General features: G+C 33.1%; 5 protein-coding genes across 10 annotated transcripts in view; 2 read left to right on the forward strand and 3 right to left on the reverse strand.

Annotated features, from left to right (window-relative positions):
• LOC119188517 (actin cytoskeleton-regulatory complex protein pan1-like) overlaps positions 1–3,287 on the reverse strand; it is a 100,242-nt gene extending 96,955 nt beyond the window's left edge. The window contains exons 1-2 of the mRNA XM_037440801.1: positions 3,223–3,287; positions 1,645–1,916 (exon numbers count right to left, since the gene is read on the reverse strand). Of these exons, the coding sequence (XP_037296698.1) occupies positions 1,645–1,740 (96 nt within the window). The 5' untranslated portion in view covers positions 1,741–1,916; positions 3,223–3,287. The remainder of the gene's footprint in view (positions 1–1,644; positions 1,917–3,222) is intronic.
• Positions 3,288–23,832: 20,545 nt separating this feature from the next.
• On the reverse strand, positions 23,833–30,756 carry LOC115449235 (ras-related protein Rab-27A). Of its 4 annotated transcripts, none has more exons than XM_030176985.2 (8): positions 30,684–30,756; positions 30,281–30,492; positions 30,014–30,081; positions 29,378–29,492; positions 28,814–29,010; positions 27,620–27,720; positions 25,035–25,145; positions 23,833–24,021 (listed from the first exon to the last, which is right to left on the reverse strand). In XM_030176985.2, the coding sequence occupies exons 2-8, from the start codon at positions 30,422–30,424 to the stop codon at positions 24,005–24,007; spliced, it is 753 nt and encodes a 250-aa protein (XP_030032845.1). In that variant the 5' UTR covers positions 30,425–30,492; positions 30,684–30,756; the 3' UTR covers positions 23,833–24,004. The 4 variants fall into 4 exon arrangements, with proteins under 4 accessions (XP_030032845.1, XP_030032844.1, XP_030032847.1 ...); XM_030176984.1 differs by lacking the exon at positions 30,684–30,756 and adding an exon at positions 30,597–30,682; XM_030176987.2 differs by lacking the exon at positions 30,684–30,756 and adding an exon at positions 30,639–30,655.
• A 727-nt stretch (positions 30,757–31,483) lies between these two features.
• On the forward strand, positions 31,484–37,508 carry LOC115449234 (migration and invasion enhancer 1). Of its 3 annotated transcripts, XM_030176983.2 has the most exons (4): positions 31,484–31,522; positions 36,005–36,157; positions 36,436–36,533; positions 37,256–37,508. In XM_030176983.2, the coding sequence occupies exons 2-4, from the start codon at positions 36,102–36,104 to the stop codon at positions 37,417–37,419; spliced, it is 318 nt and encodes a 105-aa protein (XP_030032843.1). In that variant the 5' UTR covers positions 31,484–31,522; positions 36,005–36,101; the 3' UTR covers positions 37,420–37,508. The 3 variants fall into 3 exon arrangements, 2 of the variants coding, with proteins under 2 accessions (XP_030032843.1, XP_037296610.1); XM_037440713.1 differs by lacking the exons at positions 31,484–31,522; positions 36,005–36,157 and adding an exon at positions 35,065–35,151; XR_005112666.1 differs by lacking the exon at positions 31,484–31,522 and having other exon boundaries at positions 36,436–36,548; positions 37,256–37,370.
• On the reverse strand, positions 37,400–57,252 carry LOC115449232 (molybdenum cofactor sulfurase). The gene is given in 9 exon segments (XM_030176979.2): positions 37,400–39,346; positions 39,608–39,955; positions 39,958–40,043; positions 40,125–40,764; positions 40,933–41,227; positions 41,318–42,128; positions 43,408–43,503; positions 44,602–44,686; positions 57,197–57,252. Coding segments are annotated over 8 exon segments (2,568 nt in total). The 5' UTR covers positions 44,675–44,686; positions 57,197–57,252; the 3' UTR covers positions 37,400–39,127.
• LOC115449233 (lipase 3) lies at positions 49,156–51,857 on the forward strand. Its single transcript, XM_030176982.2, is given in 3 exon segments — positions 49,156–49,991; positions 49,993–50,234; positions 50,236–51,857. Coding segments are annotated over 3 exon segments (1,197 nt in total). The 5' UTR covers positions 49,156–49,418; the 3' UTR covers positions 50,618–51,857.
• Positions 57,253–72,089: the final 14,837 nt, after the last annotated feature.

A 72,089-nucleotide genomic window follows, 5' to 3' on the forward strand; every position in this document is an offset into this window, starting at 1 on the left:
TAGAGCGAATTACTCCATCATTAATTTCCTTATAACTTTCGAATTTCATGCAACTTTTACGATTTGCCTTTTAAGACCGTTTGCATGTTTTATGTAGTAAAAAATACTTCATTGAGACGTAATAAGTTCCTAACTAAGGAAAGTTGTATACGGTAGTGCTATCTTACAATTTATGAAGTCAATATGAGGCGAATTGCATACTGTGTACCATTGTTTATAGAAATAGGTCATAATGTGTAAGCTTGCATTGTGTGTTTTCCTAATTTGTATCCCTAACCTTATACTTTTGTTTAAGGGATTATGCCTCCTATATTTCTCTGGAATTGATAGTAAACGGAGTTTCATTATAGTTAGCATATATTATAAACTAGCTTCCGCCCGCAGCTTCGCCCGCGTGGATTTCGGACTTCAAAAATGGAGCCGGTCGCGAACGTTCGAGAATGTTCGTTTTACGAAGCTACTCGCTAGGTGATTCGCTAGCCTCTAGGTGCCAAGCAAGCCGTCTGCCTGTGCGTTCGCGACCTTATATATTATACAAAAATAATCCTTATAGCATGATTCAGTATTCATAATTTTGGTGTTTCTATACCGATTTCTATGATTCTTTTTTATGGAATATTTAATTAATAATGTTAACTTTTTTAATTAGGGATGACTGAGAGTGTTATAAACGTAAGAGTAGACAAATATAATGAGAAAGCTTCGAACTGCTAAGCTATCGGGAGTTACACGTGTTATTGTGAGTCAACCATAAAAGATAGACATATGCTGTCGTGGGATATTTTTACATAATTTTAAGGAGAACATTTCCGTCATACATGATTTCTGTGTAGCTTTAACCATTAAGGTTGCACACGCGACGGAAGCTTAAAAATGGAGTAACTTCTCCCGTTTTCCCAACATTTCCCTTCACTGCTCTGCTCCTATTAATTGTAGCGTGATGAAAAGTATACTATAACCAGCACAGGAGTATTACAAATAATTGTACCAAGTTTCGTTAATATCCGTCGAGTAGTTTTTGTTTCTATAACGGTTATACAGACAGACAGACAGACAAAAATTTTACTAATTGCATTTTTGGCATCAGTATCGATCCCTAATCACCCCATGATAGTTATTTTGGAAATATATTTCATGTACAGAATTGACCTCTCTACAGATTTATTATAAGTATGACCTCTCTACAGATTTATTATAAGTATAGATAGAAGAAGATAGAAGATAGATTATTGCTACCCTTATTATACTACAATAAATAAAACTGTTAAAAAGGCATTAATACTATGAAACCATTTATTACTAATTGCACTCGCCATTAGGCAAGCACGTACTGAAATGGCCAGATGTCCGGTTGGTTATCAGACCATATCAACGTGTGCTGTTTTTTCAAATTGATATATTAATAATAATATTCAACCAAATATCTATTGAAATTTTGTGCTTTGGGCCTAGCGGCTGACAAGCACTACTGCTATTTCTAATAGAGTTCGTAAACGCAACTTTAATCCCGAAAGCTTTAAACGACGCATAAGAGCTCCACATTAAACAAACTTCATCAAAACTACACTCGTACTATTCAACAATGCATAATTTATATTATTGTATGAAGTAAAGTGATTGTTAGCGTGTACAAGTGTACAATACCCTTGATATCCTGAGTGGCTGGTTCTGATCGGCGCCGCCGTGCATGCGAAAGCCCCACGGCGCGCCGCCTGTCAGCTGTACCTCCCGCGCCGTCATCCTTCCTCATTCCATAGACCGCATTTACAATTCACGATTTCACTTACATAAAATGTTCGGGTAACTTAATATCTGTCATAATGCAGAAAATATTAAAGCGTAATTTGGAAGCCCATTATTATTATCACAATTCAGTTCGATTCAGTCTGTAGTGTCGTTCGGGAGTGTGCTTCAATCTGTAACAAAAAAATTAAAACGTTATAGTAATTAAAAACTCGCGATACATATTTTAGTATAAAAAGTACTTATTTAATGTCCGCAATGCCTAAACTAAACACGTGAAGCGACGTCACTTCCTATCCCAAAGACAATAAAATATCCCAATCAGTTTCGTGTTACTCAATCACTCTAACAGTTTGGGTGGTTAATATATTACTATACATATTTAGCTTTGAGCAGTCCCCGTGACCGTTTAAATACCTCATAAACTTTTAAATGCCCGCCTAAATATCCCGAGAGCATAACAGATGTTTTTAAGGGGAGGTCGTAATATAAATGAAATAGTTAACCTATTTCTGTTGCTGATTGTTAATGCTCCTAATCAATCACACCTACCTTTTAACATAAGTTAAGATGAAAAAAGTAGCACAAAACGTAGTTCTAACCTTATAAACATACATTTGTGTACAATTAGGTGCTTTAGTGTAGCGTACTTGTAACTAGGTAAAGAGCGGCGTCGTAAACTAGGAATAATTTTATTATTAGCGAGGTCAGTAGGTACACTAACAGAATTATTTTCAGGGTATGATGCAGGCATCCATCCTAAACGAAGGTCACGTTGTACGTGGTCGGTGGAGTATGAATCATTTTTATTTTACAACGTTTTACTAGAATGCAGACATAAAACTCATAGGGAAAGTTTTTAAAATATTTGTTAAACATCAAATTAATTATTACCGAGCTTAATATAAAAAAGAAAAAATTGAAATATTATATACAGGGTCATTTTGACATTACGTGAATAATTGAAACCACATACTGTCTCAAAAATCATATATGAATGACGAATATTTTCTCCAAAAATCGAAGTTTTATTATTTGTTTTTTTTTTATAATTTTGTAGTTTAATACGAATATGGTGTGTGCGAGAGTGTATTTCTGACTGGATATATGACGTCGCCGCGGCGACGAATTATCTTAGAGGTAGTGGCGTTAGGGCGCTTAAAAATAAAATTACATTTTATTAATATACATTTTATTCGACACTTACGTTTTTTATTTACATTTCCGATTCAAAAACCTTATCGTAAAATGTTTTTTTCTCGAAGACTAGGAGGTGGTTTAATTTAGTAACGCAATGTCTAATGACCCTGTATGATATTGTTTTATATATATATATATATATATATATATATAAAACAAATATATATATATATATATATATATATATATATATATATATATATATATATATATATATATATATATATATATATATAAAACAATACATATATATATATTAATCGGCGATATTTTTCTTACTTTTCTGCTGAAAATCGGCTCTTTCTGAAACGTGGCGGTTTGTATCTGGCCGAGAGCAGCTTGCCTAGTAACAAATCTGTAAACATGTCCATGCTATTACCCTGCCGATCTGGGACGTGCATTGCGATTACGGGAAATTGACGCTAAATATATTGCCCGCATGTTATTCGTGAATACTAGTGCATGACTTCGTTATAGTGCATTTGTTTATTTACATTCCATCTATGGGTTATTTAAAGCTTGGTATAGCTGGCCTATATAACAGCAGTCGAACACATTCCATTAAATTAGGTCAATATATTAATGTTTATTTGTCGTGTCAAATAATTAGTTCTATCAAGATAGAAAATAGTTCGAGCTCCAAAAATTACATACATGTTTTAGATTATATTCATCGTAAATATAAAGTTGACCACAAAAAGGACAGGTTACCACTATATTCTATCTAGATCAATTTACGTTATTAAAGACCTACTAGAACAATGTATTTTGATAGAGCCTGAGTGATATTTTCATTCGTCTGTATACACACGGGCATCTCGTCTTTGTCTGTAAAATTTTACGTCAAGAGAACAGACGTCAAAGTTATTTCGAAAGGAAATCGGAAAGCTAAACAATATTAAACATTCTTCGTGTATATAACTATAGCATTAGTATATCAGCGTTCCGTTTGAACGGTACGAGTGTGCGATACAGCGGCAGCGGGCGAGAAATGACATCTGAATCAAACCCTCGCGCCGCACCTCTCCATTTCACATATCATTGCAACCCTCCATTTAGAGCAAACAGTTGTATATTAATATTCATGACACGTTTTATACCAATCGTATCAGCAATAAGAGAACAAACCGATTCATTATAAACGCAATAAAACTGCCCGTAATGAATCCTGTCCGTGCCGAGTGAGTGATGGAAACATTTTGAAGTGTAGGCAAAGTTATGTAGGTACCATTAACATGTTATAAGAGATATAGAATACTATTATCACAGAAGACCGAAACGTTTTCTAAAGCCTCCCTTGGCTCAAGACACTAAAAAAATAATAAATTAGTCAGTATTCATTTCATAATTTATTGTTAAGCTTATATAGTCCACTTAGATGTACATGTAAGTGTGCGTATTAGCTGCGCATATGCACCGAATCACTCAACTTCTTTACAAACCTTTTTAAAGGTACCTTCTTGAGAAGATAACTTCGGTGTAATTTATATGCCTTATTTGAACTCTGCGTATGCGTAAAAAATAAACTTCTAGGCGATCTACGAACTTCTATGAATACGTGGGCGACTACGACATTTCGACACCGCTTGTTAAATTTATATTACGTCACTTTCATTCATTTTCTGTCTATTCACTGTTTGTTGTCACTTCATTCACACGCAGATTTGATCATCTTTTAACACATGATACATTACTTAAGACTAACAAAATTATAATTATTTTTGGTGTATTTTTTCAAAAGATTACCGCTTGTTGTTATTATCAAGTGCTTTACACGTTCCCTAAGTTTACACTTTAAACCTAAAAAGATTGTCAGCGAAGGCAATAATATAACATGGGATCATACGTCCATGGTGAAATTGCTTATATAATTGGCGGAATCGATGGTGTTAGGCGCTGAAAAGCTTTTTTCTAGCATTCCTTATGGCTCAATGGCGCCACGTTGTAAGACCTATGTAGAGAGCAATGAATACTGGTTTGCTGCCAGGTATTCCAACGTCATGTCATTATTAATATTGCTGTAAAACTACTACTTGGTAATTTTTCGATTTAAGTTTGTATATAGTTTAGTTATTTTAATTTTAAACAAGACACACACATACATATGAACATGAGTTCGACAATGAAGGTACAATCGATACATTTCGGAGGCTGTAGATCACCTTAATAATTACATGTTTAACACATACGCGAGCGCTTTCATTGTATTATTAATTCTATGCACACCATCTCGTATATTCAATATTTCTTATCTCAGAATCAGGCCGCCCAAAACAAATACTCTAGTTTAGAGGCAGCGCACGCGTCGAGTAACGCTACAAGAAAATCCGCGTGCGCCGGCGGACTGCTGACGTCACACGCCACGCAATACCTCTATTCTATAAACGAATTCATATACTGGCATTATGTTGAATTAACCCGTGTTCCAATACGGTTAAGGCTGTAGACGTCGCCTGAATTGACCGTCTCTACAAATGGATTATTCGCGATAATCGAAGCGCCATTAGATCAGAGACAATTGAATGATAGGATGCTATCTAACATAAATAGATCAGCCAAGTGTCAGTTCAAATACGAGGCAGCTTTTAATAACCCGTGCCGATGACTCACTACAGTTTTGGCTAATCGAAAGTTAAAAATAGGTTTGGTTAATGTTACGCTCTGTAAGCTTGTGTAATTTAATAAACATCTAAAAGAAGTCTTCAAAATGGGAAAAGCTTATATGACTATAATATTACATGGAATATTTATTAGGCACTATTCACACTTTAATAGCATATTAGATTAACAAATGAAAAGTGCATCTATCTGGAATGGACACGTGTTTACATCATAAAACCGCAATGCTTGTGTGGACAGTCCGAAATACGCTTAGATTATACATTTAAGGGAGAAGATTTTAACTCTCAGCGCTTGGGTGAATGTTAAAATGACCGCTTTGAATCGCAACATATGAATATTTGTGTTAACAATATTTAGTAAATTAATGTATTTATCAGTGGATGAATTTAGATACCTCACTCTAACACCTACTACGTTATGCATTTGAAGAATAAATCTTATTTATTATACATTATTTATATTAATATATATGTTGGGTAACTTTTGTCTGATAATTGGCAAATCAAAAAATAATATATATATTTGTGCTAACGACCCCTTAACTCTTGTAATGTGTTCTATTTGTGATTCTTTTAAATGGTCTTCTCAAATTTATGTTCCTCAATGATTATTTAATCTAGCTGTAAGTTTCCAAAAATAATAAAATAAAATAGTTGTAAAGACTTTTCAACCAATATTGAACATAATACCCAATAAAAATGCTCAAAAAGTCCATACAAATATCGTGCCGAAATTCAGAGTAGTGATAATTAAACATCTCACTGCATTTCTGCCTGTCAATGCATCCAATGCTTTGTGTTTATATAGAGAAAATCAGCATTATTCAAGATAAATGTCACCAACAATAACGTCATAGGCCTTTAATTAACATGTTTTAATATGTTCATTTTTCAAGCCATTTCCAATAATGGATGTACTTTTACATAAGATAACCGAAACATTTTTTTTAAAAAATCTATGTATAAAAAAAAACATGAAAAGCCAATAACCATAGTAAATGGAAAACGTTCCCAGTTATTCGATTTGCCAAGAAAATTGACTTAGAAAATATCAGATCATTTAGATTTTAGGTACACTGACATTCTGCACAAAGCAATGTAATAAACGACCAAAATTGCAACCAACACAAACGGTGTAAAACCCATTAGAGAGATATGGTTCTGCGAGTCGTATTTTAGGATCAACCTGCATAATATATGTTCCTAACAACCTATTGTCCTGCTAACGAACACACAAAGTGACTGTCGAAATAATTTTCGACTAACCAACCACAAACTTGGTACCAGGATATAATAAATATCCAAAAGTAGTACCTATGTAAAATAAAACCCTGTAACAAAAGTTTAATAGGGCGAATGTCGCGGTTCCCGTAATTAATTAAATTGACCCTCACCCTCGGGCATCGAAAAGCACCCAAACACACCATTAACGGGACCTAATATGAATCGTGAATCCTGGTAATAAAGGTAATTTTCGGTAATAGTTGTCAAGATCTACAGAGAAACGGCCGAGAATTCGTCGTTTTATTGCTTCGGAGACATACCTACAACAATTTGGGCAAAGATCCATGCGAGAAAGTTTATCCCTATTTACGATTAACCATGTTGGTAGGTTTTAATGTCCGCTATAAAACGTTAAATATTATAGTGTCGAGAAACATTAACTGCATGTAGTAGCTTACCTTTTGCACCGTACCATGCAGGTTTATTTACATGTCTTTTCCATAGTAGCAATAAGTACCCATCTGTAATTTTTTTTGCCAGTTTAGGCATTTAAATGACTCATCATCTCTCCCATGGTACTTTTCTCATATTTCATCATATTTATACCAATACTATAACCATGATTAACTGTACAAATGATACGAAAGAACCCAATAACAGATGCGGAATACTGATTTTAACGATTGTGTAAGAAAAATACCGGACGTTGTAAATTAGACATATTGCTTCACAATCGAAGTGCGTTCACATTCGTTTGTAAAAATAACATAGTGCAGTAAATGAAAACTCTCACACCCCGCGTAACCAGACATAAATTATTTGGGTCAATGTGATTGTACGAGTAAACCATCGTACACAAATACCATTAGCCACAAATACTGGCGGAGAAGCGTCTGTATTCTTGCATTACGACGTGAAATATATTGTACCCACTCTTAATAAATCGGCAAATATTGTCAGTTCGGAAATGTTTCCATTGATCAGTGCGGAACAGAACAATCATGCCAAAACCATTTAGAACGCTTGGTTATATCAATTATAAAGATAATATGCCCGTAATTTTGATCATTAATATGAAGAGATTACTATCTTTTTTAAACTAGAATAGACGCAACAATAAAGCGCAAAGTCTATAATCCTCAAACAGATCCCATTTTGATGATTTAAGTGGTTTTATTTTTGTACAACGAAACCAATTGCTTATATTCGCTTTTGATGTCTATTCAAAGAGGATTTAAATACTATTTCTGATTGCCAGATACGGTCAGAGCACAGTACTATATACTCGACTATGCTAACAGTGATTTATAATTTTAAAGTTTAGCTTACGCCAATTCCAAAGACAATTTTTCTGTACAGCTATACTCACAAAACTTTGGATAATGACGTTTCTGTGACAATAATAGGTACATCGTTTATGCTGTAGTAATAAAACAAATTAATGATTATTTACTATGAAGTGCTATGATAGCTATACAAATGAACAACTACGTTTGTCACTGTGAACTATCCGCTAGGCCCGACAACGTCATATTACCCAGGTCCTGCCCTCTAATTTGATAAACGTCACCGTCAAACTTGTTAACACGATGCCATCTACAGACCACACTCAAGCTAATAAAGGCTTGTTAACCATAAGCTTTTTATTAGCTCTTTTACCCATATGCCTAGCTCGTTAATTCACTGTAGAATTTCCCTTTTTTTCTAGTTTTCAGTTACATAATAATGCCTACTAAATTGTTAGGTATGTACCTATTAACATTGCTAATATTTCTGATTCAACATGAAAATTGCTGAGCTGGCGCAAATGATTAGGTAATTGCGTAAACTTCTGGCTACAGTTCAATACTAGGTACATAATCTGCAAGGTGCTAAGACGCTATTATTTTACTCTTGCCAGCAGTCTAATTATGTACTAGTGAGTAAGCAAATCGCTATTTTTGTAAACAAGTCACAAACTGCAATTGTTCTCAATTCAATTTATATCGTTTATTGTAGACGCAATGATTCAATTAATACTTGTGAATACTTTATTCGATTATATAATTTTTGAATGAAAATGCAAGCAGTAGTTTTTAAGCGATCTTGTGTTCTAGTTTGAAGTTAGTGCAATTATGGCATTGCGAGATTCCACATTAAGCCGCCTTAGGCCGCCGAGAGCTTTTTAATACTTTGTGACTCAAAGGTTCAAATTGTTACTGTTTATGGGCAGATGCGTGGCTTACCTACATTGAGTGAGATCTCCAATATCGATATAGCGAGAAATGAGTATCGAATTAAAAAGCGTACTGATATCACGTCTAAATTAAGTAAAAAAATAAAATTGTAAATATCGTTTTGAAGCACTCGCGCAACATTTTTAGGCAAATTAAATAGACCGATTCAGAGCATCACGATATAAACTTTCCCAGCAATATTGCAAATAGCTCGACCCGCGAACGGAAAATCGAACCACAACTCAAACATTTTTATTCATTGCCTTATATACTGTATTGGAATACAGGAATATTGTAAATAAACGAGGCATGTGTCTCAAAAGGCTATGCAAATTGCAACATGTAAATTGAAAACTGTTACATGCAGTTGGTGTATTGCTGATATATTATATGAATTGTATATACCTATATCACTATGCGTCAAATAGTGGTTATCCAGTGTCACGAGTACATTATAATCAGTTGTATGAGCAAGCGCTACGTTTTTCCACAGTTTTTGTTCCATATTTCAAGTCACATATCTCAGCGGGCGGCTGCAAAGCCCACAAAATGTTGCGCTAACGGATGCTCGTTCATTTGCTGCCTCTGAATTTATTGCTGCCGTGGCACTAAATGCATATTCTCCTCAAATTGCTAACATACTTTATAGCAGGGCTTTCCGCTGGGAAATATAAAATGCGACACATTTCATTTACTTAGGTTGATACCTAAATGTTGTAATGCAAATAAGTACGTTCCTATGGCTAATATAGGTACTTTGTGTAAGGCAAACTTATAAAGTTACAACAATATAATCGTAATTGTTACCGAGAAAATCGAATAGAAAAATTGTATCAAGATTATTACATTTTATAACACCAGTATCTAATCGATTTGTTTTCCAAGTACCTACTTATTATGTAAAATACTTTTATTTTGACTCTTATAAAAGGTCGAAGGATTTATAAGACTGGTTGAAATGTTTACATAAACTATATTCAACTTTGCAAATGTTAAGATATTAATTTTACAAAAAGAAGAGCCCTATGGGTTTTAGCGGCATTAACTTCGCTTTCAGTTGTTCAGTGAAAGGGCGCATTGTTATGCACAGATAATATTGGACAACGACGTAGTGTACTCCGCCTTTTGTACGTACAGTTGAGTGTTTTGACTCATATCGTACAAAGATGTCAGTGTTTTGCTCATAACCCTATATAGTACTTTATGGAAGCTCTTAGAAAAATATGTCTTGCGGCAAAAAATATACTTATTATTGTAGGTTGTAAACCTCTACTCTCGTATGGCGTAAGTACTACGTATTAGTGTCACCTCCGTGTCTATTCCTGACAAGTATCTTGTGTTTTGATTATACTGATTAGTGGACATTATGGGACTTAAATTGTAGAGTCTCATGAATACTTATATATTAAAATATAACCACAATAATAATCAGTCAGACAGTGAAATGTAACTCTTTAGTACCTAATCCCAACGTCACAATGAATCAGAAAAGGGACAATAATATAAATATCTTAAGGAGATACTCTTCACCAAAGTGGAGATATCGGCGAGACGGATGGTCTCTGTGCTCTGAAATATATTGGTACAGTGCAATAACAATGAATTAGCTTATGTATAAAGTGACTCCCATATAGACATTGTGTCCCTAAACATTGTAGTGATTTATAGCACCACCTGTACGACGCCAGCACCATCTAAATATTTAAAAGACCAATTATTTCCGATGAAAACGAATTATCGGGACAAAAATAGCCTATGTGTTAATCAGGGATATAGTCCACCGATATGCCAAATTTTATCCAAATCGGCTCATCTCCGTTACTTCTTACAAACATACAAATATTTTCACAAAAGTTTCGCATTCATAATATAATTAAGATAAGAAATAAGATAAGAAGTGATATACGTATAAAAATGAAAATATTTGTTGGAGATTGTAACCTTCGTCGTGACTTATTATTTTTTATATGTTCTATTTTTAGAACTAATTGTATTTTGTTTGCCATAGTTACTTCTCTTTAGTCCGAAATAAACACTCATGTCAATAACATCTTTTACTAACTTTATTTAATTACTAAGAACATATACCATATTTACAACACGTTATCAGCACGAACGCTTAGTTCTTAGTTTTTCACGTTATTTAGTAAAATAAAAGTTGAATATATTTTTTGTGTGACTAGGAAATAGTAATAGTCTGAAAATGTCACATGAATCTGGAGATGTTTCGAGTATGAAAAATTCCCCTGCGTCGATCACATCTTTTCCATTTCCTTGTTTGAGGATAAAAGATGGATATCCGACTTGGAAGTTCAAGATGCGAAATTACCTTATCCATGAGGATTTATGGGAAACAATTAGTGGATACCGAGATGGAGACACAACCCCTGCCTCTACAAAGGTACGCAAAGACGCAAAGGCATTAGCAAAGATATGCTTATCAGTAGAAGGTGCAGCGATAACCCATATAAGATGTGCGAAAACTGCATCTGAGGCATGGACTTGTTTGCAAAAAGCCTTTGAAGATAAGGGAATAGGACGAAGATTATTTTTGGAGCGTAGACTGTACAGGTTGAGTCTATCAGAGTTCAAAAATATTGAACTATATATTAACGCAGTTATGTCAACCGCACAGGATCTTGCGGATATTGATGTAGTCATAGAGGACAAGTCTATTGCTGCAATACTTTTGGGAGGTCTAACTCCAAGGTATGAACCTCTCATTATGGCTTTAGAAAATTGCAATGTAGACGTGACTACAGAGTTGGTGAAAACAAAACTGCTTAATGAAATGTCCAAAGATGTGGCTACATCATTAGACTCTGTCTTTCATGCGAAGAAGAAGCCTAAGTCAATGAAGAAGAATATAGTTTGTTATGAGTGCAAGACACCTGGACATAAGAGACCAGACTGTCCACTGAGAAATAAGAAGGAGAAAGACAATGCGGTAAATACCAATGATACGATATTTACAAGTCTTAATACTTCTGGAAACCCAAGAAAGGACATAATTTATGTAGATTCAGGTTGTACTAGACACATGACTTCTAGACGGGACTGGTTTCCAGAATATCTCGATACAGAATCAAGGTACTGTTACTGTCGCAAATGGAGAACAGATTAAGTGCTGCGGAATTGGAAATATTTCAATAAACACGCCCGAGAACGTGGTCAACAATATTAGTGATGTTGCTTATATACCAGATTTGAAAGCTAGTTTGTTATCTGTATATAAAACTGTTGAAAAGGGTTTTATTTGTGTTTTTGATAAAAATGGATGTCATCATCATCATCATCATCATTTCAGCCCTTGAGTCGTCCACTGCTGGACATAGGCCTCCCCCATTGAGCGCCACAGGGACCGGTTCTGGGCCGCCCTCATCCATCGGACTCCGGCGACCCTGACCAGATCGTCGGTCCATCTCGTGGGGGCCTGCCTACGCTGCGTCTCCCGGTTCGTGGTCGCCACTCCAGAACTTTTCTGCCCCAACGGCCATCAGTTCTACGAGCTATGTGCCCTGCCCACTGCCACTTGAGTTTCGCAACTCTAAGGGCTATTTCGGTTACTTTGGTTTTCCTGCGGATCACCTCGTTTGTGATTCGATCCCGCAAGGAAACTCCGAGCATAGCCCTCTCCATTGCCCTCTGAGTGACTTTCAACCTTCTGACAAGGCCCATAGTGAGCGACCACGTCTCACTTCCATATGTCATCACTGGCAACACACACTGGTCAAAGACTTTCGTCTTGAGACACTGCGGTATTCGGGACGAGAAGATGTGTCGGAGCCTCCCGAACGCTGCCCAGCCGAGTTGGATTCGACGAGTGACTTCTTTCTCGAAGTTGGACCTACCTAATTGGACTGTTTGTCCCAGGTAGACGTACTCGTCGACAACTTCAAGTGTAGCGTCTCCTATCTTGACAGGGGTGGGTCTGACATGGTGGTTAGACATGACTTTTGTCTTATCCATGTTCATTCTGAGACCCACTTGTTGGGAAACGCTATTGAGGTCATCGAGCATTGCGCTAAGGTCTTCTAGGGTCTCAGCCATGACTACGATATCGTCGGCAAATCGAAGGTGAGTCAAATACTCACCGTTGATGTTGATGCCGAGTCCTCTCCAGTCCAGAAGCTTGAAGACGTCTTCCAGTGCAGCGGTGAACAGTTTCGGAGATATTATATCTCCCTGTCTCACGCCACGCTGTAGCTGGATAGGTTTCGAGTACTGATCCTGGAGGCGGACTGACATGGTGGCGTTTTCGTATAGGCACTTCAACACTTCAATATACCGATAGTCAATTTGGCACCTCTGGAGAGACTGAAGCACTGCCCAGGTCTCGATCGAATCGAAGGCTTTCTCATAGTCCACAAACGCTAGACAGAGGGGCCGGTTATACTCCTCGGACTTCTGTATAACCTGCCGCAGCGTGTGTATATGGTCTATGGTACTATAGCCTTTTCGGAATCCGGCTTGTTCGTGAGGCTGGAAGTCATCGAGACTGTTAGCAAGACGATTCGTGATGACTCTCGAGAACAGCTTATAGACGTGACTCAGGAGCGAGATGGGTCTGTAATTCTTTAAAAGGGTTTTATCGCCCTTTTAAAGAAGAGCACCACCACGCTCCTGTGCCATGCCTGGGGCGTGGTACCCTCGTGAATGACGGAATTGAATAGTTTTTGGAGAGCCTCTAATATTGGCTGTCCGCCCGCTTTTAGAAGCTCTGCTGTTATTCCGTCATCACCCGGAGCCTTGTTGTTTTCAGCTGCCCGAGAGCCATACTAATCTCGCACAGGTCGATGTCCGGGATGTCTTCGGTATAGTGTCGGATTAGTGGGGCTCTTGGATCTGTGGCCGCACTGCAAACAGGTCGTCGTGTTGACGTGTATAACTGTCCGTAGAACTTCTCTACCTCACCCATGAGCTCCGGTCGGGAAGATAAAATCCTGCCGTCCTCGGTCTTCAGTTTGGTCAGCAGGCTTTGCCCAATGGACAGATCCCTGGCGAACACCTTAGAGCCCCTGTTCCGCTCAATAGCCTCTTCAACACATTTAGTGTTGAATTGGCGTATATCACGTTTCAGGGACTTACAGATCTGTCGATTGAGCCTCCGGCAGACTGTCACGTCACCAGAAGACTGCAGGACCATCTTGCGTCTTTCTACCATGAGCTGTATGGTGGGATCTGAGATCTTTTGAGTTCTTTTTGGACGCTGGGTCTTAAAGAACTTAGACCCAGTCGTCTGGACAGTTTTCACGAGCCTGTTGCTATACTCATCCACATCTACGCACTCACCTAAGCACTCGAAGCGGTTCCGGAGTTCGAGCTGAAAGCTCTCGGGGTTTTGATATGGGCAGATGCTGGTCGGAGCATGGACTTCATCAGTCGAGACCTCTCAAGCGATACGTTAAGATTCAATGTGCCTCTTACCATTCGGTGATCACTCCCGGTTTTCACCGCATTGATCACAGAGACATCATTGAATATACGCCGTTTGGTCGACATGATGAAGTCAATCTCATTTCTGGTAGCACCCTTGGGACTCAGCCAGGTCCACTTGCGCTGACTACGCTGTTTGAAGAAGGAGTTCATCATAAAGAGTCCCTCCTTCTCCATGTAGTCGGCCAGCAGCTGACCCCGCGCGTTCCGTTGCCCATACCCAAATTTCCCCATTTTCAGCTCGTTGCCGCTACGTGTGCCCAGTTTCGCGTTGAAGTCCCCCATAACAACGGTGAAGTAGGTCTGGGAGCTATGTATAGCCCGAGATATATCCTCGTACATAGCCTCCACCTCATCATCGGAGTGTGCCGAGGTCGGGGCGTAGACCTGAATAACCTTCAGCGAATACCGTTTGGTGATTCTGAGTATCAGGTACGCCACCCTTGCCGACACACTCTCGATCTTCACGACGTTGTTTACGAGGGACTTGTGGATGATAAACCCGACACCACCTTGGGACTGCTGGTCGCCCTCCCGGAAATAGAACAGGTTACCTGACTTGAGGATTATCGAGTCCTCCCCCTGCCTTCGGACTTCAGATAATCCTATAACGTCCCACCGTAACCTGCTCACTTCTTCCTCCAGTTCGACTAACTTCTCGTCGGTCCGCAGTGTGCGCGTGTTATATGTTGCCAGGGCCAGTTTTCGTCGGTTGTGGTAGCCTGGTCTCTGCCGGGGATTCTTAGCACCCCTTGCCCCGCCGTTACCATGACCGCTACCGTAGCCAGGAATAGCGGGGCCGCCGGGGACTAGGGGCCGGTTTTTATGTGGCCTTACCATAGGGGGTTTTGCCGTAATCGCCACGCTTGGCAGGCGGGTTGGCGATCGCAGTGGCGGAAGTCTCATCACAAGACGCTGCTGCCCGTCTTGTGTCTTGTCACTTCCTTCCGCCGTGTTGGAATGGTTTTACCGCCATTAGTCGGTGGACTACTTGCACTAGTGGTAGTGAGCACCACTAGTGGGCGGTGGGGGTCGTCACGCCCCTACGCCTTTAAAAATGGATGTAACTTTTATAAATCTGATACTTTTAATTTTACAGGTGAATCTGTTGCTCATGCCTCGCCCTGTGGTGGACTGTACGTTTTAGATGGTACTGTAAATGTTTCCGAGAATGTGGCGGATAATTTTTGACACAAGATGTGCACTCTGGTTGTCAGGATAGTTATCAAATATGGCATAAGAGGTTAGGACATTTGTGTCGTATAGGCATGAACCAACTGAAAAATCACAAGGTAGGTATAAAGTATACAGGAGTAGATAAAACTAGTTGTATCGCTTGCGTGGAAGGTAAACAAGCAAGAAAACCTTTCAAAAGGTTAGCGTTTAATAGGGCTACTTCCCTTTGGAACTGATCCATATGGATTTGATGGGACCGGTGTCTACAACTTCTTTTCAAGGAAATAGATATATGTTGACAATAGTAGACGATTATACGCGAAAAGTGTTTGCTTATTTTATTTCTTCTAAAACAGAAGTCAAAGATATATTTTGTGTGTTTCAACGTTTTGTTGAAAATCAGTTAGATAAAACAATTAAAGCAATTAGGACTGATGGAGGTAAGGAGTTCGTGAATAAAGAGTTTGTTGATTATCTTGCTTCAAAAGGTATTGAGCATCAAACAACGACGCCTTATAGTCCTCAGCAAGTTGGAGTAGCGGAACGCACCCATTGTTCGGTTACAGAAAAGGCAAGAACGTTGCTAGCTGAAAGTTCACTACCGAAAGCATTCTGGGAAGATGCATTCCAAGTTGCCATTTACCTTAAGAATAGGTCTCCTCATCGAGCCTTAGGTGGACAAATTCCTTATGACAAATGGTATGGACGAAAAGGTGATCTTAGCCATCTAAAAGTGTTTGGTTGTAGAGCTCTAGTCCATATACCTTCGTGTCACAGAAAATATTAGATGTCAAGGCACAGGAAGCAATTTTCGTCGGTTATTCTGAAAATCCAGGCACTTATATTTTTAGGGACCCTGCTAACCCACGAAATGTTATTATATCCAGAGATGCAACCTTTNTTGAAAATTGCTTTACAGCGCTAAAGCAGAAGCAATCTGTCGCACAGTCAGAATCTATATTGTTATTTGATGAGCAAAAGAGATTGAGTCTGAGTTTGATCATGACTGTCAATTCTATGACTGTGATGAGAGTATCAGCCCGGCGGCTGAAGCAACTTTACCAGTAAATCTAGAAAGTGCAAAGAGTCAGTAACTCTGGAAGAGCGAGAGTCTCTCAGTGACTTAAGGATGCCTAGTGTGGAAGAAGTGACAGCGAATTTGGAACAGGAATCGCACCCTGAGCGCAGATACCCTTCCAGAGATAGAAAAGCAACAAATTTTTATAAAGCTTACAATACGTCAATGGTAGATTCTAATGAACCTACGACATATTACGAAGCTACTCATGCCGATGATGCTCATAAGTGGCAACATGCTATGGTTGATGAGTATAGTTCCTTAAGGAAACTCCATACATGGAATTTAGTAGATAGACCTAACAAAAGGTTATACCATGTAAATGGATTTACAAAATTAAAAGGGATGCTTATGGTAATATTATCAAGTATAAAGCGAGACTCGTCGTCAAAGGTTTTCATCAAGTTGAAAGTGTAGACTACAACGAGACGTTCGCACCAGTGATTCGTCATTCTTCCCTCCGCACGTTGTTTGCGATAGCTGCAGATATGAAGTTGAGAATGAAGCACTTAGATGTCGATACAGCTTTCCTTAACGGAGATTTAGAAGAAGAAGTTTTCATGGAGCAACCTCTTGGTTTTATTGAAAAGGGTAAAGAAAACAAAGTTTGTTTATTGAAGAAATCTCTTTACGGTCTTAAACAGGCACCGCAAGCTTGGAATAAAAAGTTAAATGAAACGCTTTCTAAAATAGGTTTCATAGGAACTCCTTCCGAACCTTGTGTGTATACTAAACTTTTGGTAAAGAACTTGTAATATTAGGAATCTTTGTTGATGACATAATAGTCTTCTTTAATTCTGATTTGACATTTGACACTGTCAAGAATGATTTGTCGAAATATTTTTCATTAAAAGATCTCGGAATATTGAAATGTTATTTGGGACTACAAGTTGAAAGTGATTCCGAGAGTATAAGGTTGAACCAGCGAAATTATATTCTTTCTATATTAGAAAAATTTAATATGAAGGATTGTAAGGCCGTGGATACTCCATTAATTAAAAAGAATATGGAAAAAAGAATTGATGGTCAAGTCGGTGAGTCTTATCCTTATCAAAACTTAATAGGATGCCTCATGTATCTAGCGGTAAACACACGACCAGACATCGCTTACGCCACGAGCTATTTAAGTCAATTTAATACGTGTTTTACTAAAGAACACTGGAATGCTGCTAAAAGGATTCTGCAATACCTAAAAGGTACCCTAAACTATTCATTGGTTTACAGGAAGAATAGAGAACCTTTAAAGGGTTTTTGTGACGCAGACTGGGCAAACTGTCCAATCGACAGAAGGTCATACACCGGTTATGTTTACAAGTTAAGTGGAGGTCCAGTATCATGGGAATCTAAGAAGCAACCTACTGTTGCGTTAAGTTCGGCCGAGTCAGAATATATGGCATTAGCGTCTGCCACGAAGGAAGCGTGTTACTTACGTCGGTTTATATACGAGATAACAGGTATACTTTGTTCAGTTAACTTAGCTTCTGACAGCCAAAGTGCCATTAATCTTGTTCGAAATCCTGTACACCACAGCAGGACGAAGCATATAGATACTAGGTTTCACTTTATTAGGGAAAAGGTATCTAATAATATTGTTAAGTTAGAATATATAAAAAGTAACGATATGCCTGCTGATGTACTAACGAAGGCCCTCGGACCTCTAGCACACAAACGATGTGTAGTTAACTTAGGTTTAGAAACTTAATTATTTTATTTGTTTTGTTTCTGTCACAACTGCGATTAAGGGCGGCTGTTGGAGATTGTAACCTTCGTCGTGACTTATTATTTTTTATATGTTCTATTTTTAGAACTAATTGTATTTTGTTTGCCATAGTTACTTCTCTTTAGTCCGAAATAAACACTCATGTCAATAACATCTTTTTACTAACTTTATTTAATTACTAAGAACATATACCATATTTACAACAATATTCTAAGCCCAGCTCTAATTTTTTTGTCGTCGATTCTAATGAACGAGACGACCCATTCGCCCAATTGAGGTAACCGCAACCACGACTAATGCCACCCAAAATACAAAGCATCGTCCTTATCGTCGAGTCGTCCTTAAACTCTACGTACTTGTAAAATCTTTCAAACAGAACCCCCTCCCCCCGTACTTCTTTACTGTGCTGCTTGACGCCATTATTTACTAGAGTTATCTAAAATGTGATTTTGTAGGTACATTTTATTACGCGTCTGCATTTTTCAGAACAGTATTATATATACAAAACCTTTTGTATTTCATAGTTAAAAGCACGCAGTATATATGTGCTAAAGTTACTTTTTTAAGTGTTTGTTTAACGTCGAAGCTGAAGAGTTTGTTAGTTTGAACGCGCTAATCTCAGGACCTAATAAACCGATTTTGGGTACAGGATAATATTTTTTTCACTAATAAGACGCTAAATTATTCCTCAATGCTATAGGTTGCTTTTACCACGGGAAAATATTTATCCCAGAAAATATTTTTCGCACCGGCAGAGCCGTAGGCAAAAGCTAGTGTCGAATATAGCGAGGGATGAAAGATCAAAGATAACTGAAGAGGTATCGTTCAACAGATTTATGGCGGATCCTGAACAATTGGATTGTCTTTTTTAAAAACAGTATAGTTTGCGATACATGCGTCAACTGTAACCAATTATGTATGTGGACTTAAATCTTAACCGATTACTCACTGTTTACATCAAGTAAACTGATTTTATGTATTTAACAACCACTTCCAAGATGTCGTGATAATAATAAAATATATGTACTTATTACGGCAATATTACGTCATGTATTGCGTAATTGAAACTCATAAAATTATTACGATCTATAAAATCATCCAGATGATGCGCCCGAAATAAGAATAAGTACATGCCAGAATCGCTTGCAGTTGAAAAATGTGCAATTGTCTTGAAATAGCATAAGAATAATGATTTATGTTTACGCGAATGTTAGACACCGAATTAAACTAGTTTTCTCGGATTTTATCGCGATTTCTTCGTTTAAATATATTATTCTTCAGATGTTTCGAAGTCTTTACAACCTTCATTGTCATGTTTTGGACAGGTTGATACTCAAGAAAAGTCTAAATAATATAATGTAAGCACATAAAACCGCGACAAAATCCGAAAACTAGTTTTATTTCAATAGCATAAGGATTTTACTGCCATGACAGCAGCCCATGTATTACCGTCTAATCTATGAATATATTACGTTTACGAAATCGCCACTTATCTTTGGGACAATTTAGCAAATGACTGCTTACTATGTGTGGAGTGACTTCACGAAGATATCAGCGTAAGTAGGCGTATGATGCGCAGGAAAGTGGCAGTGAAAAGGGTTGAGGTCACCGATAGATAAGGCCGGACAGTTGGCAACGTCATTACCAGATCGTAAACCAGCGCGGAAGGTCGCACTTTATCGAAATACCCCAGAATATTAAATTAAAAGGAACTCGCTTACTTCGGTTATCGTTTTATCATTTTTTTTTTAATGCCTAATGTTTAAAACGTTTCGCACAACATTTATTTAATAATATTTATACATAACAATGTAATTTTAATCAGAATCTGTATTAAGAAATATAACTGGATAAATCATATAAACGATATTTCTAAACAAAAAGTGTAAAACAGGCGTTATGTTGCGCATGTGTAAAATAAAAGCTGCAAATTTTGTTTACATAATATTATAGCAAGTACACAAATATAGACGAAGGCCTAGTTAACCTTATTCTACATTTTTAATGCAAACTGTTTATTTTCATCGACACGAGAGACGAGAACCATTCTGAAATATACGTTTTCATACGGAAATATAGTATGTAGTTATTTACGCGTTATTTAGTGTTTTATATAATACCGTGTTATTTTATGATAATATAGCTTTTGCTCGCGGCTCCGCCCGCGTTATAAAGTTTTTCAGGCTAAAGTTTTCCGTTATAAAAATAGTAGTTTCCCGGGAGCCTATGTTCTTCCCAGGGTCTCAAACTGTCTCCATACCAAATTTCATCTTAATACGTAGGGTAGTTTTTGAGTTTAACACATTAAGGCAGACAGATGCAGCGGGGACTTTGTTATATTATTTAGAACTTTTTAAGTGAAACAATCCCGTCATACATCATTGTTGCATAACTTTAACCGTTTACGCAGCGCAGGCAACGGAAGCTCTCAAAACTCATAATTTTCCTCGTTTTTGCAACATGTTTCATTACTGCTCCGCGCCTATTGGTTATAGCATGATGATATATAGCCTATAGCACTCCAGGAACAAAGGGCTATCCAACACAAAAAGATTTTTTCAGTTCAAACCGGTAGTTCCTGAGATTAGCCATTATTGCTCCGCTCCTATTGGTCATAGCGTGATGATATATAACTTTGAGCACTCCACAAACAAAGAACTATTCAACACAAAAATATTTTTCAGTTCGAATCGGTAGTTCCTGAGATTAGCCATTACTGCTCCGCTCCTATTGAATATAGCGTGATGATATATAGCCTATAGCTCTCCACGAACAAAGGGCTATCCAACGCAAAAGAATTTTTCAGTTTGGACCGGTAGTTCCTGAGATTAGCCATTACTGCCCCGCTCCTATTGGGTATAGCGTGATGATATATAGCCTATAGCACTCCACGACTAAAGGGCTATCCAACGAAACAAGAATTTTTCAGTTTGGACAGGTAGTTCCTGAGATTAGCCATTACTGCCCCGCTCCTATTGGGTATAGCGTGATGATATATAGCCTATAGCACTCCACGAACAAAGGGCTATCCAACGCAAAAGAATTTTTCAGTTTGGACCGGTAGTTCCTGAGATTAGCCATTACTGCCCCGCTCCTATTGGGTATAGCGTGATGATATATAGCCTATAGCACTCCACGAACAAAGGGCTATCCAACGCAAAAAGAATTTTTCAGTTTGGACAGGTAGTTCCTGAGATTAGCCATTACTGCCCCGCTCCTATTGGGTATAGCGTGATGATATATAGCCTATAGCACTCCACGAACAAAGGGCTATCCAACGCAAAAAGAATTTTTCAGTTTGGACCGGTAGTTCCTGAGATTAGCGCGTTCAAACAAACAAACAAACAAACAAACAAACAAACTCTTCAGCTTTATATAATAGTATAGAAGTATAGATTACCGAACTCACAAGCTAAGATTGTACCAATTGTTTTACGTGTGTTGACTATTAAGATGTCGGCAATGATACAAGAGCGCATAGTACTGAGGTCAGGTTAGTTAGTCATAGTACATAATATATTACTATCTAACAGTGCACTGTGTATGTTGGAATGTCATCTTTGCTTCAATTAGTAGTTTCATCATCGCTTGACCTTCACTTCTGAACAATGTGCATATACATACTAAGATTAATAATTATTATTAAAGTTTCTTTATATATCCGTAAATACGGATTTTCTCTGAAACCATTGAATAATTCTGAAAATTCCAACTAATAAGAAACTATATTTTCATCAAGGGCATAACACACGGTCGAAATGTATAGCATAGAGCCAATTAAATTTATTATTATATTCTAATCAAAAATATACCTAATGTTTAAACGTTAAAGTATTTAATTTATTGTAACACGTCATCCACTTGTTGGTTTCGGCTCGTCTTTAAAGGGCATCAAATACGAAATACCAGATGCTGGGGTACCTAGTATCGTGTCCCTAGATTGTTTTATGAAGTTATGGAAAAGCGGCGGAAATGTACGCTACGGCTGTATTTAGGGTTTAGACCCTAAAAGAAGAATAATATACGTATATTGTACTTAATTAAGACTTTCAATATTCATTTAGACTTATATTTGGACTTTGAATCTGATAGCACGTAACACGGTCTGCATCCAAAAGATTCATTGCAGCCTGTTACAGTAACGGTAAAACAATCTTGAAATTCTTAAAAGATTTCATGGTATATGCTACACAAATAAGTTTTATTTTATTTAAATTTTGCATATACCTTTTGAGATAATAACTTTGGGGATAGGCATTGGCATAAGGGAGGTTTTGTTAATCCCCTGGCGATCTCGAGACATATCAAACCCAAAGGAAAACCTAAGCTTACACACCAGATTTATATAAAATATTAGAAAATAATTAAACAAAACTATCTATTTTAATATACAGAAGGGCGCTGCTTCTTACAAAATTTTATTCTAAATCTTCCATCAATTATTTTATATATTCATTCGTTCAAGATATGTTGGGCATGCAAACAGACACATAGATTTCATACTTAAGATTACTTGTTTAGAGTGGATACACAGTTTAGTCAACGAATATTTTTGCTGTCTATTCTCATCGCCATGCAACAGCGTGCAAATTGTAAGCACTACCGTGATATATTTGGCAGGTAAACATTTTAGCTAATATAAACAGTACTAAATATTATAAGATTTAATATCGGTGTTTATTAAACCTTACATAATATTATAAATAGTAGCAGTAGATAGGCAACTTCTTATCCTGAGAAAATATAAAGCGGGTCTTTTATCCCGGAAAACTTTTCGACGCGGACGAAAACGCAAGCAAAAGCTAGTTCTAATTATAAGATGAGATTCGTTTCTAGTCATTAAATACCTATGGCGACAAATTATTCAATTTTCTAAATATTATCATCTCTGTTACTAGTTGAAAAATAATGCCCTAAGCAAAATGTTGGAACCAACTTGACGTTAAAATATGACCACTATAAAATGCTCGTTGATACCATTGGCACATCTGCAACAGTAGGCGAAAATTAACAAGTTATTACGATTAATTAAAACTAATTGAATCCAATAGAACGTGTGTACTATTTGAAATTGCTGCCACTGTTCATTACATAAATGGTGTAAAATTAAATTATGTTCCTACAGATGTCAACCAATGACAAATTTACTATACCATTAATTAAAAAAAAAGTTACAGTGTAATAATATTTATAAAGTTTATGACACAAATTAAATGATAATTTAATAATTATAATTAGCTAGTGCATTATAATTGATTAAAATGTTATGCTATTGTTTTGTAATATCTAATATTTATTTTTGAAAGTAAACATGTCAGTTGATCTGACGTTTGAATAAAAACGATGAAACGATACTACATATTAAATTGAAAATGTAAATAAAAATAACTTACCAAACAAAGTCGAATTATAGTAATATTTTCGTATTTGTATTTGGACGTTATGAATCGTTTAGTTCGCAATACAAATGTCAACACTGCACTATTGGTTGAAAGACGATTTCACTATTTCCATTCGAGGGTGACGGGCCAGTCTACACTTCAGACGTCCGCAAGCGCCCCACTCGTGCTTACAAGTTTGGCAGCTTCATTCACGAATCGCGTCTTACTGAAAAACACACGGTGCTTCATAATACGGAGCTCGTAGAAGCCGGTCTGCTCCAATCTGTTGTCTTTCAATACATAAACAAACTGGCAGCCAGGATGAATATAGTCACAGATGAAACGCCCGCACCGATGCTGCTCTATCGCTCAATATTTCATTATTTTGATGACTCCCGTTTACATTTATATTAAAATAGCACGAATTAGTGATACAAAAATAAAATATATCATTGGAAACGATAAAAAACAATACGGAAACATTATATACATTGAGTAAGCCTAAGATTAGCGCTAGCGTGACGTTCGGGAGCTTCCGCGTCTGCGTGATGGGGTCGAGCGATGCGTCGACATGTGAAAGGCCATTTTAGACGCTATTTCACGGTGTTACGGTCCTTATCGAGGAGCTTTGTCACCCTCTACTGCAGCTTCATGAACTGACACAGTAATTTAAGCCATATTGTACACGTTTTATGGTTAATGTTTAACTAACGAATAACATTGCAGGCGTACGCATCACGTGCGTTAAAAAGGGCCAGATGATTGCAGTTTGGTGAACTCCCGCACTATACCTCAACGCTATAAGGTTTCAAATGAATTACAAAAGGAATTATAGGTATCTATAGAGTATAAAGCACATTATAAATCAATAACGGACACAATATGGGCTACGTTAAGAGGACGCACATTTTTGCCATGCGAGTTTGTATTTATAGCGGGAAACAATACCATTCATTACAATATGCTATGAGATGTAAAAATTAAACATGTATTGAGTTTGATAAATAAGATATTTAAAATAAATTGCAATAGAATACTTATTAAATTAATTTAAATAATACCAAAGTGTAGGTACTACATTATAATTTGTAGAGATAAGCTGTGATATAAGAAAATAAATCACTTGATGGTAAGTCATTGTTATTTGGTCCCTCGCCCGCAAACATCCAATATCATAGAGATCTAGACGCGTTGATGGCTCAACGGTAAGGAAAAAGGATTGGACGGAAATTTACTTACGCCTCCAGGCATCTGCCCTGTACGAAAAGGAACGTGGACTGGGCCATATTACAATGCTGTTTGGGCTGGACAAAGGATACTTGGGCCCCCTGCACTTACAATCAGCACAACCTGTTGACAACAATAAGCCTTTTATTTTACCACACATTTAGAAAAGCCTTATTAGTTATTAGTTTTATAGACAAATCTGGCTACAATGTGACTACTAAAACATACCACAATATAGTAATACTACATAATAATTAGACATAATATTCGAAAGCAAACAAGTCGTTCAAAAACATAACATAATTAAGTGGATTTAAGCCCTTTTCAATTCTAACTAATGAAAACAATATATTCATATTTAGTCATATTATACTAGGTGTTGCTCTAATATATATTAGTAATATTCTCGCAGCTTTATCGCTTTTAAAATCTTTCCCGCTACCATATTTTCCGAAAGACGGCGATCCATAGCGCCATCTATACGACGTTAGCGACATCCGTAAAGCAAGATTAAAAATGTAAATTATTTCCCACGGGGGCTAGTTACCGCCATAAAAAGTATTCCGCGTGTTAATCCTGGGCATGTTCTATGTGTATGCCAAATTTCGTCAATATTTTATCAGCTCTCGCTAAGTTTACTTCTAACAAACATTATCACAAAATTTCGCATTGTAATATTAGCAGTAATTTATAAGATAAATAGATATATAGTATGATATTAAGTGGTTTCAATGTTCATGATTTGTCTTTGGTATTATTTATATTGCGTTGTGTAGGATAGACAGCAGAGGTATCTTATGACGTCATTTCTACCTATTATAGCAATAATCTGATAGTGGGTAAGCACTTGAGTTCTTAAAGATACAAAAATAAAATAGAATAAAACCCTCTTTTAAAATTCAATTTTAATACACACGATACATTCAATAGGTAATAATAATTGTTCACAAATTGACACAATGTATAACATCAAATGGCAGTTGGTCAGGAATAGTGATTGGTTCAGATAAAGTACAAATATTAATAAAACTTTCATTACTGAATACTATATGAAGAAAAAATTCTTTCTTGATATAATCTTTATAAATAATCAACTATTTAGTGTAGTGGGATATGTAGACATTGTGAATAAGAATTAGCAAGTTTATATATTGAAAAAGTATGTTATGTATTAAAAACAATCTAGAATTTTGAGATCGTATATCCATATGAAGTGAGGACTTATTAACGGCGTGCGAGTATTGGATAAGATGCCAACTATAAAAAAAAATACACTTGTTTTGAAGAACAATAAGTCATTGCACTGAAGCAACACTGTCGGAGGAAGCTCATTCCGCAGTAAACATGTTCATAAGAAAAAAAGATCTCTGGAAACATACAGTGCAGATAATAGACATCTGTAGGTAGAAGGGATGAACTTTCCTCCGAGAAGGAAAGTGCAGTAGTAAAACAGAGATGACAGTGTCAACTCAAATAATTTTATGTGCATGTCTATTTATCTCGAAATAGAAGTATTATGATAGACCTGATCATTTTTGTAGTTATATATATATATATATATATATATATATATATATATATATATATATATATATAAAATAACAAAACTGATCAGGTTATATTATCTAATTATAATTCTTACCAACTACTGATAAATACAACTACGATATGAATAAAAACAATTTGTTCCACTCCGATTGGGATGTCCAATATCAGAATCTATGGAAATGACGAAATTGTTATCATAGTGTTCCCAACGCGAAAAATGTAATTAAGTACTTACGTTATAAAACCTATAAATATATTATTCAAAAACGTTTTTATCTATATTTTGTGCAGTAATCACACACTTGTGCAATTCCCAAACAAAGATAAAATATAATATAGCTAACATTTAATATATATCTCAATTATTAAAATTTGTTTATGCAAGCAATAATGTTATTATCTCATAAGCGAGTATGAATATTAGAGACCAATACGTAAATTTAAAAAATCTCATTAAATTGTGATAGACACATATTCTTTTATAGACTTTGTTACAAATTAAACAATGTCTTTCACGAATAACATAGGGCTAGTTAATAAAATCAACTTTGAAAGCAGCAAATGTTATATGACAATCATATGTCCTAACTATAATTTAACCAGGGTAATTTGAACACTGCTGCCACCAAAATTAGAAAATAATGACTAGAGTAATATACCCTGTACTTATTACAATACTGGAAAACAAACAAGTAAACAGTAACTAACACACCCACCAGGGTATGTTAAATTTATCTTAAATAAATTTATAAGCAGACAATAAAATAGCACATTTGTAAATATAATAAAATATAAACGCAATGTTTGTTTCCAAAACTAAAATCAGTCTCTTTAAGAGGCAGGCTTATTTCATCCAAATAATTATAAAATGACTAGAGTAACAAATTGTATATCTTATTTACATAACATTGAAGTGTATGCTACCATACAAATGCTAAGTGTAGGATAATATTGTTATTTTACACAGGTATATGAAAATATTGTAAATAGATCAAGAAATGTATAAGTATATAATATATAATCACAGTTATTAATACAAATAATCTAACACGAGCAAAATTTTCGATCTTGTTTGGCTTGGAGCTTCTGTAGCGACTGTCGGCGGCGACCTGACGCACACAACATTGCATATTCAACTGAATGCTCCATTCTGTAAAATTAAAATATAATAATTAATTTTCCAAATAACTAACCCTGCTTCCATTTATAAAATTTGATACAGGGATTGTACCCATACTAGGTAATATACTTCCAATATTTACCACACCTAATATGATGTATCTAAAATCATGTTAATCTCACATAAAAAGTTTTCCTCTGTATAAGTAATTATGTATTTTTTCATAATGAAAGTATCCTATATTATTTACACTATAATCCTGGGAATAGTTTCTCTGTACATAAAATTTAACAGAATTTGTTCAATATTTTCTGAATTCATTTCTAATAAATATCCAAACCCCTTGGTAAATATTATTTATTGACTATCACAAAAGCTTCCAGTGAAAGCTTGGTTGGTGGTTTAACACTCAATATTAATAAAATTTCTGCAAAAACAATAACATACAATATATTGGTTCTTATGGGCTAAGTTTTTTTTTTACAAGACGGCAATAATGTTTCCACTTATAGCAAATTATTAAACACTACAGTAGTTTAGCAGCTATTGGTTACAGATTACAATTAATATAAAAACTTTAAGTGATAAAAAAAATAATGATTTCTTATGTTTACGCGAATGTTAGACATTGAAATAAAACTAAAATCTATTTAACGGATTTTATCGCGGTTTTTTATATTATTATTTTCTCCCGACGTTTCGAAGACTTTGCAGCCTTCATGGTCATGGGGGGGACTGAGGTGTTGTTCATCCGCAAAGTCAAAGTTACAATACCTACATTTTTCAACTATACAACTTTTTAAAAATTTTAGCTGTTGACAGTCCGATCGGGAAATCGAAACGTCGGGAGAAAATAATAATATAAAAAACCGCGATAAAATGCGTTAAATAGTTTTTAGTTTTATTTCAATGATAAAAAAAATTTTGAATATGAGTTTGTGTTATTGTTATGCAAAAGAACGAAAGATACAGACTTCATAATAATATAAAGAGATAATTATTAAGTTATTTGTGTGTTTAGAACTTTCTTCACTTTTAGTTTATATTTTTTTTTATTTACATATCTATTATGCAATATTCTTTATTATATTATATATAATGCTACATACAAATTATAACTCACCTGTACATAACTCTATCAAGCAATATATCAATAGCTCGATCTATGTTCTGTCCTGTTTTGGCACTTGTTTCCAAATATGGCAAATTGTAGTTCTTTGCAAACTCTCTGGCACGATTCTGGTTCACAAGTCTCTTTTCTTGTAGATCACACTTGTGCCCACACAACACTATGTCTGGCTCATCACTAAGACTGTGTGTCTATAAAAAATATATTTTTTAATAAATCCTAAAGTACCTATTATATTATAACAATGAACAATTATATGTATATTATGTATTTGTAAATACAAACATAGACTACCATTTTTTTACATCTGAATCGTCCCCTAAACTTTTTCATGTAGATAAAGTGTTATATAGTTGGTGCAGCACCCCTTAAAAAAGATTCAGTAGTAAGCCTATTGTAGCCAATGTATAGTTACATATTCCTTATGTTTATGTGAATGTTAGATATTACAGTTGACACACATTGGCTAAGATTATAAACTATGCATAATATATGAACTGTACATAGAGTACATTAAGTTCTGTTTAAAATACAACATTTTATTTGTGAGTACATTACCTTTAATTGTTCAATCCAATTGCGAACTTCAAGAAAAGAGGCCTCATTTGTTAAGTCAAACAGTAGTAAGAAACCCATAGCATCTCTATAAAATGCAGTTGTTAAACTGCGAAACCTGCAATATATAATGATTTAACAGTAAATATATTTTGATATCAAACAATTAGCATAATCTCACTTTCTACTATTATAAATCAAAAATATTTGTGTTTGGATATGTGCTAGAAAAAATTTATATGATTTCTTAAGTTGTAATGAAAAATTTTAAAAGTTGTTTACTCTTAAACTGTAGGTAGATATTGTAACTTTGGCTACAGTGTTTGAAACATTGAGAGACAATTAAAATATAAAAACTGCTATAAAATTCCAAATAGTTTAATGTTAAACATGTATAAATTAATTCATAAATTCAGACACAACCTGTGTATGCCAGGACTTCCTTTTTCAGAAAGGACTTTCATATGGCAATCCCAACCAATAGTTTTGACATAATTCTTATAAAACTAGGGAACAAATATTGCAAATAAACTTTGTTTATACATATTCTTGTTGCTAGGTTACAAATCAAGTACTTGAGTACTTTTATTACAAAAATATTTTAATAGTTCAACTGCATTTTAAGTAATGAAAAATTACCTTTCTTGTCCAGCTGTGTCCCACAGTTGTAAATGTATTCGATGTTGCCTTCCATTTTGCTGATAAATCTGAAAGAATATCAATTTCGATTTTTGTGACTAAAATATATTTTACGAAGTTTCATTCATTATGAGACATATTCAATACTAATATTTTTACATAATATAATATTATTTACTTATATTATGTACACTAATATTTTTACTGACTTAAGATAACATACATTTCTTCAGTAGAAGAAATAATTGAGTTTGAGAACCTACTCACCACAGTCTTTTCTCTGAAGTCTATACCAACTGTTGATATGAACTGTGTATGGAATACTCCATCAGTATATTTATATAGAAAACTAGTTTTTCCAACTCCAGAATCGCCGACACACAGAAGTTTTATAAGATAATCGTAGTCCATATTGATTTATTCAATGTGATAAGAATTTGATGATCCAAAGCATTAGTACCTCAGACTACGTATTACACCTGAAATAAATGCGATTTATGACTTCAAACACAAACGAAAGTCTATTCTGTACTCAACACACAGTATATCCCTTGCAGTTATTCCTTATTCGATCACAACATACATAAAGTTTATAAGATTTTGATTGAAAATACAATTTATTTACACAATAATTAAAAATCTTTTCGTAAAATGAAAATGAAATTCGAACCTGTCAGTATCAATAAAATGTCATTTATGTCATAGAGTAAATAATTTACGGTGGCAGAGGCGGCACTTTGTGCATTGATTTTAAGCTCATGCACACCTACATGAGCTCAGTTTAGGTTAAATTTTATACCAACGCACGCATAAAAAATTTCGCAAGGGACAACGCAAATTATTATTACAAAATACACAATAATGTTACGCGAATTGCTTGTATATAAATTTTATACAGTGATCAGGACATTTTGTGTAATGATGCAAACATTATAATATCAATAATTCTTAGAAAAAAACCCTGACCCAAAGGTCAGGGTTTTTTTCTAAGAATTATTGTGTAACTTAATTGCATTACATAATTCAGTTTTGGTTGACAAATCTTTAAATCACATCTAGTACCAACATAATAGACCTAAATATTTAAAAAGTATGATAGCTATCATGTTAGCTGACAATTGGCCGCCATTATTCATAATTGATACCTTTGTAAGATTTATTGTCACCAATTTTCATCGATGTAAAATCATGGATATCATATTATCGACCGAATAAGGAACGTCCCTGGTTTATAGTAAGTTGGCAGCATTGTGTCTTTTTTATGAGTAACGTTGGTATAAAATTTTACCTAAACTGAGTTTATGTATATGTGTGCGTGAAATTAAAATCAATGTACTGAGTACCGCCTCTTCTTTTGTAGTATATTACTTACTCTGTAAATTAACAGAATATATATTTTAAATTGGCATTTGGTAACATTGTTTTTATGCTTTCATAATTAATTTTGTGTTAGGTAACTTTTAACTTTTATGGGATCCAATCACAACAAATTGGAATTGGAACTTTTATGTCTTACGTAGTATTTGTATTTGTTCGGGTTTTATTTTAATGTTAAACACTTCAAATAAGCAATTATAAATTTATTTTGCAGAAAATCGTACAACCATTTTATTTTATTTTTATGACAATCTATTTCCTTTTTTTAAAATTCGGGAATTAAAAACAAACCTATTTATTTTTAACACCCTCTCCTAATTTCCGAAACTTTACATCTTTTAAATCACAAAACACAAACAAAACATACCCTACTTCTTATTGATACAAATCAAACTTGTTAATGCTATTGTATTAACAACACATTTAACGACAATTACAAAACTTTAAAAAATAGTTTTAATACAGGTAGACAATTTTAATTTTTTTTAACTAATGACATTTTATGTTTTATAAATTTTATTTTATTTAAGGGTTTGGTAAGTATGTCAGCAGTTTGAGAATCGCTAGGACAATACTTAATACAAATATCATTATTCATATATAACTCATGAATGTAATGAAAACGTACATCAATATGTTTTGAACGCTTATTAAATACACCAGTTTTAATAAGTTGTATGGCACTTTGATTGTCTATATTAAATACAAGTTGAATATTAATTTTTAAATCATATAACAAAGATTTTAGAAACATTGCCTCTTTACAAGTTTCAGCAGCAGATATAAATTCTGCTTCTGTTGAAGACAGTGCAACAATTGGCTGTCTCCTAGAGCACCAGGCTACTGGTCCTTCAGCTAACATTAACACATAGCCTGTAGTACTTCTGCGTGTCTCTAAATCACCCGCATAATCAGAGTCACAATATATCTTCAATTCAGTTACGTCAGAATTAGCACTGTAGAACAAACCCTCTTTTATAGTATTTGAAAGATACCGGAATATTTTCTTTACAGCAGTCACATCTGACTTAGTGGGTTTTCCATGTATCGGCTAACTAAAGCAACAGAGTAAGCTATATCAGGACGTGTTCTTGTTGATAAATATAAAAGACTTCCCACTGCTTCTCGATACGGAAACTTCACATTATCCTCTTCTTCTTTTCTTAAATATATATCCATTTGACTGGGTATAACTGAAGATTTGCAATTTTCCATGTTATATTTTCTTAATATTTGTTCCGTATATGAAAACTGTGTTAAGTACAATCCTTCATGTTTCTTTTTTATTTCTAAACCTAGAAACATTTTTGGTTCTTCATATATTTTTATTTCAACATTTGTATTTAATTCTTTTAGTGTCTTCAGTATATTTTCTCTATCTTTCCCTATTACTAATCCATCATCAACATATATGGCCAATATTATTGATACATCTTTATTTTTAAACACGCATGGTTCGTTTCTTGTTGAAACAAAACCAATCTCATTCATTATTTCTATGAATTTCTTATTCCATCTCTGTGGAGCCTGTTTTAATCCATACAGTGATTTTTAAACAACAAACTTCGTCTTCATGTCCTTCACAACCTTCTGGAATCTTCATATAAACTTCACTTTCAAGATCTCCATTTAAGAAAGCAGTCTTGACATCAAATGTCATAATACAGAAGTTTTTAGCCACTGCATATGCAAATAAAGTTTTCAATGCTGACTGACAAGCCACTGGGCTAAATATTTCATCAAAATCAATATTGCGTTGCTCAAAACCTCTAGCAACCAATCTTGCTTTATATGTTCCATCTTCTTTTACTCGAAACACCCATTTATTGGTAAGTATTTTATGTCCTTTAGCTTCATTTTTATTAACTAATTTCCATACATTATTTTTCTTTAGTGATTTTATTTCCTCCTCAACAGATTTTTTCCATTTATCTTTTTCAGGTGATGACATAGCTTCTTTGAAGGTAAGTAAAACATAATCTTTATATTTTTCAGGTAACTTTCTTATCCTTTTTGTTCTTTTAGATACATTATCATTTGTTATTGTATTTGTTTCCGATCCTTCTATTTTTATATCTATAACATCAGATTCACATTCTTCAACTTCTTCTTTTACAGATCTATCGCTGGAACTACCAGTTTCATCTGGAGAGAGAAATTCTTCTTCATCATGTTCTTCTTCTTGACAATCTTCTTTATATATATTTATGTTAACATCTTGTTCTTGATCAGTTTTATATGTATTTATTTCAGCCATATTATTTTTAAATACCACATCACGAGCATAAATAACTTTTCTTTTTATTTTATCAAACAACCTATATCCTGTTTTGTAATATCCAATCATGATATACTCTTCTGTTCTTGAATCTAATTTTTTAGTAGATCTCAAAACTTTGGTGAAGGCTTTTGAACCAAATACCTGAATGTTGGATAAATTAGGTCGCTTATCAGTCCATGCTTCATATGGAGTTACTAATGATTCTTCTGTGGGTAATCTATTTATTAAATATGTTGCTGTGCGAACTGCTTCACCCCACATTTCTTTTTGCATTCCAGACTCAAATAAGAGTGATCTAGCTTTTTCCATTATGGTTCGATTTAACCTTTCAGCTTTCCCATTTAATTGTGGACTATATGGTACTGTATAATCCAATTTAATACCTTTTTTATAGCACCATGATTTTAATTCTTTTCCTGTGTATTCACCACCATTATCACATCGTAAAATAGAAACTTTATTAATAGTTTCCCTTTCCACTTCATTAATGTAATGCTTCAAATGCTCGCTTACTTCATTTTTATGTTTTAGTAGGTATATTTTAGTAAAATGGCTAAAATCATCAAGTATTGTCAACACGTACTTCATACCATCCCATGTGTCACAATCCAATGGTCCACATATATCACTATGTATAATTTCAAGCTTTCTTGTTGCTCGCTCTCTTTTAGTACTGAATGGCTTTCTTACCTGCTTTGCTTGGATACATACTTCACATTTATCAATGACATTATTTATTTCTTTTTCATCAAGTGATATACCATCAGCCATCTTCACTAACTTTTTTAAAGCACCATTACTGCAATGTCCCATTTTTATATGCCACTCATTACATGTTTCTTGTTTCTTTGTAAACAATGACATCCCATTGTCTCTAAGAATATCTATTTTATACAAACCTGTTTGATCCTTTTTTCCTTTTAAGGCTACATAATTACCTTTTTTAATTTCAATACTATTTTCAGTAAAGATAACTTCACCACCCTCTTTAGTAGCAGCTGAAACAGAGAACAAATTCTGAGACAAGTCAGGAACACACAGAACATTTTTAAGTATACAATTTTTACCAACAACATTGCCACTACACGAAGCTGTCATCGTTATATTTTTCTTTGCCAAACACAGTTCGGTTTCATTACATTCAATGTTTTCTAACAAACTTTTATCACTCACCATGTGAGATGTACAACCAGAGTCTACAACAAACTCACAAATATTTTTCTCAATGTTACAACTATATCCTAGAAAGGCTACAGGTTTTAAATTTGTGTCTTTGTTCCTAAAAAAACAGTTTTTCTCGGTATGATTACTTTTCTTACAAATTGAGCACATCTGCTTACAATCCTTTTTTAAATGACCTGGTTTGTTACAATTAAAACATTTTACTTTACTGTTACTACTACTACCAACTTTAAATAATTGTTTGTTCTTTTTAATATGTGATGCCTGAAATACCACAGCTTCTTGTTGTTCCTTACTGGTATGCTTCTCATATTCTTTTAATAACCTCTGCTTCAAATTTTTTATGTTCTTTTCTTCTTTTGATGTCGATTCCCATGCAGTCATAAATGTTTCATAGTCAGGTGAAAGTGATGTGAGAATTTTGGTCTCTATCATATTCTCATCTAAATCAATTTTCAGTTGTTTTAATCTATATAACAAGTTTTCTAAATTAGCAAAATTCTGCATCATATCTAAGTTTGAGACAAATTTAAAATTAAAGAAGTCTTGCATTAAACGGCTTCTGTGCCGAACTTCATTGCCATCAAATAATTCACATAAAACTTTAAACATTTCCTGAGCAGTTTCACATTCATACAATTGAGAAAGCAATTTCTTGTCAACGGTCTGCATGATAACGTATTTTGCTTGAGCATCTTTTTTATTGAAAGAATCATCCTTTTTTAATTTCTCTGTACCCTCAACAACATCAACTAAATCTTTTGCTTGGAATATTATTTTAATTTGAAAACGCCACATTTGATAACTTTCAATATCACATAATTTTTGAATATTTTTCAATTCTTCCATAGCGGTAGCCATTTTATTTTTCCGTTGTATTGTAACAATCACGGAAAACTTTTTATGTTGTACTGAATTCCACTTTTACTATTAAATAAATTCATCAACCACGAAATACGCAACCACGCTCTGCTACCATGTTCGGGTTTTATTTTAATGTTAAACACTTCAAATAAGCAATTATAAATTTATTTTGCAGAAAATCGTACAACCATTTTATTTTATTTTTATGACAATCTATTTCCTTTTTTTAAAATTCGGGAATTAAAAACAAACCTATTTATTTTTAACAGTATTCTCTTTGCTTTTATGGGTATCTCACGGATAAACTAGTCATACAAAATGTAAATAAATTAGATGCTATCCAAAACGCAATATTTTTTTCTTGGTGAAATATTATTCTAAATAATGTCTGCCGAGCAAAATACAACACACAATAAACCAATGGTTAATGTTGAATACTGGTAGGTAGTACCTTCCTACCAAGTGGTGTAAATACATATTTAAAGTGATTTAGTCCTATTCCTTTATATAATATTATCATCACCACCATCACATAATGTCCAATGATGTTTATCCACTAATGAAGATACACTTCCCGTAAAGGTTTTTAAACCAAGCTGTTGGAAACTATCTGCAACCAGGGAATTCTTGCGACTTTTATCCCGTCGTCTGTCCACGTTATGTTTACTATTAATTAATTTTACCAATCATTAAAACCACTTTTTAACTTTTATTTCAGTGGCATGTGTGATTATGGAGGACACTGTTTGGCCCTTGCTCAAACTATAAAAAAAAGTACTCCTGACGCTGTAGTGTTCTGTAAACGAGGACGCCAAGGTAATCTAATTTAAGGTATCTATTACATGATTTGAATTAAAGGTACCTTATTCTTGCTTTTACCTATATTAAAAAAAGAAAAATATATAAATAAAACCACAGGTGCATCATCCATATGTTGCATAATTAATTAAAATAACGAATAAGTAGTAATAGCCAACATTTTTGTATCATTTTAATGAGTAATTAGTATTCATGTTACAAGTGCATGACAGCCTATTCTGGACTGAAATTGTTTGTTGATACCAAGGTGTACAGGTTCAATACTTAAGCCAAAAATCTCAGACTTCGAAGTTAGGTGTGTATTGTCTTAAAATTAAACCTCAGTGAGACTAAAGCTGCACCCAGCAGGGATAGTATCTAATTCAAAACTGATATTATCCAGACTTGTAAATGTGGAAGAAGCTCCTTTAAGCTTTCACAGCTGGTAGATTGAACTGGTTTTGATGACATTTGGTATGTAGATAGAGACCCTGGGAAGGATTTAGGCTATGCAGCAGGATTTTTATCCTGCAAAAACTTGATCATGCACGCAAAATATATATTTTTAGATTGCTTACCTATTAAGATCTGTGCAAGTAGGTTTTTCCTATAAAAAATCAATAAGTGTTATGTTGTTTACAACGAAATATATTTATTTATTAATATTTTATCCATATCTTCTTCATTCAACACACCTTTTTATGAAGAAAATGTAATTAGGTAAAACACAATTTTTTCAGGTTCATTTGAAGTGCTAGTCAATGAGAAACTAATTTATTCAAAACTTCAAACCATGGCTTTGCCAGATTATGAGGAAGTAGCTGAGGTAGTGAACGCAGTATCACATGGCCAGGAACCACAAGAAATTAAAGGACAACAACCAATTAACTGTGCAATATCATAATTTATTATTATTACAATGTTTTTCTAGTTATATCTAATAACAATAGGAGTTAATATGTAGATTTATATGTAAATAAAGTTATACCCATATCCCATTTGTTTAAAATTATAAATATAGTTTACCTTTTGTTTAGGAAGGATATCTCACCTCAATGGGTGGCCTGATAATAGTTACCTCAACATCACTTATAGGGTATAAATTATACCTTCTGCCTTCCCTAAGTAACTAAGGCTTTTGTGCTTATATACATCTTCAGCCCTGCCAGAGACATGAGCCAATGACAGAAAAATTAAGCCTGTTCAACTTATCTCTTATAAGTATATTATTTCCATAGTTTGATAGCCGGTCTCAATATCTTACTGACAGATTATAAACAGTTCATATAATTATTTTTGGTGATTATAAAATAAAATATTTAATCATTTATCCATGAAGTTTATCTTATGGAGATTTGAACATGATGACTGGTGTGTTTAACTTATACAGAGATGCATTTCGTTTTTCACATAGATTATCATAGATCAGTGCTATGAATCATCTATACATATATGTTACGCTGCTGCTTTATGTAAAATCGAGTGTAAAAATATTAAAAACAACTACAGTTTAAAACATAAAAGTATTTTAGAACAATTAAAACAACATTACTATTACTCAGTACAAAAAGATGCTACAGCTGGTACATTCACTAGTTATGGATGGTATCTTTACTAGATCTCTGGTATTCTGAGTTTCTAATATTAAAACAGCACAATAGTTAGCATAACAATTACTGACATGTTTAGTAAGTTATTGAGATAGGCCGCTAGTAAATTTAATTGTCTTTACCAATAAGCAGTCTGATAGGGGTAGGCAGTATGGGCAAAATAATGCATAGCAATAATTACAAATGATCATGACGCTTTTTTTCAGTTACATATTATATCATCACAGCCAAACATTATTCTATTTACTTATATTATTATACTTCAGAATTTTATCAACAATAAAAAAATCTTAAATTCAAATTTCTGATTTCAACAGCCTAAATCTTAGGAACATATAATATACCAGATCGTAAAAATCTTATCTTTGGAGAATCCATCTATGGATTTTCCACCACCACTTTGAAATTTGCCCACCAGGTGGCATAGTAAGCTGCCAATGTAAATATTGGGTACTCTGAGACTCATCAATATAGAAAATATTCTACTTCATAAATCCAATATAAAACATTATCTAAACAATAAAATACAAAGCTGAAATTAGTACCTATAGATAATGAAAAATTACTTTTCAAGATCTAAATTGGTGATAAATACATAAATAATATTATTTAGTATTTTACTACAACTCCAGCATTGCTTCTACTCACTTATTACAGGCAGCCATAATTAAATTCGTTAAATTTTATTTATGGCTTCTCTTTACATATACACATTTTTTAATCAGTAATATATTGGCAAGATGATAAAACAATGGTTTACGAAGATGTACTTATTTCTAAACTTATTTTGGCATACATACTCTAAACAGTAATAAAATAAATTATGTTATCTTAAAATTTCTTTTACGACAGTGTAATTTCTATTTGGATAAAAATGGCCAAATAACAATTTTCTATACTTTTTAACGTGAGTAAAACCGTGTTATTTTCGACTAATTTTCAATTCATATGATTTTTTCATAAATGTTTAAGTTATAAACAATTTTAACTCTTTGAATACATTCATCTGCTTATATCATCATCTGCTTTAGCTTTGATCGGTGCATAAACTACCAAAACATTGTCATTAGACGCGTCTATGGTGCCAACATAACTTAAATATATTCCAAAACGTAACTTTCCTCCAAATTGCTCTGATATTGTCCTTAGTGGTTCCACAGTTTTTTCACCCGTTTGCTGGTCTATACACACCATTTGACACCTGGGGCACTGGCCTTCAACCTAAATAGATACAAAAAAATTGAATACTAGTATTTTAGTTAATGTCTTATTGATATGTACTTTGACAGCTGCACCAAAGAAAAATACTGGCCACGTTGGCGACGCAACTTCCGTGCTTTAATCGACGCTGGTGTGGTCGATCCCAAATATTAAGGCTTAAAAACACAACAAATGTGCCTGTCGTATTGAACGAAGTATGATAGAAGCATTAAAAGGTGAATACGAAAAATCTTAATTTACAATATATTTAATGAATTTTACCTTAAATTCATGCTTTCCTATAAATACTTTTTGCCAATCTCTTTCTACTAGTTCCTCATCCATATCAATTATAAGGTTCCCTCTGAAGCGATCTGTTAATTGATCTATATCATCTGTAAACATTGGGTCCCGTATCTGTTTGCTTAACCATCTCACAGTGGCTTTATTTATCAAAAGAAATTGTGCTTGATTACTTAACGAAAGAAGTTTAATATCTTCATTATTCTTTTTTTTCTGTATTCTGCTATCTTCATCCGCTTGTCTTATAAGCCGGAGAAACGATACCTCTAACGCCTCAGATATCCAATCAGCTACATCATCTCCACAATCGTAACCTTTAAACCATGTCCCGCACAAACTTTACTGTGGCACATTGATGTGTTCTTAAATTTCCCCTGTGTAGTTATATCCAGTGGCACTGAAATTGGTTCTTTTCCTGAAGGATAAATAAATAATATATGATTAGGAAGTAATTTGCAATCTTATCAAATAAAAATATATCAATTTACGAATTTACCTTTGAAATTCAAAATCATTAATCTACGTTTCAGATCTATTGTTGGTCTTATCATACACATGCGCGAATTTTGTTTCTGTGTCAAACACACTCCAGTATCTTTTATTATCATCCAATCTCGATCAAATTCAAAACCTTTGGGACCTATTTTCCATGCAGAATCAATTTTAAACGCACCACATGATTTGATAGGAAATATTGATATTTCTTTTAATGCTATCTTTGAGTCTGCATGAGGAATGTTTAATATGTTTTTGATATCTCTGAAATAAGCTGTGTCATTTATTAACCTATGGAAAATGCTGTTAGGCTTGTCTGGCTTTATTACTTTCTTTGTTTCATTCACATTGTAATCTGTATATCGCTTTGGTTTTGTAACAGTTGTTTTAACAAAACATTTACAAATCATAGTTATCAATTTGTCAACATCATTAAAAGTATTATAATATCCAAATGAGACTCTAATAGCTCCAGTAGGCTTTCCATGAATTAGGTCTACTTCATCACCACATCTGTGTCCTGCTTTGTACATTTCCTTCATATCTTTGTTTGTCATCATGAGGTGTCTTTGACAAGATCCCGAGTTGCAAAAGCATCCAGTTCTAACACTTAGATTAAATAGATCTGCCATATGTTGAAACTAAAATTAAAAAGGAACATAATGTTTAAGTCCCACTTCGATTAAGTAAAAAAAAATTAAAATTATTTTTCTAAACAAAACAATAAATTCTTCAGAAAAATACAATTATAATTAACAGTACATAAAAGGCATGTAACTGTTTACTTTGTTTTAAAAAAAAATACAAACCTCTGTATATCCTATGTATGTGCCATTTTCTCTCATTAAATTAAATGTCACTATACTTCCTTGCTTACTGATGTCATTAAATTCTGAATCCATGTAAAGCATAACAGCTTTGGCACCATTATTATGTTTTAATAATAATAGCTGTTGATACAAGTCCTTAGCTAAGTAATATGAATGATGAGATATTGTATCCATGAGGTCATTATTAATAACTTTAGGAATTAATTTGTTTAAATTATCAAAACAATGTTTCAAAGCCAGTATTGATAAGAATGATACTGTGCCATCTTCAAACCTAGTAAAGTAACACAACAAATTAGTTATTACATAAGTATGTAAGCAATATAATTGTAGCAAATAAAAAGTTAATATGTATATTTTATACCTTTCATGTAGAATTTCTCTTTTTATATGATAATCTTCATCACTTAAAAGTGCATCAACTGTACCGCCACCAAAATATCTTTTTTGACTCAACACATTCCCACTGCTGTTTTTAATCAAGAGAGCACCGAGGCCTGTTGGGAATCCAAATATTTTATAAAAAGACATGCAGACAAAGTCAGGCTGATTCTCTGATAAATCTAATTTGTTTGTGGAGACATATGATGCTGCATCAAGGAGTATATACCAATTACAATTGATTTTGCACAAATGTTTCTTGACATAATGATTGAGACATCCACTTTTTATCTTGTCTATACAATCTATTGGATACTTGTATCCATTGAAATTGCTTTGTGCGGGATACACAAATAATGTGTTAGCATCATTGCTATCTCGCCATGCTGTTTGTTGTGTGCTAGCCAACGATTCTAGAAAATCATCATGAGATATGTGAATAATATCAGCATTTTTATCAGTAGCGATTTCTCTTAAACCAAGCACTGAGGTATGATTGTCTCTTAAGTATACAAAAGAACCGCTTGCTAAGTTATCTTGAACACCAGAAAATTGAAATGATTCTGCAACCAACTTCAGAGATTGTGTTGTGCCTGATGTAAATACTACACTGTATGTTGAGGGATTAGTATTGAAATGCTTGAGTACCAAACACCTTATCTGCTCTAAGCAGTCTTTAGTGTATTTATCTGTGTGAGGGTTCATGTAGACATTGTTGACTAAATCATCATTGATGGTATCAAGTAAATTTGCTGGATATAATGTTGCACCGGCATTGTCCAAGTAACATCTATCTGAAATAGAAAAGTATACCAATTGAATATTATTATTTACAAAAGTTAATTTTCTTTCGTACATGTCCTTGTCAAACTTAATGATGATCTGCACAGCAAGGAATTGATACATATATACAACCAGTGGCCTATTTGAAATAAAAGCCTCAGGGGCAAACAGTATTGTTTATATTGTTTTATAAAACCAAACAAGGTGATGCCTTACATGGTAATTGAATTCAGGAACTTCAGGTTCACAGTTTCTTGCAACCTGGTATTCATCTGACAAGATCTTTAAGTGCTGTGTGCACTGAGTTAGTTAACACAAAAAATCTTATCATGGTATTAATAAAATGACAAGTGCTTTCCACTTTATTTATAGTATTTTCATAATTAATACAATTATAGAAACTGCAGTGTATATAGTTTATTTAATGTATTTTTATCAAAGTGATTTTAGGTTTAGTTACTAACTGCTATCGCCAAATTTACACTTCATATTTTATTATATTTAAAAAATTTTAAATGAAGTATTTTATGAAATGAAATTTTTTATGTAATATTTTATTAACTGATAATTTCAACTTTCACTTAATAACACCTACAAAAATTACGGATAGGAACATTTAAATTTCAGCTGCACAAATAAATTTTATATATATTATAAACTGAGTATATTTGAACAAATGGCAGAACTTTAGCAAAATACGCCATGAACAAAATTACTTACTAAATATTGATTCTTAATATATGGAACAATTAATAGACTGCATACAACTAGTATCTCACAGTTTGGGTAAATAAATTGTGTATGAATAAATAACTGGGTGCTGAACACATAGATAACAATGCAACTTCTGAAATCATAGTTTAGTGTAAATAAATTAGATGTGAACCAATTCATACATAGCCATAAGCCCTAAGGGCATGATACAAGTCTAGAATGAAAGCAATAAAAAGGACAGAGATTGATGTGTTCCACACTCTTGTAGATCTAACACAAATAATTGCACATCATACAAATTATCAAAAACTTATGTGGCAAACTGAAAACTTTAAATAAATTTGGCCAATTCAATCTGATTAATTTCACTCAATATTGACTTCATCATTAATGTTTTTAATTCCCTACCTTAAATGATGGTAATTCAATGAAATTTAAGTTGTGTAATTAAAGCGTTCAGGTAAATGGCCCACGTTCACTTAAAAACGAGTCTGATAGTACCTACTCGTATTATGATAAGAGTAAAATTATAATTGAATGCAAAAAAACACCAGTAACATAATATTACAGACTTACCACCTAATCTCCGAAATCCTGATGTAATCTTCGTCATCTGCTCGTTGCTTATTACTTGACTCAAAACATTCATCTCGTAAGGCTCCGCGGGTTGGTCTAAACAAAAATAATTGTTATTAAAAAAACTTAGTTACATGCAAAACAATATTTATAGGACGTTCGCTTGCCTTAGTGACGAAATCATCACTGACGGTTTCTTTTTGTGTATGTAACCTTGTGTTAAGCCAGAACGGTTTAATAACAAATAATTATTATTTTCGAAATAATGTACACGAATATTATTACCTATCAGTCTATGCGATTGACGTTTCTGACAGGGTTACCAACTCTTAAAAAAAATAGCCCTAAAGTCACGATAAAATATCCCCAAATAGCCCTAAATGCAAATGCAAAAACCCCAAGAAAAGCCCTGTACTGTCAATGTTATTTTGTATGGTGAAGTGTATACCCAATGTGTATACCCAATATATAAGAATATTACTGAAATAAGTTCCCTGTTTTATTAAAATTTAAAGGCCGAAGCCATGCCTATAGTTATGTGGATCAAAGAGAATTATAATACAGCGTCTCAGAACAATGAGAAGCATTGTTTAGGGTAAGTGTGGATCACTATCCACACTTACCCTAATACGACGAAATTTTAAAGGCCGAAATATCCATGCATATTAATTATTTTTACGTTTTTCTTTCAACTGCGAGAACTAATCACTAACTAGACGTGAATTTAAATTCTTTACTTGTCAATACTTGTTTAGTTACCCAGATTAAAGGTGAAACAAAATGTATGAAAAATGGACCTTAAGCTATAACCTTAATTCATAATTAAATAACGGCATACAGCGTGCATTCGCGTACATTAACAATCACAATTTTCAGTCAAGAGAAAAACAATAATAATATTATAGAGACAAACACAACATAATGATCGGTCGGTCGTCTTCCAAAAAATACGTTACATGTACTTAATAATAAATAAAATTGTAGGGATTTTGGACCTCATGAAAGTTTTGGGTGGATAGTGCGTACCTACCTAATAGGTCCCATATTTGAAAGGCTATTGAAGGGTAGTTACTAGGAATATAATATGATTTAGGTATTTTTGTGAGTATATACTGACGAATGACATGAAATCGCATTATTTATATTAAATAAAGACAGTCATTGAAATCAACAGAATATTTAATAAGTACTTACCATTATATTTTTCGTAATCCAACGGGATTTTTGTCATCTGTTCGAATTTCATTACATGGCTGAGCACACTCATCGTGGAATGTTTCTGTAACAATATGGAATCTTTTTTTTAAAAGTATAATACACTAATATATTAAACTGAAGAGTTTCTTTGTTTGGACGCACTTATTTTAGGAACTACTAAAACGATTTTGTTTTTTTTTTCTTGATAGGAAGTTACATTACTCCTGAGTGCTGTAGGCTACTTTTTATCAAGGGTAGTACAAATTTTCGTGGCCGATCGCCTATGGCCGACTTGTTAGTTAGCCAAAAAAAAGGTTTTACCGTTTGTTAGTGTAAAAGCTGATAGTGTCCAAATCACGCGTTAAGATTTTTTTCTTTTATTTTTATTTTTAAACGACGGTTTAAATGTATATAAACAGAAGAATACAGGTGAATTTAATGCCATAGATATTTTCTTCCAGGTGACGTTAGGGTGGTGAAGAGATAATAACGGAAAGAGAGTGAGTAGATTATAGTTATGAGGGCGACAGTTACGAAGAAAATTGTTGGAAGAGCAAACGTTTTAGCATTTATTAGCATTCAAACTTAATAATAATTTTAGAACACAGAATACTTGATATAATTATAAACTAATAATGACTTAATTTTAAAGTTTTAATCTCCATTAGAAATGTGGCATAACCTAGATCCGTACGGAGAATAAGTTTCACCCAGAATTTAGGCAAAATTTTCCTTGTACTTTTGTATTCTATTATGTGCCTACCCAAGTGCCTTTATACATAGAGTTGAGATTCTCCGTTATCTAAAGATATCGGTGAGGTAGATACATAATATGAGTAGTTTATAAATTAGAACATAGTGTTTGCCCTGCACCTGATAGTAAGCGCGATGCCGTCCAGATAGAGTATTTAATGGCAGCAGACGGTTATTTCATGCCATTCAACTCAATCATGCGGGCCTACTTCTTCACGCTACGGCGAAAAATTCAGGATAATAGGAAGGAGGGAATACGCATGCTGGCAAACTTTTCCAAAGCCTGATGGTGCGGCAAAGAAAAGAGTTGGCGAACCTATTGATTCCATATTGAAAATTACTCACGACGCGGCGTAACTAATACAAAATCATCAAAATTGCGTTATTTATAAAACAAAGTAACGTATCATTATTCAAAATTATTTATGCGTTAGATAATGCAAATATTGAACAACGGAAGTGGATGCACCGTGCACGTATTCGAGAACAGGTTGGAAGAGGTGCATCCAGGAAACCCACTTTTTGCCTGTGTGTTCCGTCTCATGAGATAGGGGGTGAACCGATGTCCATATCGGCCACAAATTCTCGACTTTTGTCCATATTGAGCAGAAAAATTTAATCACCTTGTCTGAGCCGGAATGCGACCCCAGGGCTCAGAGCGGTGTAGTATCGGGCTCGGAAAACAACTACGCCACCGGGGAAGTTATATTATTATTTAGTAGACAATATACTTAATATACCTGCTGGCTACGCAAAAAAATGCGCTTAAAGTTTGTTTTTGTTGAAATCTCCTAAAATCTACTCAAATAAAGGGCGGAGGAATCACAGGTGATATGGGTCGACCGTGTCGACTGAAGGTACGAATCTACCTCCACAGCATCGCCTTACTAAATTGCGTTACACCAATTTAATTATTGCTTTTATGGAGGGCTTTTAGTAGCTTTTAGTAGCAAGCGGCGGCATGATCGACTCTCCTTAAGTGAATTGACGTCCACGAGGGCACTCGCTTTACTGCTTTACACACTTTTGTTGTGGGTTTCTCGTCTTCATGTAAGAAATATGTCTTATTGGTATTTATGTACAGTCAGCAACAGAATTCGTTGAACATAATTTGTTTCCAATATTTCCTAATCATTATCATTTACCATAAGTTACTGATTAATTTAAATACAAAACAACTTGACATAATTGAACTACAAAAGTAGCTGAACGCCGTCAAATCATTCACTGCTAAACATTACTAGCAATTTTTTATGATCTGTGATAAATACAAATATGGCTGAAATTACCAAATTCTTTGTTTTATATAAAAGCTTTTTTTCTAACAGTCCAGAATATCAATTAAATTGTTATTTTATAACATACTAGCTTTGGCTCGCTACTCCGCCTGGGTGAAAAAGTTTTTCAAGGACTAAAGTCTTGCTTTATATTTACCCGGGATAGAAAGTAGCGTATAGCGCTTAAGAGTAATGTAGCTTCCTATTAGTGAAATATTTTCAAAATCGGTTCAGTAGTTCCTGAGTTTAGCGCATTCAAACAAACAAACTCTTCAGATTTATATAATAGTATATATTGATTTTTTTCAGCCAATCCTTTCCTTGGGTATCCATATTGAAATGATAACCTTAATCTGTACTCTTCTTTGGTAAGTGATTTATGGTCCGTTTCAATGTTCAGGTGTTTTGTAAATTAGTATCTGTTCATCGACTTTTGTTGCTGATCGTACCTACGTTATAGGTATAGATATTTTTGCTATTCAAAATTATGAATAGTTATTTCTATCCGGGTAAGTATTTTGTGATTGTTGTTACAGAAGTACTAAATTCGTATAGGTCTTATGAAGGTACCTATAAGTCAGGTGTTACGAGGAGTACTTAGGAAACAGAATCTACAAATATTGTGTACTTAAGTACTTATTAATTAAAACTTCTTTTAACACATGATTTTGGGCAGGTATTTAATAACAATTTTTAAACACCAAAGTCCAAACCTAATCAAGGTATGATTAGGACCAGAGTAAGTCACTTTTAAACGCCGGAATAGAAAAGGTATTACCCACACATAATGAGCATATCCTGTCGTAGCTAAATACTTAAATAATAAATTATGCTACTCACGGTGCACGGTGTTCCGGAACACAAATCGATGATGACACTTGAATAATCTCGTGCAGTCAAGTTTACGACTTGACGCAATCAGATAAAATATAATACAAGTACGTTTTAACTTCGACCCCTTGTTGATCTCATTTTCCGCGGATAAAGAATGAGTTCAATCAAAGCGGTCACCTCTTGTTATAGCCTCGGCCGATAAACCGCTATTGTTTCTCTGTTTTGCATCAAGGGCTCGTACAAACAATAGTTACAAGCAATCTGGGTGCCGCGGCGTGTGGTATGAAGTAAATGTTTGGTTATCTCATTCATGACTTGAACCCTAAAGTTTACAAATATTACGAAATAATTGGTCAATGTTTTTACAACAACGTGTAATGTTCGTGAATAATAAACATGTGTGGAGTATAGTTACATAAATATTTTATGTTTTATTTATCAGTTGTATTTAGAAACATTGTCATAATTTATTATTGGAAGTGAGAGTTACGTATAGTCAAAAAAAAAAAAAAAAAAAATACTAGCACCGCGATAGAATCCGAAAATTAGTTTAATTTCAAAGTCAGTTTCTTTTTTTTTATTTTATTTTTTATGTCTATCTTTAATATTGCTATTTGATATACGTACCTACACAAGGTAAGAATAATGCTAAGAAAAATATACGAAGTACCCTTTTCGATAAATGAGATATGATCCTCTCATTTATGAGAATGAGTATTCATTTAATATATAATTACGATAATTATTTTTATAAACATTAAAATAAAAAAAAATCTTAGCGTTAAAAATAACCACATGCTTAAAAAACCATTACCGCCTTTCCTTGGTTCACTGTAGTTGGATATAAAAATAACCCAGTAGGTAGCCGAGATAAAAGGAAGTTTTAGTAGTTTTTATATTAGTAGATACTATTCTATATTCTGTAGTTACAACTCTATAAGAATATTTAAAAGTTATATTATCATTTTAAAACATCCATGGTTGATAAACAATAACAAATCTCAGATGTTTAATTGTTATCGTCTTTGTTACGCCGAAACCACAGTTATCGATATCTAAGTAACAAGGGTATCTAATACGAACGGATTTCAAGTAAAAACTATGAACGGGTTAGAATTACCTATTATCTAAGTGATGTAAGTATTACCAGACTTTAAAATCATTTACTCAAAAGGTCATTTGCGTTACCTTCAAAGAAAACGCTGTATTCTTAGTTTATGACGATATTTTGAAGGTTACTAGTACTCTAGTGCTACACTCGGCTATCGCACTTCGTATTGAAAATAAACCTTGAACGTTCCAAAATATCGCAATTTAAAGCAACAAAATCGCAGTCGCGACCTTAGTGTTCGTTTCTTTAAGGAAATTGTTTGTAGTGTATTTTTAACAAATATCCTCCAATTATTACATATTTAAATTTGACGTCGTCAATGCTATAATGTAGTTATATGTACATGGAAGTAAGAAGGTGTCATTTAAGACGTCATCTAAATAATAATACCTACGTGGCAGGCAAGACACGCAGTAGATAAATTCATTAATGTTAATCTTATGTGTGATTATGTATTAGGCGAGATTAGGCGTATATAAAACATGTTTCGTAATTTAATCGAAAAAAAAAACAAATTACTTAAGTATCTATTATTTATGCTGAAACTCGTTTATCTGGTCTAATAAAACCTTGTACTTATGGAAATTAATTACAGAGCTAGTGTAATATATTATATAGCTTTTAAATATCATTGAGGCTTAGGAACAGAGTTATCACCGGTTCATTATCATGTAAGGTCAGTGGCTCTAGTCAGTGGCAACTAGTAGTTGATCCTGAGCGCTATGTTCCCGTAGTTTGGCATTGACTGACATTGTGTCGAAAATCACATTCATGATATAACCGGTCAGTAATCGTACACATTGCATCTGTTTTTTGTGATAGTAAGACGTATATCAGCTATGTATACTGGACATGCTAATTTAATTTCCGGTGTTATTATGTTGTTGTGTTTTAATAGTGTTTGTGACGTACGCGGTATAAACAATGCCTTTGTACAAGATGTTAGTGATACTAATTCGGAAATTTATTTGGATTCACTACAATTAATATCGAAATATGGATACCCTTCGAAAAATTACACAGTGGTAACGGAAGATGGATACAAATTGAATTTGATCCGCATACCAGGACTTGGACCGCCGGTGTTACTTGTGCACGGTATTGGAGACAGTTCTGATTCATGGCTAGTGTTGGGCCCCAGCGAATCGTTGGCTTACCAATTGTTCGATCAAAATTATGATGTTTGGATATACAATGCCAGAGGAAATAAATATAGCAAAGGGCATGTTCAAAACATTTCTAATAAACAATATTGGAACTTTAGCTATGAAGAGATGGGATCTCAAGATTTACCCGCTGTTATCGATTTCATACTCGCGGCGACATTTCGCACACAGTTGTCTTATGTTGGATTTTCTCAAGGAACTACAGTATATTTTGTTTTTTGCAGTTTGAGACCGGAATATAATGTAAAAAATTAAGAATGCAATTTTATTAGCGCCGATAACGACAATAAAAGGAGCACAGCATCCATTAATCGAGATATTTACTCAGAATTTGGATTTTGTTTCAAAGTTTTTTGATAGTATAGGTGTTTATGATGTCTTTGCTGATAATAGTTTAGTTAATTTATATCATGCGAAAGTATGCCGTGATGGTGTCCCAGAGAGATTTTTCTGTGAATTAGAATACCTATTTAATTTTGGTGTAGATAACTCCTAAGCTGCATGTTCTAGCAAGTCATATGCCATCCGGAGTTTCGACGAAAACTTTCATACATTATTTTCAAAGTTACGTTACCAAAAAATTTCTTAGATTCGATTATGGGACTAAAATGAACTTATTTATGTATGATTCTCCACAACCTCCGAAATATAATTTGGAATTAGTCAAGACGCCTGTTTATTTATTTGTTAGCGGCGCAGATTGGTTTAGTAGAGTTGATAATGCGTATGAAATATTGAAGGAACTGCCTAATGTCGTAGGTTACAGTGTTTTTAACAAATCGTTAAATTTTACACATTTGGAGTTCGTTTATGGGACGCGGGTAAAAACTTTAGTCAACGATCCAATTATTCGGTTTTTAAATAATTCTTAGTGCTATAGTTTGCTAAGTATTAAGGAATTTGTTTTCAGATTGCTGTTATTATTAAAAAGTATGCGTTTAAGATATCATTAAAAAAGGTACTTTATTTAATGCGCAGGCAAACATAGTTGCACTTATGATACGTCAAAAGTCAAAACAAGTTATAAATTACCTTTAAAAAAATATACTTTATACTAGATAATATAATAAGACATTAAATTAGTGGTAAAATAATAAAAAAAGGTAAATCAAAGAAGTCAGCTCGAACTGGCATGTAAGGGGAAATAAAAACTTAAGTAATGCGTTCTGATCCATACTGATGACAACGATATGGACCCTAGCCTTGCTAACCTACCAACCCTTCAGTTGTTACTTAAGTGATGACTACCCGAAGAAGATAGGTAGAAAAAAACTCCGGGCTTACTTTTTTGGTCCTTTTTATTTCATTTAAAATCAGTAAGTAGGTACCTCATTATTTATTAAGGTATTAAGCAACTCGTAGTCAATTTATATTAGCATCTTGTATCCTAGTTTTAGTTATGAAAATTAGCTGAATCTCGTCCGCGATAATGCAGCTAAACTGTCCATCTAAGTCAGGGCGTAAATATTTCATGAGGAGAGCAGGCCCGAGGCTATGCTTTCAGCCGAACGGTTTAATTTGGCTTCGATCGACTATGCATGCAGCCTATATTGAGCGGGTCATTAAGTGTAAAACTACAATAATATGAAATATTTCTCTGTGATAATTTTTTATACTTATAGCATAATTTGGCAAATAATTATTACTTATGCAAAATTATTCAGTTTCTGTTTCTTTTAATATCAATACGCCGAAAACCGACATACTTCATAATTTTTTATGATGAATTTTGGACGTTTCTATAATATTTTTGACATTGCTATTGCTCTCAGAACAAGAATAAGCAATTGCTTTTTGTCATAAAATATTCAGTTGACTATTAAATAAAACTGTCAAAAAAACGTAGAAATTATGGGTTAATTAAACAAAACCATTTTGAAAAAACTGTTAAGTAGACATAAGTATTTCTCTAGCATGTCGGTTAAGACCGACAAATGAGCAAAAATTCTATAAATAGACTGTTTACGCAAACACAGACGTTGCGTATTTGTATATCTTTCATCAAGGATTCAAAGTAAGCTGTTTAAATTTAAATAAAAGGTCCGAAGCGGCTTTAAAACACAATAAAAATACGTGTGTGTACTTATGTTATGTAGGTACGACGTAAGAAATTATACTTCTTTGGCGTAACAAGATAAAAAAAAAATCTATAAATTTTATCCTTCGTGTTATCCTATGTTTGTAGGAAAACGGCACTAATAATAGAAAAGAGAGGTATTTAATACATTGAAATAAAGTTTTATTATAACGCATTATCTAGTTAAATACATTTTAGTTAAATATCGTAATTTAATTTAACTTTTCCGGACTTTATTACTTATTATTTGTATTTATTATTAATTTATTTGTTCACTTATTATATATTAAACAATAATTTAACTAATGACTAGCTCATTTCATGGTGTCGATTTTCGTGACGGTGTGTGCGCGGCTCGTAAAAATTTACTCTCATCATTTTTCCCTAACGCGCCAATAAGAAGTATAACTTCAATAAACGTTTTCCGGGTAAGTTCGACATTCTTTGTTTTGCTTGGATTTAAAAAAATGTATCACTTTTATACACTTAAAAAAAACGGAATTCTTCAATTTGCTGCCGGAACCGCGAACGTGCAATGCCGTTAATGTCAGGGGAGGCTCCAGACAAACAAATTAAACCACATAGTTTTAACATGAATGTGACAAATTGTTATTATAAATTTTATCCTATTTATTTATTTGAAAATAATAAATTAATTTCTAGGTCTAGAATTAGAATCTATTTGCAAAACGGATATTAAAGATTTTTTTTACTTGGAATAGTCTTGGGTGGTAAATACAATATCCGAAATTGAAATCTTTTAAAGTTAGTGGAGTATACCCATTTTAATGTATAAATATAAAAAATGGTCAAATATAATAATATGATAATTTAAAAGCAATTTAGACGGATAAGATATTAATACATGTTAAATTTAATACGTTAGGTATCTTAACCATGGATGTGGACTCTACAATTGTTGTCCCGATTGTCATTTCTGTGTATGGGCTGAAAACAAAGAGTCTTCGAACAACATTTTCAGAAGCTCTCAATTGGCCGTTGGGTTAGAGGCCAGATGCAGAAGGCAGTATCGCTGTATACAGCGCGCATTGTGAGAAGATAGGAATATTCTCAGGAGACTATGAATCCCTAACCTCCGGTGGATTAGGTCTTGAGATTCGTCATGGGTGATTAATTTTTATAATATTTTTATCTACACTGTTTTTTTTATAAAAGATATGTATAAAAATGTAAAAAAGAGCTTTAAAAATGAAGAGGAATATTTTTATGATACATAATGTATACAAAAAAATCAATATCATGTTTCTGCGGTATTACATTATTATTTTTACTTTGGTTGTTATTTTTTCTTATAAGTGGATATTGTTACGTTAATTTTATAACAAAAATGACACTGAAATTGTTGATTACGTGTATCGCTTCCTAGAGTACACAAATTTTTATTTGTTACTTACATTATTAGATATACAATACAATAAGTAATATTTTGGTATTCTTCATTTTTCAATAAGACCTAAAATAGTTTTTTTTAAAGAAATTATTCGTAAATGTTTGTATATTCCCGCACACAACCCGCAACCCGTATAATCTCTGATTGAAAACCAATATTTTTTGGTATACGTATTCGATAACGTGACGATCATGATTTTTATATTAGTATAATCATTGTGAACCGTGCGTGCGCTAGACCTAATGTACTACGTGTTACAAGTTGTAATATACCATATTTAAAAAAGTAAAAAGTTAATATTGATAATTACCTAACTATAATTTATTCAATTATCTTTATTGTTATTGCATAATTGATATGCCTAAACAAAGTCCCTATGAATAGAGCAATATTTCTTAATATTGAATTTTTACCCTCTGAATATGGTATAGTTATTAGGTTATTATTGCAATGTTTTATTTACTTATGTTATTAAAATAATCTTTTGAATTGTCGTTTTGTTTATACCCTATTTTGGCGGGAAGAAACACGAATCTGACTGTTTATAAATATTACTAGCGTGGGTTTGTAATTTTGTTATTTCCCGAGAAGTCAGTAGTTCTGTAAGTACTGCCACTTATAGGTTTCAAATAACAAAATAGGTACCTACTTAACATAGTCGGGTTATAAATATTTATAGCAAGTAATGAAAAATAATTATAAGAAACTAACTCTGGGAATAATAAAAACTATTTTTATTTAACGGTATTTATACTAATTTTGGGAGTTATTTTTGTAAATTAGTCATTTTCAAAGTTTTTTATGTATCCAAAATACAAGTCTTTGTTCGTATTACAAATTAGAAATTGTAATGTAAATGTTGATGTTTGTTAGCCAATATAAAAATATGTTGCTTATTTCACTAACAAAAAATAAAGTAGAAGTCGCTTATTTTCCAGGAAAATGTGCGGTTTGGATAATATCAGGAAAATATTTTCACGTGTTGAGTGTTGATCGGTATTGTGCTGTGATTTATTCAAATAAAAATTTTACAAATATTGCTACTGGGTTTTGTGGCGCGAATGAAAATTAATTAAGAAACTTCTGAATAATGGTTCTTATTCGTTGTGTCATTCAAGGGATGATTTTAATACATCCTAAATATGGTGCATTTTTTGTTCATTAATTTTCGCAAGAAATTGTTGGATACACAACCAACAGGTCGATAATTTTTTTTTAATGTGGTCTATGTCGGCATTTTTTGACTGATGGTTATGGAGTGGTCATTTTAACATTTCCGAGTTGTTTTTTTCATGTTGATAGGTATGATGTTTTTATTTCGTTAGTGGCCTGCATCTGACGTGTCATATTAAACTTGAGGTATAAGACTTTCATTACACTGCCTATCTGATAGTAAGTCACATATCTTTGCATGTGTACTAAGACCCTACTACACTGTGCAGAGTCGCATGCGCATGGTATGTAAGCAAGAGCTTCACACTGTTTAATATGCACTTCATTTGCAACAACTCGATGTAACCCTCGAACTAAAAGTAAAACAAACACAATACGTGTATTGTAGGTGTGTGGACTGGGCGCCGCCGAACGGTGGGCCAAAAATTAAAAAACTCGCTCTGACCGAGCCGGTGTCGCCAACAGGCGCCCTGTTCAAATTGCCTCTCTACACTCAATTTAACGTGAAAAACACTCTGCTTTGTCCAGGTAATGAACACTGCCATCAGGTCTGGCGCGGTCAACAGGCTCTTAATCCCCGAACGCATCATTATCACCAATATAATAAATCTATTATCTTATAATACCATTTATCAATTGAAAATTTCAGTGCTGAATAAGATCTGACCATTTTAAAATGAATACCTCTATCAATAGGTTCGTAATAAAAAAACCTGCATAGGTCTATCTATTGTAAAGACATAATTTGTTGAGAAAATTTAAATATTAATTCCAGTATTGTAAATATAGTAAAACAATATTAAAAATATATTTAAGTTTATTCAGAAATAAATTTTATATGAATGCTAAATTATTTATGATTCAAGGCAATAAGGACAAGTCCATGTGATGTTAAAATAAAGAGCGTATTGATTTTCCGCAAGAAATTTATCATTGTCAATGAGAACAATATAAATACACGTTCATTTGCAAGTTTACCCTGATCCTGCAATAATTGAGGCGCAACGTAATGGTTGAGCTAAGTATTCATAATTGCTATTAAGAGCCTATCTTAGATATAATATGTAGAGATCCATGTGTTTATTTACCATTAGGTAATGGGTCACTGGTTCCAGATGTTTTATAAAATTTATTAAAGACACCTTATTAAATAATTAAATAATGTACATATTACGATACTGACATATTTAAAGTACCTCCGGCTTCGCTACCCTCAAATTTTGCTTTCACTAAAAGTGTTGACTCTAAACTGATATAATGGGGAGATTTAAAAATTTGAAGCGTCAATTTGTTCATCTCTTTTATATGTGATTGGCGTAGGATATATCTTTTAAAAATTAATAGACTATCTTATATCAACTGTTCATACATTTCACGTTCACGATATCACAAATAAAATTTGCACTGGTGGTTCAACACTTGAATTTAATTTCTTAGTATATCAGTATTTATCTCTTAATAATTGATTTATAAAATGGAACAACTATTCATATTTATCATATACATATCATAGTAAGTACAAAATCCTTTTTTGGACTGACGTGACACTTATCAGTCGTAAGTTAACAGTACATTATATTCAATTAAATAAAATTAAAAAACAATGAAAGATACACGCGTAATTTTTTAAAAGTTATTAAGTATAAAATGCAACTGTAAGCAATAAAATTATACTATAATCTCATAAAAGAAAGCTAACCTTGGAGACAATGGAAAAAACGATTTTTAAAAGGAAGTTAATTTTGATTTTACTACACCTGTAATTTGTACGTAAATACTAAACAGGCTTTTTTAAGGCGTGTTATTACATATTCGATATTTTCATTTCAACAATACATAATAAATACTGGCCCGCCGTTGGTTCTTGGGCTGTCCGCCATATTAGATTTAGAATAACGTCACTTAGCTAACCGTGCATTGTCATCCAAACTAAACGTGTAGATATGCAAACTTTCCTCTCAATCGGCTATGCATAACTGCTTTAAATTTCAGTTGCAAGATTGTACCCGAATATACACAAATACATGCAAACATTGCATGTTAAATAAAAGCTTGTAATAATATTATACCTGCGCTTTTCTTATTTTCATAGTTACTATCGTCCACTATCGTCCTATAGTAGGCGCTAAAGGTCGCTACAGTGAGCTAGAGACTTTTGTTATGGGAAAGGCTTTTCATACTGGCGCTATCGCGAGCAACACCTAGCACTTAATAATAATTGTGTCTGTATACTTTTTCAATTCCTGTATAAGTTTTCATTAGTTTTTGTAGATTAATAATTATAAATCTTAGAATAAAACGCTATGTTTTGTTAGGAGTCTCATTTTTATATAAGTTTTTAGCAATTTCTGCCCTAAAACTTATTCAAATCTCTCATGATCAATCATTGGTCATTTTAAACACAATGGCTTGGAAGTTTTTGCTTAAATAGACACTTTTTCCTGGCTATATTTTCTCAAAACGTGCAGATCACAATATTATCTTCAAAAAGGATGGACAGTCTGTCCAAGATTTTTTAAATTGTAGCTTCAAAGTTTAAGGTTTGTTATTTTATCTCATCAAAAATTATCCCTGTATACTATCCGAGTTTAATAAATTTTATGATAAAATGTAAGTAAAGTAATTATTATGGTTATTTAAATTAAAATTTTCTTTTAAAGTTTTAGATTTTTTTGTCCTGTTGAGAGTTGTGCCCTATTAAATCTAACTGTGATTACAAAATCTATAGAATTATCTACTGATAATAATAAAAGAATAAAATAAATTAAAAACGTAAATAGGTATACTAACCTATAAGAAAATGTGGGGCCGACGCTTTTCCACACGATAATACACAAATCACGGCACAACAGTAAACATTTCCCATCAAGTATAAAGACACTTGTATTTATACTAAAACGCGGAGGATTGGTAGACAAACGTGGACGTGAGAAAAATATACAAATATATTTTGTTTTTATTCGATAGTGCTGAGGAAAAAGTTTGGGTCGGTAAAAAAGAATTACGGATGCTGGATATTTTTTTTTTGTGGTTTTGTGGTAAAGTGTAATTAATTTTACCGTCCAGTTTCAGACATATTATCTGCAGTTCAGTTACGTTGGGGACTGCGGTCTTACGATCCACCTTGTAACTGATCGGAAAAATGGCAGAAATCGGACGACCACTTGGCAAAGTCCCGAATATATGTATACAATATACATCCTACATGGGCACTACAATAAAAATTTGGTGGTGGCCATTGTCAGCGTATTATGGACGGCTCTCTATTTCTTTGTCAAAAACTGCTTAGTTCACCTTCTGGCTTCTTATGCTTCCTGTGATGCTGGACAATAATCTGACTTTTTATAATACATGCTATAAAACTATTAATGCGACAGTTTTGACTGACTTGACTTGACTTGTTTAAATTTTTTTGGGTGGATTTGTTTTTTATTCAAAAATATTCTACGTCAATTTAATTAGGTATTTTAACGAACAAGTGCGACGATGACTAATAAACGGCTGTTCTCTAACAAAAGAACATTATTAATTATTATTACGTATGTACATTGTTTGTTCTCTTTTACGACGTTGATACATTGTTATTTTCCTGAAAATAGGAATAAAATATAAATTAATTAATTTCTATTTTTCATTCGAAACTCAAAATTGTAATAGGCTGGGTTCTATTTTTGGTTATTTGGGTGTTAGATGGTTTCTTGTTAGCATTGCATCACTACCGTGTGAACGACCTTGGTTCGACCTCTCTTTCGCCAAGTTATTCGGCAAAATATCCGCCAATACATAGTCTAAATGAGGACTTCAAAAAATCAATTAACAAAAAGTTATTTGCAAATAACCTCAGAAACTTTAATAAAGTTACCCTAGAATTAAAGTTGCGATTCTTTACTTTTTTTTTTTAATTGAGAATTGTTACAAGTATTTTTATTATACAAATAAAATTAGTGTTCTTATTACCCCTCTTCCCCGTTGCAGCATTGTGACGTATTATCATGACTGCATAAACATAAAGAATAAATGAAGGGTAAGGTCAAAATAATTTTAAATGCCCAGAATAATTAGAGTTGTCTGTTTATTAATAAATTAATTCTATTTTCGTTGGACGCGGCTAGGCATTACACAGATAGACTAAGACGCATTGAATGCCAACACTGTAAGTTACATTTTTGCGGTAATGGGTCCCTGGGACTATTACTCTAGGAGTTAAAACTTCCATAATATTATGACGTCTACGGTAAAACCCAACAATGTGTAATTAAGTTAACTGTTTAAAATTGCGCATGTTTTGAAATATAATCTGGTTTGAATTTTAGTTTGTACCTATGTTATATAGAATTGTAAGAATGTTCATTGTACTCTTGTTTTGCGTCTTATAAAAAAAAACAAGGAGTTTGCATTATTTGACATTGTTCTTTTTATTTAGTAAAGCGATGTAATGAACACCTATTACATTAATTACTAGTTACTGTTTAATTTATCAATGATTGTTTAATAATTAGTAATTGGCCCTATAGTCGTATTTATGATTATAATATAGTCTTTACATTTACGACATCGTTCTTCAAAATATTATACAATGGAGCTTCCTATATACATAAATTAATTATGGGAATAAACGTTCATTATCTATGTTGTTACAATGTAATTATAAAATTGTTTACGTAGAATTCGAGTTTACGTAAACAATTAAACGTAAAAAACACCCTTAAGTATTAAAATGATAATCTCTGTGCCCGATGATTTTTATCTTTGCGCGAATATCAGATGTCACAATAATAATTGTTTTCGGACTTTATCGCGAATTACAGTAAAATATACTTGACGTAAAACATCGACGCTCTATAAAGTCTATTGGTCCTGAACATTCAGAAAAAGTCTCCAAGTGTTGTTTTAGACAAACCACAAATCCTTGGCAAAGAACACCGACTCCTGTGTAGGATGATTCGCGAGGCCAGTGAAATTTATCCGATTCCGATATATTTTGATAAAAAAAAACATTATGCATTAAAAATACATTTTGATTTTGAAGAGATAATGTTGCATCTTCGAAGTTCAAGGTCAAATAACGATAATTTTAAAAGGGTTTGTATTTTGAAGCTACATTGAATCGAACACAAACAGTAAAACACACATCACACCTTTTTCCTTGAATGGCTGAGTATGCAGAGGTTCATGTACTACGCACGGCACCCACTTTTCTTCACGTATGTTCCATCCCATTAAATAAAATGGGGCGAGCCTATTGCCACATCGAGCACAAAAACCGGGCTAATAATCAGAAGAAAAATCCAATATCACTTTACTCGACCTGAAAGTCGAACCCAAGACTTTAGAGCCAAACTCGTGCTGAGCAATACACTTATGTCACCAAGTATATCTAGTACTACCTGTATCTTCGAAGTTCAAGGTCTTGTACATAATATAATCATTTAAATCGGACTAAGGACTGAAAATAATCGCTGAATAAACATAAAAAAATACGACAAACAAATAACCTTTTTAGAGTCTTTTAAAAAAACGACATCACCTATAACATACTTATAATAAACTAATACAATTTAATATTATTTAAAAATATACTTAATGTAATAAATAACAATTTTCGATTCTGTTTGACAATCATTTTAAATATTCGCTTGCGTCTATACAAATAAAGCGCTGCTTCAAAGAGTATAACCAAAGTATTCCCCATAAGTAAGTACTTATAACAAAAAGGTAACCTACTTTAAAAACCATTTCAAACCAAAAAATAATTTTAGTTTATAATATGTGCAGATATTTGAAGTCGTTGCCCAATTTAAATTGGATATTGTTGTCGATTTTTTTTTGTTTATTTGCTTAGCTTAGCTGGCAATTTATTTATAAGTCACTGAATTCCAATATAAAGTGTATATAAGTAACTAAGGAGTCTGAATTCGGTTTTCGTCATTTATTAAAAATGTTTTTCTTTATTACTTTTTTGTTAATTTATTATGTGAACAATCGATTGCAGGAATCCCGGGTCATTGCTATTAGTTGTTATAGGGTTCCATTGTCTGTCTTCGAAGATCTTCATCAAATCCAATTATATTATAATTTAAAACGCGCCCTGAAAATTATACATTTTAATAACAAAAACCCCATCAAAATCGGATTAGTCTTTTTGAAAAATTACGAAAATATAAACTTACTTACACGTCTCGAATAGAGAAACTTTTTTTTGACGTCAGTTATAAACATCTTTTAGATTAGAGGTGTGTAGCTAAGTTACCACAACCAACTGTAGGGTTTCAAAAGAAAATAATATAAGCACAGATGTTCATATATTATTACAATAAATTTTATAAACCCCAACACTAGTTGTTATTAATACAAATACCTAGATAATTATTAATTGCAATATCAACTTTTTAATACTCCGGCAATACAGCTAACAAAAAAATAACAGAGTAGTGGGGGTTGCAAGCAAATTTTTAATGAAAAGAAATGGAGAGAGGCATTCGCTGCCTAAGCGCGAGAACGAATAAACGTTCGATTAACTTGCCAGTCAATACTTAAGCCAGATTGGCTATTTATGTTAAAAAATATAAGTGCATTATAATTAAATACTTCTTTACAAGTGCTGGTGCAGTTTTATTATTCGGTTGGATTGTATCTTACACAACCATATTATTCAAAGGAATTGTCTGTCAGAACTTCTTACTTACTATAATTACAACCGACCTCGCTTCTTGTAGGTAGGTAGTTACTTATATTGAAGTTTACTTGCTCTGATTTTATAAAAATAAACAATGTTTTTAAAAACTGCAAATGTTAAAGTTCCGTATTAAGGAAGTTCACAACAAAATCTGACAAATATGTTTTATTAACTATTTTTTTATTTGTTTATTACAGGACTTATATAGGTCATAACATAATACTTAGTACCTTATCCAAATATCTAAACTTTGACAAGCAAATCCGACACCTTAGGGTAGTAGTGTATACTCAGAGCATTTAGTAGTAGAGAAGTTATAACAAAATTCTTGGAGGCTATTTTTAGTAAATTAATAGGCTTTTGTATATTTTGATAACTTGTTAATATTTATTTCTTATCGTAAAAACAATCATTAGAATAATGTAAATAAATTACACGTTACATTAATATATAAAAACGTCAGGCAGTACATGTATGAAACAATAAGTTCGCTAAACCGACTAATATTTTCACAAAATTTTACGATAGATAACTAAATAATCGTTGCTGTAGTTCCTGCTAAAACAATAGTTTTACTCGAGCAATAATCGTTTCCTTAATAAAATTGAGGAAATTAAGCTAAATAATTAATGAAAGTGTTAAACATATATAACCATATCACTGATTAGAAATCTGAATATATCCACAAAATGCCTTAATATTAATGTAAATATGCACAAAATAAGCACAATCAAAAAACTATTTATTATTAGAATTTATCTCTATTTTCATAAACAAATTATAATTCTTATGACAACATACAATTTATTATCTTTCTATATTTTTAGAGCAAACTTATGAAATTTGGATTAATCTGTAGGCTGACAAATAACCTGTGTCTAAACTAAAGGACTTAAAATTAGGCGCCATTTATACAGAAATGTCATCTGACACAATTTAACTGGGGTCATTTATAAACGCGTAAACCTTTATTTTTATATTTTAAGGATATTTTATCGTTAATCTTTGTTTCTTAAAGACAGGGGTTTTTTTTATAAAATGGCATATACTTTGCCAGGGAATTTCCCAATAGTGAACTCGAAAAGGTCTAACTTTGTTCAATATTTTATTTACAACACGTCAAGAAAAAAACAATAAAAACAGTAACACTAATGTGTTAATTCGGATAATTCCGAAGTTTATTAACGATATTATAATGTACACAATTTTTTTCGCATTGCATAAAATTATGAAGCTATAGGTACAGGTTTTATTATCGTGTTGTTGGACACATGACGTGGATGTTGGAGCTCCGACTGCGATGCGGCACTACCGTGTTGATTCGTCGGCAGGATTTATTTCCGTCTGTCGCGTGGAAATACGATAGCGGTTATATTTTATTTCCAATATTTCTGTAATCGAAATAGAATCGTGGCTGTTGCGTTTGTGAAATACTATGGGTTTTGCGATATAGCTATGTCGTAGCCAGTCTTGTCTGTGGGTTACTAGAACTGCTTCGAAAGGGAAGGTAGAATATCTGTTTTGGATAAATGGATGCGATAAACTCAAAAACCGGATTTTCATACGGTTTCACCAATAGATGGTGTGCTTCACGAAGGTTTGTGTAATCCCTTTTTCAATTCATCACGAAACTAGACCAAACAGAACAAATATTATTAACATGCTTAAACAATTACTTATTTTTACTGTTTGCAACCCAACAAAATGAATTGGTTAGGTATTCATTTCCAAATATCTACCTGATGTTTAATCCCCAACTCATTCAACGGATGTAATGCGTTGTACATTTATATACAGATAAATAATATTCATGTAACTATATTATGTCTGCGAGACAAAGCCTTTTCCTTGTATGGTCATTGGCACGTATCAAGACCTTAACAGGTTTTTTCAGTATTATTGCTTGTGTCTTCGACAGAATCTTGGAAATAAGTAATTAAACAAATTTTAAAAGAACTTGCATTTTTAAATAATGGGCTTGCTAATTAATTTACATCTGGCTGCTTTTTAATATCTTATACGATGTAACTAATACCAATGTCGATCAAAGGCTTTATTTAAAATAAGTTACCAACTATTTTTCTCAATTTGAAATTAGCACAATGTACTATAAATGCCATAAAAATACGGTTTTTTACATTTCGTTTTTTTCCTTTCCTGAATAACTAAGGCAATAGTAGTAAAAAATGTACACACACGTGGGAAGCTGCGAGCAAAAATGTTTTTTTGGTTGAGATATAAAAATCTTACCACCTTACTTAATTTTAGTGATATATATTATTTTATAAAACCCTTTTTCCGTACTGCAAACGATAATGATAATGGCATTTTTAAATGTTTTTTGGATTATGCTTAGTTGATGTCACTTCGTTATCTCGTTTAAATTGGTTTAAATTTATTATGTTGTTTGTGCCTCGCTAATATTATCATATTAGCGATCAATTTATCTTTAACATAATTTACAAAGCCGGTGTCTTCTTTAAGTTATTCGACGCTACGGTCATGAACTTTATTTCAGTCAAAGAGTTCTGTTTAAATTATTTTTAATCTTTTAGTTCTTTTTTATTAACAAGTAATAAAAGCTTGTTTTTAAAATGTATTTTTTTATTTAGTTTTTATTACGTTTTGTGTTATGTAGTCCGTAGTACCTGCGCAATGTGTTGTTTTAAGGACTTAACGCTCTATGCTGATTATCATCTAGCAACAAAGTACTCATTAAAACGAAACATACGAACCCAAACTCGATGTGGTTGTATCGCTTAATTACCGAGTGCCTATGGCCATTTTTCAGCTCCATCATCAGACCCTAGTTAACATCTAGCACCAAAGTACTCGATAAGACAAATCATACGAGCTTAAGTTCGATGGGGCTGTGTCACTTAATTACCGAGTTCCTATGGCCATCTTCAAGCTGAACTAAACGAACGTCTGCCTCAGAGCTGATCACAGCACTGGCACGCCGCGGTGCGCGGTGGATCGGCGTGGTGCGGTGAAAGTTATAATACCTACCTATAAGTACATAATATTTGTTGAGTGTACACATTTATTATATTTCTTTTTTGTTCTTTTTTTTTACCGAGCACAATTTCGTTATTTTATCTTTGTGTATAAGTATGTTTAGGCCTAGTTAGCTTCCGTTGCGTCACTTTTAGGTGGCCACTGAAAACCAGCGCCGTGTTGTGGCTCATGACGCAACACAGCATTATGCTGAGCTGGCCACCTAATTGTCACATCGAAGGCGTGTAACGTTCCATTAACTTGTTTAATGATTAATGATTAAGCATGTTTTATGTTTAATCTTACACACTTTTTATGTATTGCATGCTTTAGTTGTGACAATAAAACTTTTTCTTTCTTTCTTTCTAGCTGCATCATTAGACCCTAATTTTTAACAGCAAAGAATTAGTCGAAATAATATCCGTCTCCCTTTCATTCGATATCTATATTGGTTTGGTTAAACAAAAATATGTACCTGATCCACCATTTTGTACTGACAGCCCTCTTGGATTTGAGTTTTTTATAATTTGTGTTGTATGCTACAAGTTAAGCCCTTTCATTTGATGCTCATATTGGGTGGGTTGTCTTGAAATATGTACGCCACCATTTTGTTACAGTGACCATATTGGATTGACAAGAAAATTAAATTTATATGATTGCATTGTCACGCGTAATTAAGATACATGCCAAATTTCAGCACAATCGGACACTGGAAAGTGGGTGAAATTTAGCTTGCAAGATTTTATTGCAAACACAAACATTTTCCTCAAATGACAGGTGAAACTAAATAAAAGCTTGAAATAATAATATATAAAAAATACAACAGTAACGGAATGTCGTATTATTCATTCTCGATTATAGAAAAGTAAGTATCAGGGAGCCTTAGTTGTCAATTTTGTATACGTTTACTGGTGGTAGGTCCTCCTATAGCTATGTACCATCGCAATGTTTATTTCTGCCGCCAAGCAGCAGTGTGTAGTCAATGTTGTATTCCGGTTTGAAGGACATTGTAGCCAGTGTAACTACTGTCATAATGAGACTTACCATCCCATGTCTCAGGATGGCGAGCGCAACGGAATATCGAATAATTGGAGGATTGCGGATCAGGGACATATATTTGTAATTCAAGGTGGTGAATTACAAAAAAATGTTCGGTTGTACGGTTCGGAAAAAAATATCTCAGTATCAATTCAAACACATAATCATTTATTTGACCGAGAATTACTTTAATAATTAGTCGAATGAAAAAACAAGTCTGATTCAGTTTTCTAGGCTTGAAATGTTAAACTATAATTTTAACATTTCAAGCCTAGAAAACTGAATTCATGACGTTTTCCAAAACCACTTGTATGTTTGGAATTGGTTCTGTTGGAAATTCTTGTCTTTGTCGCTCTTACGAAAACATATTTATTACCGGATTACTTATGGTCATTGAATGTGGTTTCATTTTTATTACAAAGCATTGAATAAATTCCTGTGAATTAGCTTAAAATAGGTCAAAACAGTCGCGGGATTAATCGCTAATTGAACGTGTTGAAGGCAGCCGTGGTAGTCATCATGGAATTACCTTGGAAAAATGAAATTTGTTGATATTTATATTACGTTGCGTTCATTCAGTTAAGATGACAACGATGTTAGCAATGTCCTTACTTACTTAGAATAATATCACTTAGTAACGCGGGTTATCTTAATTGCTTAATATGCAAAGTCGTCTCTTCTTCGACGGTATCGTATGTGAAATTGTTAGATACTTTTATTTAAATAAAGAAATTAAATATAGCTTTATAATAATAAGGTTTATTTGAAAAGTATGACGTTTTAATTTAAGCATGATATGTAATAAATAGTAATAATAAATTAATGTTAGGCTACGAACATTTCCAATACAGGTCCCTAGTGTTGTTGTGTGTTATGTGATTGTAAAACTATTTTTTGCTATCTAATTTGATTTATTTTATTAATAATTATGAATGTTTTTAAGAGTATGACGATTTTGCATAGTTTTTATAAAATGTACATATTTTTAAAAAGGGTTCTAATTTTGAATTTTTTTTATAATTTTAAGTCCAACTAAATTTTAAAATATGAGTACATTGTGAGAAATTTCAGTGAACTCTGATATAAAAAAAGCCGACTTTGGGCCGTAGGACCGGTGAAACCAACATAACCGTTCTACTCACTCCTCACGTGGTGGTAGTGATCACGCGTATTTTTCCACGCGAAAAAAATAAATGGCCTTTTAATATAGTTATGCGAATTCTTCTTTAGCAATTACGGGCGATCTAATTGAAGGATAACTTTGATAACCGTATACATAAGTTCGCTTCCGTACCCGGAATAGGCCCCCTGACTCTACGTAATATCTTTCACTAGCTTTTGCCCGTGCACCGCCCGCGTGATTTAGTTTTCACGGGATAAAGTGTTTTGTTATAACAGTAATTATTTTCCCGGGATAGAAAGTAGCCTATGTTCTTCCCAAGGTCTCAAACTACCTCCATACCAAATTTTATCCTAAATCCGTTAGGTAGTTTTTGAGTTCCACGCGTTCAGTCAGGCAGATAGATGCGGCGTAGGACTTTGCTTTGTAATATATTTTTTAAAACTTTTTAATAGGAACAATTTCGTCGTACATATTTATTTCATAACTAACCGTTTACGCAGCGCATGCAACGGAAGCTCTCAAAAGTAATAAATTTTCCCCATTTATGCAACATTTATTATTACTGCTCCGCTCCTATTGGTCATAGCGTGATGATATATAGCCTATTATAGCCTTCCTCGATAAGTGCGCTATCCAAGACAAAAATAATTTTCAGTTCGAACTGGTAGTTCCTGAGATTAGCGCGTTCAAACATACAAACAAACAAACTTCAGCTTTATATAATAGTATAGATATAAATTATTAGAATTTTATTGCTTAAATATAAATAGTTAAAGCATTACATTTTGTTATTTATCAATGGATCATTTGAATTAAATTAATACCTGATTATTATCGTGAATCGTGAATCGTGAAATGAAAATTAGACTTTTTTACAGGAGAGCTAATTAATGAAAAAAAAATCTTTTTATCTAATTCTTTGTTATTTTATAAAAAAATATAGTATGAATATTATATATACTTAGAAGCGCATTTTTAAACTGCATTAAATGTTTTCAGTTGTTTTGTGATTTACTGAATGCTAGTGGAGATATAAGCATATAAGTTACTTTTAAATATAAAATTTTTTTTGAAATATACTAAATATGGAAGAAAACAACCACAAATCCAAAAAATATTATATTAATCATGCTTCTCTATAAAATTTTTAAGAAATACTATAAAAGTCACCATGCAATATAATAAAATAACTTAAATGCTATCTAACACTTAAAACCAATCAAAGTTTTCCTCAAATTAACAAATAAAAAATTTCGAAAGTGTAAAATAATCAATAAATAATTTTTAAGTTCTATTCAAACAATGTAAACATAAAAGAAAATGTATAAAATTGGCCAAGCTAATTAGCAAAAGTAACGAAAGATTTTTAAAACTTACCATGAGACAAAAACTTTACAAATATCAAGACAATATTAAAAACTTTTAAACAAAATTCTTTGCCATTATGCTGTAACTTCTAAATCAACAATATTATTATTAAAACGTCTTATTACCATAATAGTATTATTAATAGTATTATTAAATGCAATTAGGAACACACATGAAACCACAAAATCACAACAATTTGAAAATATAAACACTTTAAAAGGTATAAGTCTTTTCAACTTGCTTAACCTAGTATGTGAACACTCAATGCTCACTGTGTCTGTCTTAATTTAAATATCGTCCTCGCAGATTTGCAAGGAACGATTCATAGTTTTTTCGAATAAAATTTCTATTAATAAAATTAAGCCAAAGGTTTTAAATCAACAAAACTATCACGCGTAAGTTCTTCAACTATATGAGGCGAAGCTTTAATTTTTGCAGTTTATAATAGTGTTACGTATTAATTAGTTACATAAATGGGCGATGATTTTAATGCTCGAATTATATTTTTTTGGATTGTAGAATAAACTGCATCTCCTTGGTTTTGTGTGTGATCCTTAATCAAAAATTTATGCGTAACACTTTATATATGAAATGTTTTATTTGAACCCGTAAAATGATATACATTATTTAGATTCCGTCAATATTAACTCTACCACCAGTTCGGTAAGTAGTTCTCACCAGAGAAGAACAGGCAAGAAACTCTGGTGTTGCTCTTTTCAAAATCAGTTTAAGGTATAAACTACAGTACAGTATATTACTGATCTTTAGAGAGCAATTCATTTAAAACTAGTAATATATATAATATAAACCAGAGGGTCCAGGTTCAGGATATAATTATTGTAGTCTGTTTTGAACTGTTATGTTCTGAATCACTTAAAGCTAGCTTAAAGGTCTTTCCTATTATGAAAATCTGGAATTTTAACACTATCACCCGAAGAGAAATTTGAACTGGAACTGGTCAAACTTGTAGACTCAGAAGTGTCGCTATCATACTGATTTTGTAGAACAACTAACTTTGGTTTTCTTTTTAAACGCTTATAATCAAGTACAAGCTGCGACCGTGCTATCAGGAATACAATTACTCTCAAAATGACGCATTCAGGACAAATCTGGTTCTTCCAATATTAGCTAGTTTGCGGTTGTTTTTCCTAGTCTCGAACATTTTCGCTTTTACTTCTGCTGTTATATTTTAACGTTTTGAGTAATATATATATTCTCTTCTACTCATTTTATAAAAAATAAAAACTATAAATTATGAAGTAATGGCTTATATATACCTACCTCGCTCCTTTTGAACAATCATGCCGAGGTGATGGTTCAAAAAGGGCTTAACGTTTTCAAAAATATTAAATTCATAAAGTAGCATAAACAGAATACCTAATAAACAGGAAATAAATTACCTTAATACGAAATTGATTTATTTTACAATAATATTTAAGTGATAGTAGTAATATAATACCTAAAAACATACCTAATATAATATTTTTATAATCACAATAATTATAATCCCTTGCACAAAAAAAATGCTAAAGTGATGTAATTCAAAACATGACTTTATCACTTAACCTATGTTTAAATATTTATTAATGTAAGAATATAAGCAAAACTAGTGTAATTCTGAATAAGGCCCTTTTGGTTTGAAGAGATAATAATAGGAAGTAGTTGTTATTATTCAAAATAAACTAATTTTAAATAGTGTACTTTATATTAAATAACTTAATGCAAAATGAACACATTGTCTCATAAGGTTATTTTATTTAAAACATTAAAGTTTATTTAGCTGTACTTTTTGTGCTAACCAACCAGTTTTGAAATATGGTTCTTTTGATATAAAAATAGTGTCATACTTACGTGTATTCTTTATTCAAAACTAAAGTATTCCGATATATGGTTGTTTTTTGTATTAAATTAATGCGTATCACAGATTAATTTTCGACATATGATACCTTTGCACAAAAGAAATGTGCTTTCAGTTCAGTTGTCGACGCGTAAATGGCAATATCGTGGTTTAGATCATATTATGCGTGTTAAAAACGAAAATTCAAAACAAACGGTTGCGTTGTTTAGTACTTTAAAATGCAAAATCAATGAGTGTCTTTTTTATATATAAAAATATGAAGGGTTACGGTTGTATTTTTGCAATAAAAACATTTTTGATTTTTTTTATTTGTGGCACTTTTGAATTCAAGCTGCGATATTATGGCATGTTATCAGTCCGGAGTCTGGAATTTGTTTCCTATATGGCAATAAGCTCACCTTTTATGGCATCACGGAATACACACGCGAAAATTGGGTCCACTAGTTGTGCCTCTGCCTACCGCTTAGGGATAAAAGGGTTAAGTGTGTGTGTAAATGAATATACTAGCCAATGGTTTATGATATTTCATACGTCACGCCTTTCTATACCACGCACATGAATAATTTAACGTGTAGTAGCATATGTCTACATGCTATATAAACTATTCTACATTCGAGTATAAGTACTTATTTTATACACGGTGAAATAAAAATAAAGTTTAAAGGAAATGGATAAACACGTGAGCACCGCAAAGTGCAGTCACGTAAGTGAATGGCCTGTAAACATCTAGCTCCTAGTGTACTTTAATTTATTACGGTACGATTCCCTCAAAAGTTCTTTAAACGTATATACCTTCATGTAAATGTTCGTAGTTATGAGAAGTGAAATTATAGAAAATTTCAAAACATTGGTTATTTTTTAGATCTGTTTAAAATTCCTATAAATATTATAAACAATATCTCCGCCAGTTTATTTTATTTTGCCGTACCTAATTGAGATAAAATGTTGAGCAAGTAATATCTTGCGTACCTAGATCAGTATTACGTCTACGTACCGTGTAATAATTCGCGTCAGAGAATTAAACCTGGTTCCCAGCCCATGACGCTGTTAGAGAAAAATATATTTTTTAATCGGAAGTTTACTAATAGTAACATTTAAGTCGTGTTTTTTAATGTTTAATCTATACTATTATATAAAGCTGAAGAGTTTGTTTGTTTGTTTATTTGAACGCGCTAATCTCAGGAACTACCGGTCCAAACTGAAAAATTCTTTTTGCGTTGGATAGCCCTTTGTTCGTGGAGTACTATAGGCTATATATCATCACGCTATACCCAATAGGAGCGGAGCAGTAATGGCTAATCTCAGGAACTACCAATTCGAACAGAAAAAATCTTTTTGCGTTGGATAGCCCTTTGTTCGTGGAGTGCTATAGGCTATATATCATCACGCTATAACCAATAGGAGCGGAGCAGTAATGGCTAATCTCAGGAACTACCGGTCCAAACTGAAAAAATCTTTTTGCGTTGGATAGCCCTTTGTTCGTGGAGTGCTATAGGCTGTATATCATTACGCTATACCCAATGGGAGCGGAGCAGTAATGACTAATCTCAGGAACTACCGACTCGAACTGAAAAAATCTTTTTGTGTTGAATAGCCCTTTGTTTGTGGAGTGCTTTAAGTTATATATCATCACGCTATGACCAATAGGAACGGAGCAGTAATGAAACATGTTGCAAAACGGGAACAATTTATTAGTTTTGAGAGCTTCCGTTGCGTGCGCTGCGTAAACGGTTAAAGTTATGCAACAATGATGTATGACGGGATTGTTCCTCTTAAAAAGTTCTAAAAAATATATTATAAAACGAAGCCCCCGCTGCATCTGTCTGCCTGAACGTGTTAAACTCAAAAACTACCCAACGTATTAAGATGAAATTTGGTATGGAGACAGTTTGAGACCCTGGGAAGAACATAGGCTCCCGGGAAACTACTACTTTTATAACGGAAAACTTTAGCCTGAAAAACTTTATAACGCGGGCGGAGCCGCGGGCAAAAGCTAGTACTTTATATAATATACAAAAAAAAATTGCCTTTTTTTATTTTATTTACAATAGTTATGACAAGCCTTGTTTGCAGTAATGGAACGTAATAGTTTATTTGAATCATAATAAATTAACACCTATACAATAAGTAAGTATATAATAAAGTTGCAATAGGCTGATGTCTGTACAATATAGTTTTTGAAGAAAAACTAAAGGGGGAGGCAGAGCGTTTATTAGAGCAACAGAAGCCAGAACAATAGTTTTTAGAATGTCGTGTTGTCATAGGCACCATAGATATAATTTTTAATGCAGTGATATTTTAGCTTTCCCGCAATAAGGGTGGTTATTATCTCAGTTTTGCTTGTAAAATTTAAGACATCATTTTAAGATTGTCGCTTTTTTTTAATAAATTCATATTAACATCATCTCAATGATATCTTAAGTCTCAATATGTTTAATGTCTCCTTGATGCTTTAATGAAAGGTGAGATTGATTTATTAATACAGTCGTAAGAGAGGTTGTTAGGCGGCACTGCGCAGTGACGGTTACACTGGTTAATTAGGCACCAACAAAAAAAACAAAAAAAAAACATTATCACAATTGTTGATGAATGTAAAGGTAAACATACATATATTTTATATTCT

Source organism: Manduca sexta, chromosome 20 (assembly GCF_014839805.1).
Source record: "Manduca sexta isolate Smith_Timp_Sample1 chromosome 20, JHU_Msex_v1.0, whole genome shotgun sequence".
Taxonomy (NCBI): domain Eukaryota; kingdom Metazoa; phylum Arthropoda; class Insecta; order Lepidoptera; family Sphingidae; genus Manduca; species Manduca sexta.

Excerpts from the sequence above, each read along its gene's own strand:
- LOC115449235 (XM_030176985.2), bottom strand. The coding sequence starts at position 30,424 with ATGGACTACGATTATCTTATAAAACTTCTGTGTGTCGGCGATTCTGGA. Across the intron at positions 30,082-30,280 it reads ACTTCAGAGAAAAGACTGTG|ATTTATCAGCAAAATGGAAG; the intron begins GTGAGTAGGTTC and ends ATATTCTTTCAG. Across the intron at positions 27,721-28,813 it reads CTTGATAGAGTTATGTACAG|AATGGAGCATTCAGTTGAAT; the intron begins GTGAGTTATAAT and ends TTAATTTTACAG.
- LOC115449234 (XM_030176983.2), top strand. The coding sequence starts at position 36,102 with ATGTCTGCCGAGCAAAATACAACACACAATAAACCAATGGTTAATGTT. Across the intron at positions 36,158-36,435 it reads ATGGTTAATGTTGAATACTG|TGGCATGTGTGATTATGGAG; the intron begins GTAGGTAGTACC and ends CTTTTATTTCAG. Across the intron at positions 36,534-37,255 it reads CTGTAAACGAGGACGCCAAG|GTTCATTTGAAGTGCTAGTC; the intron begins GTAATCTAATTT and ends CAATTTTTTCAG.